The sequence below is a fragment of the Sylvia atricapilla genome, chromosome 2 (genome assembly GCF_009819655.1).
Source record: "Sylvia atricapilla isolate bSylAtr1 chromosome 2, bSylAtr1.pri, whole genome shotgun sequence".
Classification (NCBI taxonomy): Eukaryota; Metazoa; Chordata; class Aves; order Passeriformes; family Sylviidae; genus Sylvia; species Sylvia atricapilla.
In genome coordinates this window covers 111372728-111443975 of record NC_089141.1, presented here as the reverse complement: position 1 = coordinate 111443975, position 71248 = coordinate 111372728, and the positions used below count along the sequence as shown (strand labels likewise).

Sequence of the window (71248 nt, the reverse complement as noted above, 5' to 3'; positions counted from 1 at the left end):
TCCAGTGCACCTCCCCAGCCACCCTCAGCTCCTACAAGGAAATGAGCCCTTCATCTCTGCTGCCTGCAGCAGGTCCCTGCTGCACAAAGCACTTGTGGTTTGACTTGTTTGTTATCAATATCAAGCCTTTCATTCCTGCAAGGAAACTCCTCGTTCTTTGAAGTGGGAAAGAGTTTCAGAGGACCAAAAAAAAAAAAAAAAAAAAAAAAAAAAAGCAAGCTTGTTTCGTAATCTTTTAATCTGAACTCTTTAGCAAGTTATACAAGCACTGTGTTTAAGGCTCTTGCGCAGAAGTGTGGCTTTGTCCTGCAGTTCTGGTCTGCTTTCATCAAATTCCTCTGATCTCTCAGATATTTTGATTTTCTTTTGTCTCAAATGATAGAAGAGAAGGACTCCTTATCAGTAACTGCAGTGATAGGACAAGGAGTAATAGGTTCAAACTAAAAGAAGGGACATTTAGCTTCATTTAGCTTAGATATTAGGAAGGAATTGTTCCCTGTGAGGGTGGGCAGGCCCTGGCACAGGGTGCCCAGAGCAGCTGTGGCTGTCCCTGGATCCCTGGCAGTGCCCAAGGCCAGGATGGACATTGGGGCTTGGAGCAGCCTGGGACAGTGGAACTACACAATCTTTGAGGTCCCTTCCGACCCAAACCATTCCAGAATTCTGTTATTCTAAGAGTGGCCTGGCCAAGTCTTATTTGGATCATTGCCTGTCAATAGAAATAAAACAAAGGAGGATGTCAGTCTCACACAGTTCTGTTGCCTTTGTCCTCCCACAAATACCCCAAACACAGCAGGGACACATCCCTGTCTCCCACCCCGTTACTTTCATGCATCCCCCTGCAAAACACTCCAGGGATTTCATCCTTAACAAATCACGTGTGCCAGTTGAGCCATGGCTGTTCCATCAGCATTCCTGTGTTCTGAAACCACACAAATCCTCAGGGAAAGGACTGAACACTGGAGCACATTCTTTTGCGTTAGATGGAGTTGTTTCATCAGAGTGAAAGCTGCCTGAGCTCTTTCCAGTGACATTTTCAGACAGAACACGCCACAACCTCAGCCCAGGCAGTTCTGAGTGCTACAAACAGGGCCAATTTGCTGCTGTGCAAAGGTATTATTTTCTCAATCACCACGGGCAGTTTGCACTAAAAACCCTCTGAGCACATCCCAACAGTGCCTGCACAGACAGCCTGAGCCCCAGCGTGCACCTCAGCAAAAGGCAGAGATGGGCAGTGCAGAAAGTGGCAGAGTGCTGCTGCTCAATGCTCATTTTTTTCCCCCCTTAGTATTCAAATTTAAAGTCTTGCTCAATTCCTCTGTGTTTTGCCATGGAGATGGAGTCTGGGAAGGGCGACAGCAAACAGTGGGAGAGCAACTGGTTGCAAATTATAGAGAAAAGCTCACTGGGACCTGCAGGAGGGCTGGAAGTGCTGCCCTTAGATGTGACAGCAAGGGCCCTGTCTGCCATCTATGCAAATCCATGGCAATCAGGGAAAATGACCTGACTGCCAGGAAAAGCAGAGTAATTCACAGGCAGAATGTCAGAGCTCGAATCCAGGAGAATCCTGTAGAACAGGAGGATTGGGCCAACAAAATCCCTTCCTGGAATGCAACAAGGAGAAGCCCAAAGTTTTGTAGTGGAGGGGAAACCACTCCATGCATCAGGAAAAACTGGGCAAACAACTGAAAAGGGCTCAGAAGGGTTTGGGGGGATGGTGGGCACCAGGCTGAACAAGAGCCAGCTCTGTAACTCAGCAAACTCCTCCCTAGGCCATATCTGGAGGGCCAGGACAACATATCCAAGGAAGTGACTGCTGGAACAGACTGGGGACATGTGGCACTTTTGGCCACATTTACTGCTAATCTCAGTACCTTAGTACCTTATTTGATCCAATGCATTCAACAGATGATTCATAAAACAATGAAAGAAGTCTATATAACTCAAAAGTTTGAGTCTATAACTCAAAAAGAGAGGAGGGGGGAGATGTTAGAATACAAATCCCCTTGGGATTTGTATCCCAAAATCCAAGTTTCTAGGACTCCAACACAGGAACCCAATTCAGCAGGGATCTGCCAGAAGAGGGACAGACAAAGAGCCACCAGATAGCTCAGGGTGCACAAAAAGCCATGAGGAGGAGCTGATAGGAGCTGGGCTTTGGGGTCACTGCAGGTAGAAATGTGATGTCTGTACCCTCCAGAAGTCTCTCCCAAGCAGATCTTTCCATGATTCTGTGATATTGAAATAATTGTGTCTCTGTGTATGCAGAGACAAGCACTCGGGTCTATTTCAGGGGAGGAAATGTCAGGGAAGAGGAAAAGAGAAAACAAAGGAAAAAAACCCGTCAGCAGTCTACAAGTGAATATGGTAACAAGGTCCTCATGATCATAGTTGGGAGCTAAAATCCACATCAGGATTTCATGGCTTTGGAATGTGTCTGTGTGAGAAAACAATGAGGAAAACAAAAATCCCCTGCTGACATCACAGTGCCACGTGGTGACTTTTTGCAGAAAATTCAACACAAATATTCCCATGCTTCTGCAGGTGGGTGGGAAGCACATGAAAATCTCTTCTTCCCACCCCTAGACTCAAATCAGCCCACAGAGACTACTGCCAATTTCTATCATTTATTGATAAAATAAAGCCCAGGTGTAAGTGTGCATGGAAGCTTTTTCATGGCTTGGAAGAAAATGTACTTCAAAGGGCTTTCTTCTGGAGAACAATTCCTTCCAGGGCTATTTTTGGACCATACAACACCCTGCAGTGCAGGCAACAGAGAAAGGTCCACGTGTTGAGACCAGCATGAGGACCTGATTGATTTCAGACCAGTTCCATTAATCTGCATCCATCCTGAAGTTACAGATCTGCCTTTACTTTTCCAGGAGACCACTGAGCAGATGTTCCCCAGACCAACAAATCTGCCTTCCTCAGCACAGCAGCACCTACACGTCCTGGCTGAGGCTCAGGAGCTGTGTTGTGCAGTCTGGCATTCCAGAGAAATTCCCCAAAGAGCCATTCCTGCAGCTCAGCACGGCCCTGGGGTGCCAAGGAGGCAGCAGTAAATTCACTGAGCCAGACCCACTGCTTTGATAAGATATTAACAGTGCCCACAGGCTGCTCTCACCTTCCAGGATCATGACACTGCTGTGAGAAAGCTCCTGTCCTCCCCCATAAAAAGCCCAGGGCAGCTCTGTACAGTGAAGACCAGGATCCCTCAATCTTCTCTTACCAAAAAGCACAATCTTTCTCTTTCTCAGGAGCACCTTCTGCCTCCTTTCCCTGGGCTGGTTTCTTTAAGCCAGGCAGGAAATCCAGTGCCTTGGTCTAAATCCCTGCAGCTGTGCATCACTGAATTGCACAGGGAACAGCATCATCCTTCCAGGTCTCTAAAGGTCCTGTGAGCTTTTTTTACACCTCTGAAACACAGGCGTCAGCCCACTCCAGGCTTAGGCACAGCTAGGAGCATTTGAAGTGGCCTTCACCCTCCCAGGCATGGCCCCTCATGGAACAGATTCTCATAATTCTCTCCCAGTTTCCTCAGTTTGTACATGATGGAGCTTTTCCCAGTATTGTGCCACACAAATGGAGCTTCCATGGTTTTCCCATGGGAAGATTCTTCTTCTCCACTGCCCCTCTTCTTACAAAAGCCTGCTGAAGGAATTGATCTTCCCACATGTCCCCACCTCTGGTAGGAACGAGAGGAATTTGTCTTCTGATTGTGATGGCAAATGACAAATCACCTGTCCCACAAATCAGGAAGATGGATTTAAAAGCCACAGTATGATTTTTTTTTTTTTTTAAATCGTAAAAGACTTCACACACATTCTGGTTTATGAATCTTTTAGACACAGTGACACAGTCACATCAAATGTTCTTTCCCCTAGAGATGTAAAGGACAGATAATGGGTTTTTTTTTTTTCCCCAGTGAAAGAGGAGAATTGCACCAAAAGTATCTGTGTTCAGGAGCTGAGTGTCAAATACAGAGAGACTTGAGATGGAATCAGCACCCTAAACAACACATTGAATCACCAAGCCAGAAGTATTTTTCTCTGGCTTTCAAAGCTGGATGCTGCCTCCAGGCTTACAGCCACCCATCCAGCACAGTTTTGAAGGCTTTTTCTTCCTCCTTGGGTCTCATTCAGCACTTCAGGAATCTGTGCCCAACTGAGTTTGGCATTTGGGGATGAAAACACATGGGATAAAAAAAGGCCAAGAAACTGTCTGCAGCCCTAGCTGCTACATTTAGCTGGGCCTTGAACCCTCTCCAAAGTTTCCCTTTCCCTTCCACAGTTGGATTGCCCAATGCAGTATTTTTTTCAGGCTCTGAAGAAGTTTTTTTGTGAGTTCTTATGTCTTTGATTCCTTTGAAAAGAAGCCCTCTCATGGTTTTTGGTTTTGGTGGGGTTTTTTTGTCTTTCTAGAAAATACAGTCTTAAAGTTATGCTAGTTTTGAGCAGAAACAGAATAACAATGAACTTGGAAATAAAAGGTCCATACCCTTTGTAAAGGTTTGTTGTATGACATTTGGAGGAGGATTAAATAAAGAAAAAAAAAAACAACAAAAACATAAAAACATCAGGCAAGCTCAATATCTTCCAGGGCAATATAGCCTAGTAAAGAAAACAAGTAATGCAGATCTATAAGAGACAATATGCTTGGGATTAAGGAGAAAACCACAGAAAGTCCTTTTAAGAAGGGGTTTAAACTTTGGAAATAAACAAGAAGTAAAAGGAGTTAATAAAAAAATTTCTAAAGTACAAAATGAGAAAAGCTCGATGTAGAAAGAGCAAGGAATGAGAAAAGTATGCTAAAATGAAAAACAAAAAGTGAATTGGCAGGTGGCGAAGGAGATGAGAAAAATAAACAAAACAGCCAAACTAAGCATAAGGTGAGAATATCAGACTACAAAAAGTGGTTTTCAGAAAATATAGGGATCATGAAGAACAGAAAAAAAGTGAAAAAAAATCAGTCTGGTTTGTATCAGCTTTAGGAGAGTGAAGGGTGGGGAAATGAAGAAATAATCGTAGATAATATGGCTGATGTTGAGGCACAAAACAAAGCCACATGGAAAGGCTGATCCACTGAACCAAAATTAAAAATTGTGATGAACTGTGCCTAAAAATACACATGCCATGTTCTGATAGTGTGGGCGAGATGGGTCCCAAGCTGAGCACCACTGTTTTTTAAAAAGGTATTTTCTTGGCAGCCGCAACAAAAATGACACAAGCATTGCTAGTGAGGAGAGAAAGATGAATGGTGAGAATCAGAGGGGAAGAATAGAATTTCTGGGGTTTGTTATCTTTGAAGGAGTTGTATCTCTCCAAGAGGGAGATAAGGGAGGCAGAAACAGAATTATTGATGAGTGCGTGTGCAGACAAGAAAGAAGGAACATACCTGGGTGCTATGAGCATACCAATATCACTGGCCAGGAGCAAAAGTGCTGCTGATAGTGTAAATATAGAGATAACACAGAGGCCAGAACAATATCCTGGGCACAGGGCTAAAAGCAGTGCCTCAAAACTGCTGAGAACTTGAGCAGCCAGGCTGGAAATGAGGTGAAGGACCAAAATAAAGAAAAAGGAACAAACTGTTGAGTCAAACACAGCACTGGGGATGTGATTCCTGAGCAAAGCAAGGATGTCTGGCAGCAGGATGACACAGAGCAAGAGCACTGAAGGGCAAAGTGCTACAAAGCAGCTCATCCCTTGATGCTTGAGGATTATCATTAAGGGTACATTTCTTTCCTGCAGCACTTCTTTCTAACTCGGTGCACTCCTAACTTGGCAAATTCCACTGGCTTGTGTCTGGGAAGACACATTTTTCCCCCAGAGGGGGGAAAGCAGGAACAGAGGAGGGTGAAGGAACAAAGTCTGACATGCAGAGAAGTGTAGCACCACCATTTTTTTGTGTTACAGCAGCTACAGCAGCACTGCCCACCCAAGCAAATTGAGATTTTGACCTTACAGACCTCAGCTACACCGTAAGCAGCACCAGGGAAGACTCTGAAAACAAGAGAATGGCAGTGCTCAGTGACGACAGCCAAAACAAATTAGAGGGCAAGGATGAGAAGAAGATGTAAAGGCTCCAGCAGCCTGTTGTCCACAGGACAGAAAGAGGCTTCAGATATCCTTGCTTTAAGGCAAATGTGGATGCCAGCATGATATAGAACCATTTCCAGCTTCCAAGGAAACACATGGAGAAAGAGGATTCACAGAATCACCGAGGTTAGGAAAGACCTCCAGGATCATCAAGTCCAAATTTGACTGATCCCCACCTTGTCCCCAGCCCAGAGCTCTGAGTGCCACCTCCAGGGGACACCTCCAGGGATGGGCACTCCAAAGCTCCCTGGGCAGTGCCAAGGCCTGAGCACCCTTTCCATGGGGAAATTCCTGCTGCTGGCCGAGCTGAGCCTCCCCTGGGCCAGCCTGAGGCCGTTCCCTCTGCTCCTGTCCCTGTGCCCTGGGAGCAGAGCCCGACCCCCCTGGCTGTCCCCTCCTGGCAGGGACTTGTGCAGAGCCACCAGGTCCCCCCTGAGCCTCCTTTTCTCCAGGCTCAGCCCCTTCCCAGCTCCCTCAGCCCCTCCTGGGGCTCCAGCCCCTTCCCCAGCTCCTGCCCTGGACACACTCCAGTCTCTCAAGGTCTTTTTTGCAGTACAGTGCCCAGAACTGGACACAGGATTTGAGGTGTGGCCTCACCAGAGCACTTCACATCCCCGCTGTCCTGGGAAACACCATCCTGAAGGTCAGGATCCACACAGCAACCCTGAAATCCCCATCCAGGACATTGCCAGAGGGTGCCTCTTCACTGCACAGAGAACTATCTGGGGGCCAGGCCCTGTGAAGCAGCCTGTTTTAAATAGGACTTTAAATAGGACTTTAAATTTGGAACTGCCAGGGACTACTGAGCAATTGCACCGGAGTTTTCTCACAACAGGAATAGCAAAGGGAGATATTATAATATTCCAGGAACAAGAAGTCAGTGACATTTTAGGGGAAGCAGAGAGTTGGAGGTGGCATCTCTCTCTAATTATAAAGAACCTGCTCTAGGATATTTCATCTCTCTGGTGTCAGTGCAAGGACTGCAGGACCACCTATGCCACAAAACCTGACTTTCAGTACTCGCAGCACCACACAGACCTGGCAGTGCTGATACCAAAGGCACAGGCAAGGAGCAAAAGTTCTCCACCTTTTCTTCCTCTGGAGACAAGGTACTGCCACAGTTTTCCAGCAGAAACCAGGAACCAGAGGGCACAGGCAGCAGTGTCCAAGGGCACTACAGCACCACACAAATATGAAGAGTAATTTGCACATCTCCAGAACTGTGATGAGCCTGACATGTGCATGTCACCTCTCACCACAGCAGTGATGAGAGGATTTCTCTCTGTATGGCCACAAAAATAGCTTTAAACTGAAAGACAGCAGGTTTACATTGGGTAATGGGAAGAAATTCCTCCCTGTGAGGGTGCTGAGGCCCTGGCATATAAAAACTGTGGGTGCCTCATCCCTGGAAGTGTCCAAAGCCAGGTCAGATGGGTCTTGGAGCAACCTGGGGTAGTAGAAGGTGTCCCAGCTTAGCTTAAAGGTTCTGCAAAGTACCAGTTTGGTCTGCTTTTTCTGCCACTTACTCTGCAATTCATGTAGAAGAATAATGCAAGATGAAAGGTAACTTTTATAGAGTTTTCTTAAAGGTAACTTTTAGAGTTTTCCTAAAGCCCCTTTACTCCCAGCTTTTAACTGGGAAGACAAAGCAGGTATGGAGGGAGAAGATGTGTCAGACTGTGCCTCACATCCACATGCATCTACAGCAAAGAGAAAATTCATCAAAACAGGTAATGGGATTCTTCAGAGAGGAAAAAAAAAAAAAAACAAAAAAAAACCCCCAAACCTAAACAAAAAAAAAAATCCAAACCCTTCTGCCCATGTTTCCCTCTTGGAAAAAAATAAAAATGATTCTGTAAGTTTAAAACTCTGCCTTTGGCTTGCGTGAGCTGCATTTCCTCAGCAGATTATCCCTGATCTCCCTGCCCTTGGCAGCATTAGAGGGGGTCACATTTTCACACGGCTGAACTACTTGAACAATTTCTTCAAAGTATGAAATAAAAACATTCTTTCCTTCAAAGCAGCCGTGAATGCTTTCTTCTTTATTCTGTTTGTTCGGTTTTCCTTTTTAAGTCAATAAACACTTTATACCTCGTACTCATTGCGAGAAAAAAACCAAATTCTACTCCATTACCCGAATCTGCATTCTGTTTGCAGCATCAGCTGCTGAAAATGAAGCATTTCACATGTGCCTTCTAAGATTTAAGTGCAACCCCCTAAATGATTTTCTCCCCGGCAAAAGTCCTAATTGCATTTGGCAGGAATGGAGTGGGGAGTGACATTTCTGATTATCTTCTGCCAAGCCTCAAAGAGCTGCTTTGTCCTCTTTTCTCAGCTCCCAGGAGAGAACCAGTGCAGTAAACACCATCTCCTTAGGTACTACATGGAGCAGCAGCAGACGTGTTTGCAAAGGTCACCTAGCAGAAGGCATTCCTGCCAACTCCCCTTCAAATCCAAATGCTTATTATGAACTATTTAAAGCAGAGCCTGCTTGTACAAGGTGGGGTGAGCCCAAACTATGTGTTGCAGCTCTCCTTTGTCGTAAGTGGGTGAGATTTAATATCCACAGGAGATGGATAAGGGTATTGCTGATAGGAGGTAGCCAAAAACTTATTCAGTCCTTTTACACAGACATTATATTCAGCCTATATGAGACCCATAGAAAGATGAAGCAGAAATTCCTGAGTGCTCTTCCTCTTTGAAAAATGTATTCTCTCATACAAGTCTAATAAAGGAGATTACTCCAACACTGAGTCAGCTTCTGTTTCTTTTATTTTTTTTTATTTCATTTCCTAAATAGACTAATAGGATTACCAGTACTAAATCCTGAAATTCATATTCAGAACCAACACCACCCAAACCCTTGTCATGGGGACCAGAGTAGAAGGTCCTGAGGGATTTTTTTTTTTTTTTTTTATTTGTGGTACTTCAGAATCTGTTAAAATGCAGTCAATAAACTCATCCAGTAGGAAAAGGAAAGAAAAGGCCTCTGAAAATCTAGACGGTCTCTTTGCTCTCAAAATAAGACAGAACAGATCCCTGCATGGAAAATCTTAATTAGTTACCAAACCACTTCATCCAAGGCATGTTGGATTCCTGCACTCCCATCCTCCTTTGGTGGGAAGAACTGTTCTAAAGCTCCCCTGCTCCTGTCACCCCAGCAGAGCCCTTTTTCTCCTCCAAGTCACGTCACTGTGCAGGTCCCTTTCTCTTTGTGCTGTCACAGCTCTTCTGCCCACCCCTGAGCACTTCAGCTGGAAGCTGTCTCCCTCCCTGCTCTCTCCTGAGAGTCTCCTGTCACTCCTGTGATTTCTGTCCCAATGTTCTGCCCTGCAGAGTCCAAGAGCAGGAGCTCCAGGGAAAGTCTGATCCAGTCCCACACCAGGACCAAGGAGCTTCCTCCAGCCCAAGGCTGCAGAGCAGCCAAGAGATGGAATGAGGAGCAAAAGGGAAGGAAGGAGCTGCCAGATGGGCTGCCACTGAGCTCATGGAAACTGATTTTTTATAGGAAAATAGCCATGCTCACTTTTGGGTTTATTATATATACCTCATAGACAGGCAAATTTTTTGAGTCCTTTTTTTGTTTTGTTTTGTAGCACCTGGACATCCCAGATTTGCTTCTCACACATGAACACCCCAAACGGACTGATTTTTTTTTTTTTTTTTTTTTAACTGCAGCACAATATGCTGTTTTTTCCAATGCATTCCTCAGAACAGCCAGGAACAAACTTGCAGAAAACAGGATGAGTCTCTGGCAGAGCTGCACCCCAAAAAACTTCAGCCTCTGAGTTCAGCAGTTACAAACTTCTCTAATTCCATGTTCTGTGCATTACCAATCAGAAATCATGCAAATGACTCCAAGAAATGCACTTCTGATGCCCAACATAGGAAACTGTACAAACTATTTAAGAAGGAAAAGGCAAGTTGAAGTAAAATTACCAGATCTTGCCCTTACAAGCAGCAAATTAATCTGGTTTACTTCAGTGGGCCTTACCATTGCAAACAAGGGAAGAATCACCTGAAGTTTTTCAAGCTTTATTTTCAGCCTTCTGCCTCTTTTTGGCTGGCTGCCTGGCAGAGGCTGCATCTCTGAAACAGCCTCCCTGATGCATTGTTTCCTGAAAACAAAGAATTCCAAGAGGCAAGCATAATTACTCTCATTGTTGGGTTCTGGAAACAAATGGCAGGAGACATAAATTATGAGAAGACCTCTGTGTCTGATGAGGAATAATGAACTGCTGGAAAGACAGAGAGAAATTGAAGTGCAAACTCGTGTAACATTTTACTCATTAATAACTTAATCAAACTTTTGAAGTTGACAATTTTTTAGTAATTTTTTAAGAAAGGAATCGGAGTGTTTTGCCTTAGGACATTTTTTTTTTCTTCTGGACCATTTTATTACTGTCATTACCAGGTAAATGCAGGATAACAGCCCTTTTACTAATTGACTTGCTTAACCTTAAAGCACCTAAACCATTTCTCAGCTCTGTCCTGCAGAAAGTCCAGCATTCACAGCTGAAAACAGTTCATTAATACTTTGTTTTTAAGAGTATGTGTGAGTTTTAAGTAGCATTTTGGGTTTATCATCAGCACAAACACTCAGAAGTCTAAATATAAACTTGGTACATCCTGAACTAGAAGTTCACTCTGTAAAACACAATTCCATTCCACCTTTCTCTGGCACCTCAGAGATCTCCAGAGGCCCAGGAGGATGACAACAAGACCTCATTTTGCAAAGCTGATAGATGCAAACCTCTCTTTGGCACATCAGCTTTTCCCCATGGCTTAGAAGCCAAGAATGTTTCCGTGCCTGTGGACTACTCTGCTGGTGACATCTTCATTTGTCATGCACATGTTTGTCTTTACATGCATCAGTTGAGAAACTTCAACCTTTATGAGAATTTTGGAAGAACAGAGCTCAGTTTTGGCGTGTTTTTTTTAGTGGTTTTTGTTTTTTTGTTTTTTTGTCTTTTTGGGTTTTTTTAATTTGAAAGAAATGGGATACGGAATAAGTTATTTTGATCAATGTCACTGGGAAGAGTTTAACGATTTTTTTCTAGTGTTTCTCTATTAAAAAAAAATAATAAACAAAGTATAATTTCAAGACAAAAAAGCCAAATATGAAAAATCAATAACTCATTGTCAGGTTGTGAAAAATCTTTTATCAAAAAACCCCCCAGGTGTTCAAAAAATCTTTAATTAATCCCACCAATTACACGTACCTAGGTTGTCCCTCTTAATTCCCCTTCATCCCAGAATCACTCAGGCACCTGCTTTGTGCTCAGCCTTCAGCATTTCAGATGGATTTTACTAGAGCAGCATATCTAAACTAGAATCCAGAAATGCACTGGCCCAGGAGGAGAGGAAAGGAAGGAAGTTCTATGCCCAGCTGGCAGTCACTGGGTTGAGGAGCCCCAGTTAAGGAAACTGCAGATTTTCGTAGATTATGACAAAATTTACCAGTCTGCAGAGGGTCTTCCAGGGTCAGCATCAAGGTCATAAAGAAAGGTGGATCAAAACAAACAGCAGATTACAAAGACAGCTTGCAGGAACTAATTTTGCCCTGTGTGAGCTCCTTTAATTTCTTGAACTTTCCAGTTCAACAGTTACTGCCTAGAATTCCACGAGGGTTCTCTATCCCAAGTCCTCCACTGCCAAATAAATTTTTTGGAGTCCAAGCACTCCTGAAAAGTCTTAACCAAGCTGAGTGGTTTCCTGAACACCAATAACAAGCTATTCTTGTTATTCTTACTATTAACAATAAATGAATAGAAGTCCATCACTTCTGGGCAAGTGGATCACAGCCCCACGTTTATATCTGGGTAACCTCAGCAGTGCCAGCTCTCACCATGTTGTTTTTAAGGCACTGTTATAGTTCAGTGCATGTTTAATTTTTCATAGATTATGAATTTATAACCACTGCTGTTTGCAGTGTGGGAAGGTCTGGAATCAGAAGGTCGATACTGGATCATTTTAAGGTCTGACCCACAAATTATTTCTTCCCTGGTGCCAGCTGCAGAATAGAGCTGGGGAAGGCTGCAGAACTTTCTGAGGAGAAATAACACCTCTGTGAGAGTGATCAGTGCATTTACCAAGAGCTCTGCAGGTTGCCTGAGATGCGGGGCAGGAGCTCAAATGGCAGCTCCCTGGGCAGCAGTGAGTTACACCAGATCAGAAATACTCACACAGAAGGTGATAACAGTCAGAATAAACATAATACTGAATATATTGATGGTGCTGTAACAACAAGGTGTTCATGATCCTTCCTTTAACCTCAGCTCTGGGCTGCCCTTGGGGAATATGTGGCCTGAGCAGGGCTTAGTTGGAGCCACTTGGACCTTCAGCTGTTTCTGCCTCCTCGTCCTTGGTTTTGACTCCTTTCCACAGAGGAGGGCTGGTGGCTTCTGCACAGCCCCTCTGCTCTAGCACTGGAACAAGCACAAAGCAAAGTGCACTTTGCATCTCTGCCCTTTGATTGGCCACAGGCCACTTTGTTAGAGAAAAAGGGATTATAAAATCATGGAATGGTTTGGGTTCATTCACAACAAAGATCATTCAGTTCCATCCCCACTGCCATGGGCAGGGACACTTTCCACTGTTCCAGGCTGCTCCAAGCCCCAGTGTCCAACCTGGCCTTGGGCACTGCCAGGGAACCAGGGGCAGTCACAGCTCCTCCAGGCAACTTACTACCCCCACAGGGAGGAATGTCTTCCTGATATCCAATTTAAACCTACTTTTTGTCAGTTTGAAGCCATTCCCCTTTGTCCTGTTGATGCCTTCAGTTTCAGCTTTCATATTTTCCAGATTCTGTACTGCATTAGTGTGTAACTCTGAACTTCATATGAAGCGTTAGCAAGTTCTCCTCACAGTTTAGTCACACAAAACAATCCTTTTCCAGCCTGAGAACCAAGAACACCATTGCAGATTCAGGCCCAAAAAGTCTGATCAGTGAACTGAGGAGAGCAATCTGGGAGGATGGGACTTCATAACCTGAAGTCTTAATTGGACAATTAAGCCCAATCTGTAAATGGACCAAAACACAAAAGTGTGAAAACTCATGATCCATCCCAGGTGTAACCTTGACCAAGCTCTTGTACTGCCCAAGGTGTGTCCTTTGAAGGCCTTTTTAATAAATACCTACTTTATTCCTTTAACACTGTCTAGCCTCTGTCCTAGGTGGCCTCTCAAGGCATCACTGTCACTGCAGGCCCTTGTAAAAAGTCTCTCCTCATCTTTCTTGGAAGGCCAAAATTAGGTCACTCCGAAGCTTCTCTTCTCCAGGCTGAGCAATCCCAATTCCTTCAGCTTTTCCTCACAGGAGAGCAGCTCCATCCCTCTGATCATCCCTACAGCACCTCATGAGTTCAACCGCAGCCAAAGGGAGATACCATCATTCAGAAAACTCATGGCACAGACAGTGACCAAAGAAGACACCCCCACCCAAAATTTTGGGATCCTCTACCCAAAATAAAGAGATGGATGGGGAGAAGGATTTGCACCCACAAGCACAGAGTCTTCAGCCACAAGATTCATTTTGCATGAGCTCTACACACAGGGGATACACTCCATCCTTTGAAAAGAAATGTCCATAGCCCCTCTTTGGCACAGGAGATGTTTTGGAGCCCCTGGACTAGCACTGGAACAGCTCTCCTGGATGGCACATTTCTCATCCCATGGGCCAGCTGCTTTATTCATGGCCTTTGAAGACAAACAGAGGCAGACCTTGGCAGACACAAAACAGAGCCAGCCCTCGTGGCCTCTGCTGCCCCTTGGTTGTTTACACTTGTCCTGTACAAGCAATACTTCACTGGATCAGGCCCAAAGGATGAAAAAGCTGATTGCAAGACAGGCAAAGAACAAAACCTCTCCTCTCCTTGGGCTACTGAATTCTCTGAATTAACCCTTTGCACACTGCAGGTCCAGCTGTGTTTCCTTCAGCAACATCGTGGAATTACAGCAAAGAACACTCACTCTTCTTAAAACCCAAGTATTGATTATGCTAAGAGCAAGAACACAGAGAGCAGACAAAGCAATTTTAGGACAGAAGTCTTTGTGCCCATCTGCCCTTATCATTGTGTAAGGCTGGCACAGGTCAGCCCGACTCCTTCAGAAGCTCAGCAGAGAGGCACTTCGATCTGAGCAGTCCCCTAATAGCTTCCTCCTCGGGAAGGAGAGGATCTCTTTTTAGCCACAAACAGTTCCCCTGCTCAGATCAGCTCCAGCACTTCCTCTGCACCTTCAGATGCCTTCTCTGTTCCTGTGTGTTTTCTCAACAGGCCTGACTTAACATCACCACAGAGAAACTGTCCCCTCTGACTGAGTTCACACACCTTGTCCACAGCATAGAGCAGCTGCATTTTTATGGTGCTCTACATTCTGTAAATACTGGTGGAAGTTTGTGTTACAGAGGCAAACATTAGTTCACAGTCAAGTGGCTCAAGGTTTAAAGCACCACAATGCCATCAAATTAAATTAACACAGAGTTGGATTAAAGTCAACATTTAATCCGACTGTGGACAGTTGAGTTTAGGGAAAAAAAAAAGCCTATTCACAAAGACTAATACTTAAAATTTATTGTTATTTACTTGAAGAACACATATTTGGAATCCCAAAAATACAGAAAACCAAGATTCACCAAATACTCCAGAATACAAAGTGTACAGACACTTCAACTTGAGTCTATTTCCGGCATTTCATTTATTTTCGGTGTGTGATACATAAAAAACCCAAATGTGCATGTTGACTGTGGCATTCATTGCATACAGATGACTTCCCCTCTGAGAAACATCTTGGATGTAGTTACATTTGGCTCTCTGGGAGGACTTTTTTTTTTTATATCTCCTTTCCCAAGCAGCTGTTCACATTGCACTTTTAAGGCCCTGCCAGTGTTCAGAACTGCACTGGAGCTCCTCACCTGTACAAGGCACAGCCTAACCCTTCCCAGATCCTGAAATAAATAAAGGAGCACAGGAGGCGAGGCAGAAACCCCAAGAGCCCTGCTGGGATGATGCCATGGGAGGACAGGAAGGTTTCACACACAGCACCTCACACACAGCAGCTGCCTGATGTGCATTTACAGTGAGACTGATCCAGGGTTGGGGAAAACAAGACGAGAAGAACTTTTTATGAAACAGCATGAGAAAAAAGCCAAAAAGGACAAGTTTTCCTCTTAAACACTTAAAGGCTATGCTATATCTTCTATGCTCTGAAAACTATGCACTCCTTGGGCTGGAATTGCTTTAGCCAAGAGTGTGGTAATGTATCTTAGCAACAGCGGCAAGGGGGAAGACTTACTGTACTGTAAAAGAATTAAAACAAAATGCACATAGCTGCTGACTGTTCTAAATAAATCCCTACCACTCTGAGGGGGTGTTCAATTATACTCCTGATTACCTTTCACATTCCCTCTTCCAGAGGGGCAGGGGGGCATTTCTCCGGTTTTCAGCTCGCCCATGAAGAGCCCCAAGCATTTTAATTCCCTTTTGGTGCCACTAGACAGGCCCTACAATGCAGCCTGTCACTATCCCAGCCATGTTAGGAAAAGCCATTACTGGAACACCCCGGAGAAAACCTCTTGGTGTGAGCCTGGCTGCCACTCCCTCAGGTGTTCAGCTGCCATCAGCCCACAGCAGCATTTTCCCTCTGCCTGCAGCAGGTGAGACTGAGACAGGCCAGGGCTGCAATATTTCACCTTCCCACTTGTCAGGCAAATAGAAAGCTTTGTGCAGCAGGGGAACTTGGCACAATCTCACCTCTTGCCAAGGTGTGTGGTTTCCCACAAGCACAACAACCTCCTGAGAGGAAGCTTCATTTACAACCTCTCCTCCAGTCCCCAACCAGGCCAAGGTCCTTGCAGGTTTCCCCTGCAGCATTTTCCTTCTTGCAGAGAGCTCCACCAGCCAGGACAGGGTCTGCATCCCCCTCCTGCCATGGATGCAGGAGGAAAAGCATCCAGCTGCACCAGAAGCACTGAAGTGATCCGAGGGAAGCCCTACAAAGTGAGCACAAGGGCTCCAGATTTGAGGTGACAGAGCCAGAAAACATCCGTGAAAAAAATGTGAGAACACCTCTTTTCCTTCAGCAAGGGAAGGTGGGCTCCCACTTTCTTTTTAAGGATTGTCCTCTTCAAGTAACTCTGACAAAGGGCTGTAGTTGACAGCCTTACCCCAGTATCCTTCCCCCACACAGGCTGCTCAGCCTCTCCAACACTGTCTACCTCGTAGTGAAACTTCATTTAACACCTGTGAAACACCTGGAAATCCTGCCGACGATTACTCCAGCTCAAAGAAGGGGAGGGGGAAGCTTTTTTTGTTTTGTTTTCTCTGGCAGGGGAGGGATCTCAGTCTGCACAAACTGGGCACAGATTTACACACAGGGAGAGACCAGGTGGCTGCCTAGGACAGCAAATTGATCAGGGGACCCCGAGAGCACACATGACTAAAGCTGAAGATTTTTCAACTTTATCTACAACCGGGGATTGGAGGAAGAGCCAGAAACAACCACAGAGTGACTCTGCTTAGACTTGCCCAGCCTCACATTTCAAGGTTTTCGGACCATCCGCTCCATCCAGCGATCCATCAGGCACTGTCATTACTCCAGAGATGTCGAGACTAATTCCACCCTAAGTGTTCCCATCTTTCAAAAGGCCGCACTTGACTGCCGTCATTAATTCCGTGTACGATGAAGACATTTAAAGCCTCGCCTGCTCCCTCAAGCAGACGCCTGGCGTGCCTCGCTCCTGCCGGCGCAGCAGATGAATTTCCACAGGCACACGAACACACACACGCCCGCTCCTCGCACCGTGTGACTCGGCACACGGGGACACGCTCCCGCATCCCCGAGTGACCCCGCAGCCCCATGCCCACCTCCTCCCGCCCCACCACAGCCTTGGTTGGCGATGGGAGCGGCTCCCCACGGCGGCTGCAGGAGCCCGGAGCCCCGGGCAGCCCCGGCACGGCTCCGGGAGGGCAGCGGAGCCGCGGCTCCTCGCTCCGCCGCTCTGCCTTGAAATCTTTGGCAAAGTTTTGTCCCCATCGCGCCGTCAGGCTCCGCTTAGCGGGGCTGAGCTCTCCAAGCCGGGAAGTTTCTCCCGTGGGCGCTGGGTCAGAGCAACTTTTCCCCGCACGATCCCCGGAGCTCCGAGCGCTCCGGCTGCCCGGGGGCCGTGCGGGAGAGCGGCGAGGAGGAGCTCGCTTCGGGGGAGGGGGAGATGCAGCCGGGGCGTGGGTAAGCCGCTCCCTTCTCCTTCCTCCTCCTCCTCCTCCTCCTCCTCCTCCCCCCTCGGCTGCTCCAGTCTGGCAGCCAGGCGGCCGCTGCCTCCGGCCGGAGCCGCCGCACTTGGGAAGCGTCTCCCGGCCCCGGCGGTGCTGCCGGGATGGGGACGCCTCTGGCGGCTCCCGGATTGCTGCTGCTGCTTCTCCTGGCCGGCACGGCGGGGCTCTGCCGGGCTCTCTTCTCCCTCCCGCTCCGGGTGTCCCACCCCGCCGCCCCCGCCGGCTCCCCGCCCGCCCCGGTGGTGCTGCGGCCGGCCAGCGGCAGCCGGCAGCAGGAGGATGCCCCCGGGGCTGCGGACGGCTTGGCCTTGGCCTCGGATCCCGGCGGCACGCTCAACTTTTTAGCCATGGTGGAGAACCTTCAGGGAGACTCCGGCCGCGGCTACTACCTGGAGATGCTGATCGGGACCCCGCCGCAGGCGGTAGGAGCGGGCCGGGGGCTGCGGGCCGGGGGCGCTGGGAGGGATGGGGAAGAGGGGACGGAACTTGTCCTGCCGTGGGAGCGACTCCGACGCAACTTTGTCCCGGTGCTCGGCGCTGGCGCCTTCTCTATTCCCCTTTCTCCCCCTCCGTTCCCGGTGCCGGTGCCCGGGAGCGGCGGCAGCGGCCACTGTCACCGGCCGGCGGGGACAAGAGAAGGGAGAGAAGCATCCCCCGGCTGCCCTGTCCTGCCCCTGCTCGGGAAATCCGCCCGTCTGCTCCCCAGGTTTTCTTTTAGGCTGTGTCACGGCGCTCGGATCCGAAGCGAGTTGCTCTGCCAGTCGAACTGACCGTGTTTTAGAGACAGAGGGTGCTTTTTTTATTTTTCCTTTGCTTTTTTAAGCTGCTCTGCATCGTGATTGGGTGCTTTGGTAGATCTTCCCGGTGCTCCCGGGAGAATCGCTCGGCATCTTCCTGCTAAACTAAGTGATGGCTGGGCACAGCCAGCCCCTTCTGTCGGGAATCCATGGGCTGCTTGCTCATTATAACGGGGCAAAGAACATGTGAATACTGTTTTCAGATACTGAATATTGTTTTCAGATACTGAACATTGCTTTCCGATAAACCGTGTTGCCTTCAATCTTCCTTCTCTGCCTCCACCAGTGTGGCTGAAGTTTGTTTCGGGGTGGTTCTCTCTTTTTTTTTTTTTTGCCGTGTAGTTGCTCTTTCATGTGTGTCATGAGATCCCAGGAGGAGCGGTGCTGGTGGGGATGACTAGTCAGCTGAGTGGGGATTAATTTCCTGCGAGCCCTCGGGGCTTTCCTTCAGAACTTTGTGTTTGCTTCAGGAGTTGAGGTCCTCAGGTTCCCAGTGTAGACAGAAAAAAAAAAAAAAAAATCTTTATTCTTCTGCTTAACTCCCCTACGTAATAAAAAGCCAATGAATGCCAAAATGCGCAGCCAATGGGGAGTGTTCAGCCGTCATTGCATTTTTTGGACGTCTGTGAGCTCTTTCTTTTCTTGCCCCTCGAATGTAAGAGGATTGGCCACATCATCTCTCTAATCAAAAGGTATCACGCTGGGATCAATACACGCATTGTGAAAGGTTGGCATTGTTCTAGGATCAATAAATAGAGATCTTAAAAATAAAAAATCTTAACTATGTCTGATCTATCAAGGTGTGGCCCAGTAGCCATAGAGGCCATGAAATAATATTTACTCTGTGTTGACTGAGGCATATTTGACTAGTTCTGTTAGTGTGACGTGGTGTGTGCTTCATAACTCCAGGGAACATTCAAACATTCAGTATTGGCTTCTGCCATAATCGAGGCACCAGATTTGATTGGACTAATCACCCAGTTCAGCATGTCCGAGGTGAAAAAAAAATAACTTCAGGTAGGAAAAGTGACTATCAGGCATATTATCTCCTTACATGTCTAGGGGGATTCTGAAATTGGAAGAAATGGAGAAGGAAAAATGTGACAGGCCTTTCATAATGTGACTGGAGGTTTAAGAGGGAAAAATGTGCTGCCCTCAGTACACCCAGAGGCTTCACTTATGTTTAACAGCTCGTATCACTTGTATTACAGGTGATGGAAGGTTTCAGCTAGACTTGCTTCTGATTTTTATTTTTTCCACATGAAAAAAACATGCTTCGAATCTGATTACAAAACTTTTACAATTTCGAACTAGTTCTGGCTTCTTGCAAAGTTAATTATTTTAAAGACTACCATTGGTTTAGCACACGTGAGGTTTTATTCACAAGTAGACCCGCTGAGGGTTATAAGTAAGGTTATAAATGCTTGTTTCCCAAATCAGATCTTGACGTGTAATGACTCAGTGGAGTGCAGTTAGAATTTATTCTGTACTTTTGATGAGGATGAATTTGTTATCTCGTTCGCTGCCTGAAACCAGAAGACTTAAAGATCACAAATGTACTTGCTGTTTTTCTGCTTTGCAAGGAGTAGTATAAAGCCACAAAGCTGCTACTGTTGAATGTTTCACATGCTGCTACTAAAAGAAAGTGTCTGGATAGTGCCAAGCGTTGGATTGTGTTAAGCTCCTTGGGCAAGTCGTTGCTGGAGCTGGGAGTGGGCTGTGCATGATGGTGTAGAAAAGGAAAATCTTTTCCTGATTTAAACGCTCCTCCCAGCCTGACTTCGCTTCGCGTCAGAAGCTGAGACGCAAAGCGGCGCTTGGACACCTTCCTTTGTTCTTGCACCTCTCCACCTTGGGGCTTCCCAGCTCCCTGGCCCAGGCAGGCCTGTCCCAGCACTGCCAGCCCAGAGAGCAGGAGAGCTGCCCTGACATTTTGCCAAGGAGGAAGGAGGATGCTGGCAGCGAAAAGTGCTGGAGCAGCGCGGCCGCGCTTCCGCGCTCTCGGAGCAGGAAGGCGGATGGCACAGCTGCTGCTCTGCTGGAGCAGAGAGGGGATGGGGAAATGCTCACAGGGTGCTGGACCCCGTGACCATGACCAAACAGCAGGCTGTGAGAAGAGGAACCGGATTTGGTGTGGTGGTTTCAGCGGTGTTGGTGCCCAGTGACTTCGGGAGCGCGTGTGCGTCGAGTGTTGGAAGCTGCTGTGCCAGAATGGGGAATGAACATTTGTGAAAGGCTTCAGCGCTACAGGGCCTGCTTTACTGCTCAGCTGCATTTTTAGAAATTTTTCCCTTTTTAATTTAAGTTCTTGGAAGGAAGCTACTATGACAGAATTTCGTTTTTCAGGTCATTTAAGGCGTACTTTTTTGGCTTTCGTTCCAATTCTGATTTGTCATGTAGCAGATAAACACAGCACAGAACTGCGATTCACAATGGCAGTTCTGAAACACTTGTTCTGACGGTACAAAAATAGAGCAGCTGTGTGAAGTCAAAATTTATTTTATTTCCAAGACAGGAAACTTCAGTGCAGTCAATCCAGTTTTGCAAGGTGTTTGCAGCCAAAGTGTTTCTGATCATTTCCAGTTTTATGATACAGTATCCTTCCTAATCCTATCAGATCTCCACACCAGCTACCAGGTCGGTGTCAAATGCTATTACTCCCACTAATTCTTATTCATTCACATGTACAGCTACTTAAGAATTATGTGAAAGGTGAAAACAGTCTATTGTATTGAAGGGTGTGATGTATTTGTCCCTTCTTTCACGGATGTATTATTATGTGTCCTATTCCTGATGGACTATGTGCTTTATACCTGTCTTCCTCCAATTCTAGATTTAAATAAGAGGTGGCAAGAGCCTAATATGAATTGTGTGCAGTATTCTTAGCTATTTCTTTAAATAATCTGATGGAATTCCTTTGCTCTGTCTTTTATTATTTTGCCTACCCTAAAAATGAATCAAAGATAATTTAGGGGTTTTTTGCTATCTTCACTGTAGTTCTCTTCATATTAATTTTGTCTCTCCTACAAGCTTTTGACCAAAAGAATAGTCAAACTCTTAAAAAACCCCTCATGTTTTTCACAGCTTTCTTGAAGTCCATCTGGACTGCATTAAATGCTTGCAGGGACAGTACCATTGCTTCATCCTGCCTCTTGTACAAAGTGCTGGTAGTCCTACTGATCCCACTGCATTTGCACGCTGCGTTTTTATGGAGATCAGGTAAATGGTATTCCTGCAACAATAACATTTATTCTCTGTGAAACTTCTCTGTGAAAGTGAGGCCAGGTGTATGGCCCCTGCGAGCTCCAATTCTGATTAAGAGGATCCAACTTGTGCTCTGAATGCCACAGCTCCTTCCTTTCAGTGTCAGTTTTTCATTCTGTTCATGGAGAGGCTTTTATATCTGCTGTTTATCCTAATGGCAGTTTGTTCTGTGCACGGGGTGAGCAAAAACCCCTTCTATCAACTTGCTCCCAGGTTTTAAGGTCAGGGTGGATGTTGGGTCTAACGGCCTCCCCCTGCAAAACACAAACTTCAGTTCCCACATAATTGGTGGGAGGTTATCTTCCCTTCCATTTCTTCCAGCTATTTAAGAAGGGAATGACAAAGAAGGATATGTATTAAGTACCTCTAGTGTGTCACAGACTCAGAATTTATGGCTTTGTGTTTTGAAGGTGATGTACACACACATTAACAAGTTCTGAACTTGCAGCCATTATTCCTTAATTGGTGGCAGCTCTCATTCCCTGAGTGTTGGAAGGAATGGAGATGTGAGGAAAGATTCAACTGCTCTTATAATCTGATTTCTGGTGCTGTGCTGGTCCCCAGCAAGCTCAGCTCCACTTTCTTAGTTTTGCCAAAAAGGGGCTCACTGTCTTTCTAGATACAAGGATTTCTAAAATGTGATCTTTCTTTGTTCAAATATCAGAAGGCAGGTTCCATCTTGAGTCTCTCTTTCTGTATTTTTTTTTTAACAATTACTAAAGTAATTTGTATTTAATTTTGAGTTCTTTATGAAAGCTGAAGAAACAAAAGGCTGAGAAGCAAAGACAAGTTCTATGGTGCCTTGGAGTGTTTTGAGGTGGCAGCATCAAAATCCCTCCTGATCTGTCTAGTGGAAATAGTAATGAAATGCTAAATATTCCCATTTTTAAATGATGATTTGAGTCGATTTTGGTTGTTGTTGTTGTTGGATACCTGGAAAATAAAAAGGATAAGAACCTGGCAGTTGTAATTCAGGACTAATACAGTGAACAGCTGTGGCCTGGCAGGCTGTGATGTGTTTTTGACCCAAGACAAGCAAGCAAACCAGGTTTGGGTTGACCAAAAGGTCCCTGCCTTTACAAATTAGCATTCTAGCACCTTCTTCCATCCAAAATTAGCGCTGGCAAAAGGGACTGTGTGGAGGTAGTAGAGCCTGTACTCTAGAAACAACCCAAAATACGAGTGCTAATTACACTGAATGGAAGAGGCTCACCATTGTGGTCATTCCTCAGGCTGTGCTCCACTCCCAGAGTCAGGGATTAGAGCCCCACTAAACTGTACCTTTAAAGGTGCTTTCTCCCCTTCAGAGAAGTGATGGAAGCTTTGTTATCCAGGGTCTCTGGTTGTGGCAATCCTGAATTCACCTCCTGGTGGGTTGGGGCAGAAGAGCTGTTGTGAGGAGGCAGGGGTGGTGGAAATAGGTGTCAGGCTCACATTTTTTACCACTTTGCGTTTCATTCCTTATCAAGGAAAAAGCATCAGTTCAATCTGGAAAGAGGAAAGTAGAGGGTGAGCAAATAACTGTTTTGCCTGAATAAAGTGCAAATTAGTTTTGGGATTTGAGGTAGAAATGAGATGAAAATGAAACAGTGGACAAAAGAAAGCCCGAGTGGAATTTCCATGTGTTTGGTTTATTTGGATTATTAAGGAAGAAATCTTTCTCTTCTTGTTTGGGTTTTTGTTTTGTGGGGTTTTTTTTCCCTTTCCCCCCCTCTCTCTAACTAGAAGAGTGTGAGCTCTAGGGATTTCATCTGGCAAGACAGATTTAAAAGCCACTACACCTTGCAGGGGTCTTCATTTTCTTGAAGAGCACTTACGATTTCGAGTATATACGTGAGGACACCTCAGCTATTACATTGCCTCCACATATTATTATCTTTGAAATTTCCTCACTCACTATAAGTGAAACGAGTCTGACCTGAAGTGTTGTCTGGTCATTGTCAAGCACAGCTCTGTTGAAAAAAGGAAGCTGGTACAATGGCTCCCACGTGTGCCTCTCCGGCGTGAGACAGACAGACAGACCTCTCTCCCTCTTTTCCTACTGCCTGCAAAATACAGATTGAATCGTGCAAACAACTCGTGTAAATAAGTGGAGGAACTTGTTGCTTCTATTTCAGCATAGATTAGGGCTTGAGATCAAATCTTCAAAGTAAAGGAGGCAGCTCTCAGCTGCCTTTAAAAAAGGAAGTGTTTTTTCCTGCTATTGACAGGCCTGTCCTACCTCTTGCTGCTTTCCAGCCTGGGTTTGCTCGGTAGATCCAAGCTGATGGAGCAAACACAGAACGTGTTCTAGGGTCACTTTTACAACTGGATTTGTATCCATCAGCTCAGTGCCCTTCAAAGAACTTCAGGTGGCCCAGTGTGGAGACCCTCATGCCTTTAAAGGAATTTCCAACTGCCTTTCCCTGAAAAGGTGAAGATTAAAGATATCTCAGATGTTAAAAAAGGCTTCTCCCCATGGATCCTTGCAGACACTGTGCAGTCTTCTCCGTGGGTTTCACAAGCCCATCACCCACCCCATGGCATCCCCTTTCCCTGTTTCCCCATTGGCATTGGGGCTTGGTGTCCTGTTCCTCTCTTCCCTGTGGTCACCTCCCGCTGCCCTGCCCCTGGTACCACCCACGAACCTCAGACCCTGTGTAACTAAGAAAAACCACATGTTCACCCTCTTTGCCTCCAGATTCACCTTCAGCACAGTGGAATAAACTTGCTGGAAATTGTTCTGAGGCTGGGAACCTTCTGCCTCTCTGCTGAGCCAGCCTGGTAAATGTGTGTGGTTGTATGAGCTTGATTGCTGCCTGAATACTTCTTAAGCAGTTTCTCTACGGAGAGGCTGACTGGGATTTAGAAAGGCTGTGGCTGCACTCCAAAAGGACGCACTGTTACAGCCCAGGACTAGATTAGATCTTATTTAGATAGATCTTACTTTTCTTTCTGCACCTGCCTCCATCACAGCCCGTGGCGTGACTGGATCGCCGTGTTGAGGAGCTCAGCTGGCAGGACCCGGCTCACTTGGGCTGGTACCAGCCCAGCTGAGAGGAGAACCTCAGCATGAGCCCCACTGTGCTTTTTCCTTGACTTGCAACACTCAGGGAGCTCCTCCACCACTGGCAGCACCTGAGAGAGCTCGAGTCTGGACCAACCCCCCAGCTCTGGTTTCGCTGCGGTGGCACCTGCGGCACGAGGGATGCAGCAGCCTGGCATCACCTGAGAGCTCCACCAAGGAGCTCTGGAAACCTCTCCCCTTTAGGGTGAAAGTTTGCCCACGGCAGCTGCTGCCCTGCTCCAGGAGGGGCTGTCCCATGGACTTTCAGCCGTGTGCATCCGAGAGCAGCCACGTAGCAAAGTCAGCCCTGGAGCCTCCAGAAAGCCTCGGGCCAGAGTCAATGTTTGCTCCCTCTTTTGCCAAAGGCTGATAAAATAACAACTTTTTCCCCCCTGTTCTCACCCCTCCCTCTGAGTTCTTCCCTCTTTCTTCGTTTTGCCTGTCTTTCCTACTGCTCTCACTGCCTTTTTAATGTCTAAGAGTATTTTTTGGGGAGGGCATCTGGGGACGAATGTTCTAGACTTCTATTTTCGGGTTTTTTTCAGAGTCCTTCTCTAACAGATGAAACCTGTGGGGCGTCATGGGGAGGGAATTTGAGGCAAACACACTAGATGGGGGAAAATGATCTTATTTGAGTGAAAATTACAATTCACTGAATACAATTAATGTGTCATAATTAGGCCCTTTTGAAGGGAATCTGTTAAGACAGTAATTGCACACTGTAATCCTTTTTTCCCCCTACTGCTGCTTACTAATAATTTGATATTGTGAAAAACAAATTACTTGTAGATTTTGTCCTCTTTGCTCAGCTTGTGAGTACTAAAATTAGTTGATTTTATTTAGCTTTATGGTTGGCTTACTTTGGTACCTATTTACTAGCAAAAACTGCTGTTAAGCTTGATTGCATGTGTTCAGGGAAAATGCTGGTCTCACATCCTAGTCTGGTCTAATTTTAAAAGAGGAAAGGTATTAATGCTGCAGTAACATTGGTAAGCTTCTCCTCCCTAAATACAGAAAAGAATCCGTCCTTAGGGATCCAAAACTCCAAAACTGGCATTTTTGCTTTGAAGAAAAAGACAAGACAACTCAAGAACTGAGAGTCACCTTTCCACTTGAGGGAGGGATTAAAGGCCAGCTCCTGCCATTTGACAGGGGAAAAATAATTGGATGCTTTTGGCAGCCATCTCTCAGATAATTCCTTGATATTTGTGAGTGGATCTGCCTGTGAGAGTGGCTCTTAGAAGAGCACCTTGGAGCCCACCTAGTGCTCAGGTCAGGGCCAGATGTGAGAATTTTTTCACCACCCAGGCTCTTTCTGCTTCCTACTTTGCTTCTGTAAGAAGCTTCATGCCAGAGAAGATCAGGATTTGGGGTTTCTGCAGGAACAAAAGGCTTACCTGCTTTGTCATCATATGGAAGCTTGGGTCCTGCGTGTGCCAACTTGAAAATTGTATTGTGGCATTCAGGAAGAAAAGAATTTGAAGAATGCCATTGGCAGCAATAGTTTTGGCATAGAAAACGAAATACTGGGATGTTTTGACTGCAGGATTTGGATCTGTTTTCAAAATTGTGACTTTGTGAAATCTCAAGGGAGGTTTTTTCTTCCTTTTTTTTTTTTTTTTCTGTGTAAATAGAAAATTTCCTTCCAAAATTCCATTATGGTACCTGTTGATACAGAAACCCTGACTGTCAGTGTCTGCAGAATAAGAAATTAACAGTTGTGGCATCTTTTCAAGGCCAGGCTGGGGCTTTTAGCAACCTGGTCTAGTGGAAGGTTCCCTGCCCATGGCAGGGAGCTGGAATGAGATGATTTTTGAGATCCCTCCCAACCCAAACCATTCCATAATTCCATGATTCTGTGATTCACGCCAGAGCTTGAGCTCTTCAGGCCAGTGTTACTGTGCTGCTTAAGCATGGTTTGGAAAGGCTGTGCTTTTATTCACTGTGCTGCCTGGTAGATGTCTGCTAGAGGGAAGAGTGAAGTGTGACAGAAAATGATTCATCAGTCCTGCCTTTTAATGTGACTAAAGAGATTTTTATTTAATTCATTCATTTTTTTCTTCTCAGAGACTCTTGGGTTGCAAATGAGACAGAGGAGTTCAAAGGTGGTCACACTTCCCAAAAGTCTGGGAGCTGCTGGAGCAATGGAACATCTGATGCAGTCACACTGCTTCAGCTTAACTGTCAGAGGATAATCTTCTTGCTTCTCAGAAGCAAAGTCCTTCAGGGGATAACACAAGCATTTCACATGATCCAAAGTGCCAGATTTTTGCATTTGAGCTGCTGAGATAATGTAAAGGGGGTGGGGAAAGTTTACAAAATTTCTCAGGAGCTGTGATTATGAACGCTGGTGTGTGCTACATGTTCCAGCTAAAATTAACTTTTATTTGCACTCTGCTGACCCCCTTTTATTTGCACTCTGCTGAATGGGTCTGCTGACCCATTCAAGGTTTACCTTGAGTGACTTTTGGTCACTGGCAAGTGAACAGATGCCAGCAGGTGCTACCTGCCTCTTTTTGTCCAGGTTTGGGGGCTTTTCTCCATGGCGGGTGTGCACAACAGCAATTGCTGGTGGGCAAAATTCCACAATTCCAGTGCCCTGAGCACCATCAGATCCAGTGGTATGAATAAAATGGGTGAAAAAGGACCTTCAAGACCATCCAATTCCAGCTCCTATCACACAGAGGGATGTAACCTCTGGCCAGAGTTATAGGAAGCTTGTTCCTACTCTGGGATTGTTGCTGTGTGGATGGATTGTTGGGAGCTGTCTGACATGTGCTGTTATGGTGTGTCCTGGCAGACTTTATCAACCCAAGAGCATAACAAAGTCCTTTAACTTCCTGCCCTACAAACTCAATCTGGTATGTGGAAATGAAGCTGTGTTCCTGCATGCCTCTGTGTTCTCCTGTGTAATCAAGATTTTTATAGTGGAACTTGGTTAACAATTGTAATGATGTATGAGCCACGGGCAAAGCTGGTTCATTTCCCAGAGCTGCTGCCTCCCCAGTATTAGCCAGGGGAAAAAGTAAAGTATGAATGTTTGAGAAGGAGAGAGAGAAATAAACGACTCCGAAAGCAGGGGGAGAACACTGCTTCTTACAAAAAAGGGATTTTTAAAAAAAAAAAAACATGTCTTCTTTCACTTGAGAATCAAAACTGCCTTTTAAATTCTCCTGCCAAATTTTTAAGTGAAAACATTAGAACAAATATTAATAAAAAGCTTGATCCTTATTTTTAATAAATCAAACACAGCATTATGACATTGCTTAACAGCTTTGTTTTTCCTTCCTTTTTTTCCCCCAATCAAATAGCCCTTCCTGCCAATATGGAGTATAAAGCTGTTTTCTGTTTGTGCCTTTGAACTCCCTTGTATAATTCCGAGGAACACCCATGATGACAATCAAACTCTGCTTGGCAATATCCTAAATAGGTCAGGTGCAATGGGGAGCAAAAGCCTTCTGTCTGTTGTATTCCCTTTATTAATTGCCAGGGAAATAAAACCACTGGAGTTGCATCACCTTGTTTGTGCTCTGAGCCCTGGGACTGCCTGTGCACATTCCTGTGGCCACCAAAGATGGCACGGGGCAGTGGGAAGCTGCCTGACCCTACACTTTTTCCCCAGAGGTGTGGCACAACTTTTCCAACAGGAAACACGATCAGAGCAACCCAATCCCAGTCTTTGTGCCTGACACAGATGAATTTATGGGTTTTATCTTGACCTTTCCTTCCTTGTCTTCCCTCGCCTGCACTGGTACTTCCAGTCAAGTCCCTTTAGCATCCCACCAGCCCAGTAGGTGTGTGAAATGTGGGATGGTGGCTATTCCTGGGCAGAAAGGGAGGAAAGAGGTGGGAGCTGCTATGACAGGTGAGGAAGAGGTGGTTCAAGGTAGTTGAGAGAGTGGGATTGCCCTTTTCAGGCTGACACAACCCAGATCTCGTGTTAAATAAAATCTGGCAGTGCTGCGAATCAGGCAACTTGAAGAACAAGTCGTGGCATTTTTATAGCAGAGGCCATGCCTTGAAGTACAGGGAGTTTTAGCTGGCTTTCCAAGGTGTGTGCTCGTTTATTCACCTCTCCATACCCTACCATCCTGGCTGATCCAGGGATCTCACTGGGAATATCTGTACTTTCTTGGCCTCCAGGACTCACAGGCTGCTTTCAGAGCCCTGAACTTGTCTTAAGCAGCAAGCTGGTGGTTCCCATGGCATGACATCCATTGACTTCCATGGTTTGGGAAGGTTGGTTGTTCACTGTTTTATGTGGAGAGAGAAAAACCTGCAGGTTTTTCTTGTCTTCTTTTCTATTGTAGAGCTGGGATTAAATGCTCAAGAGATGCCGTTCATGTTCAGACTCAGATATTTATTAATTCTTATCTATCTTACAGTCTCACAAGCTGTGAGTTCTACCTAACAAAGTGAAAAATGGCTCCCTCTCTAACTCTTTCCAAGGTCTTTTAAGACCAAATTGTCCAACTGTGAAATGACAACTAAATAAATTTTACTTTTAGCCCAATAAACAACCACCCATGTCCCGTAATCCGGAATTTCCTACCCAATTACAAAATATCACCCAGACTCATGAAGAAGGTGAAAAAGAAGGACTTAGCCTACACCGTAAACCTCCATGTTGCTTTATAATACTATATTCTAAAACCTTAAATTCTGAGTTTTCCACCCTGTGATATCACACACTTCTATTCAAACTCCACACCCACAATCCCAGTGCTGTCAATCAATTTTGGGAGCCTTTTCCAAGGCCTCAGGTCAAATGCAGTGTTTGTTTGTGGGTCAGTGCCTGTCAGTACAGAAAGTCTAAAATTCTCAGAGCCCAGGGTTCCAACAAAAACCCAGGGAAAACTTGCTCACTTTGGATTTGTTACAGCATTTGAGGAGAACAGACTGGAAAATGTCTTTAAGCATTCAGTGTCCTTGAAGAGAAGCACCAAGAAAACATGAGGAGGAATTCCTGAAAGCTGCAGGAAGTGCAGCCAGAAGGATGCTCTAATGAGTGGTGCCCCACAGTGTGGGGATGGAAGTGCTGCTGGGAAGAGCTCATTCCAGGGAGAACGGATAGACCTGATGAGTCAGGAGTGTCCTGCTTTCACCTCTCCTCCTCACAGCTCTCCAGGCTTTGAAAAACCTTTGCTAACAAACACTCGTCTCCAAAACCAACATCTTGACAGAGGAGGGGGGGAAAAAAACCTGGAAAGAATCGTGTCACTACAAGGGCGAGGTGAAGGGGGGAGGAGAGGTAAGAGATCAGACCTGGCGCACAGTCTTCTGAAAAATCTGATTTTTCTCACTGCTGTCCTGTGAGTTTCATTTTCTTTCTGTTTGCCTCTGAAATACAGCCTTTTTTTTTTTTAAAAAAAAGGAGTCTTTTCACTGCCTTCAAATCATACAATTATGGAATGGCTTGGGTTGGAAGAGAACTTCAAGATCATTAAGTTCCACCTCTGCCATGGGCACCTCCTACTGTCCCAGGCTGCTCCAAGCTCCAATATCCAACCTTGCCTTCGGCACTGCCAGGGATCCAGGGGCAGCCACAGCAAATCTGGGCACCCTGTTCCAGAGCCTCACCATCCTCATAGGGAAGAAATTTTCTCTAATATCCCACCTAACCCTACCCTCTTTCAGTTTGAAGCCATTCCCCATGTTCTTGTAAAGAGTATCTCTAAGAAACAAAACAAAACAAAAAACCTTCTTGGAGTATTGAAGGAGCAGCTTTGGCACTTGGTATCACATCTCCAGTGCAATTGAAAGCTGGGATCTTATTTAAAATTGAGTCTGAAGTTCAGATCTCTGGTGTGAAGGAGACCTTTGAAAGAAATTAGGGATACAGGAATGGGACTGAACCTCTCCTGTAGGATTTCTGCCTGCTGCTGAAGGACAAGGGGACTGTGATGTCTTTGGCAGAAAGGAGATTACAAAAAAAAAAAAAAATTAGCACTAGGGACGCCTCTTAGCCTAAGCTGAAGAACATTAGGAACGGGCTTCATTCCCCCAATGAATTTTGTTATTTCCAGATGGCACAGTAAACATGGGCAATGACTCACCTACAGGGTGAGGAAGGTTTAAAGATTAGTCACTTCAAGCCTTCTTGAGTTTGCCTGGTATGGCTTGGCTCTGTACATATGTATAAAACTGTTTTGGTCTTACTGCAGTTGGAGGATTGTTGATTCAGTTTCAAAACAAGCTGGTTTTTTGTTTGTACTGCAGGACTTCTGAAGCTAGGTAGAGAAGAAGAGTTAAAAATGCCTTTATTTTCTTTTTTTTCTTTATTTGACAGCAGTTTCGCCAAGTCTAATGAGCGATAGAGGAAAAGAAAAGAATGACCTGACAAAAAAAATTGGAAGCTAATTTTGGAGAGCAAAAGCCTCAGAAAATTGAAATTCTGAACTGAATGCAGCTTCAAACTGTAATCATTCACTGGGTATAATACATTAATGTAGGCTTACTGATTTCATTTCCTTAACCCAAGGAAATAAAAAAAAAAAGAAGGGCAAAAAGCCCTCCTTAATATCATATTCTGAAAGGTAATGTAGTAGCATGATTTCTCCTTTTTTTTTTTTTTTTTTAACAACTCTGTTAAAAAAGCCCAACCTATAAAATTCTTTGACATGATTATACTTTTTAGAAAGATCATGCCCTGGGTGAGCAGAACTGCCACAGCAGGCATTTAACCTCAGACAGAGCTTTGTTTACTGTGGAGTTCTCCCCCTCCTCAGGTCCTCCTACAGCATCTCCTTACCTCCATCTGATGTGCTTGGCCATTATCCCAAAGAGCTCAAAATCCTTCTGGACACTGCCCAGCACGTCTGCCCTGTGCTGGTGACACTCTCTGGTGGTGACACTCAGTGGTTTCCAAGGGAGAAAGAGTTTTATGCTGAGAAGGAGCCTCTGAAATGGGTGATACCATTGACAAGCACGTTGTCCAAGAGTTCAGCCCTTTTTAGCTGTGGAATTATTGACTGGATAGCTGTCTCTCCAGCACCTTAAGTCACCCTGTTCTCTAGAGAGCTCTGGAGGAGACTCTTGCTAATTTAGGATGTGGCACAGGGCTTAGACTTAGCCTGTCTCTAAACCAAGGCTGCGTGGGCACTGGGATTCCTCTCGAGGCTTGCAGTTAAATGTGAGAGTTGCTCCCAGTGGCATTTGGCTTACAGCCTCCCTGAATCGTCAGTGCTGTGCTGTAATTACCAGAAAATTGATTAATTTAGTTCCTTTACACCTACTACCAGGTGGAAATGGGCTTTTGGATTTAACAAGAGCTTTGTGTGCACTTAGCTGATGTCTCATGCATTTGTTCTTGGATTTCAGAGTGTTTGGTGGGGGCTTGGTTAATCCTCCATTTATCCAGGCACTTGTTGTCTTTCCACTCAGGAACGTGTGTGGTGTAAGTACGGCAAATATACGGAATTTCCTCACTCAGCTTTGGGAGGATTTCTGCTGCTCTCAGTAAGCACTGACTCTGCTTGTGGCTAAGTGTTGATGGCTACCCTGGGGAAGGCTGATGAAGGCACCTCTTGACTTCCATGCAACCCCTTCCTTCTGAAAGGTTTGGCTCCCCGAGGGTCTCTGTGGCACCTCTACATCTGTTGAAAGACCATCACACTTTTCCTTCATCTTCTCGAGCCATTTAAAGCCTATCAGTGCTTATTTACAGGTGATTTGTTTTTTTCTAGACCTCTAGATTATTGTTGTTACTCTCTAATTAGTCCAGATTTTCCTTAAAACCCAGTGCTTAGAGCAGAGCTGCAGCTGGTTTATGTGAATACAGGATTGCTTCACACACCTGGTTTTGTCTGCTATAGGGTGTGAGGTGAGGAGACTCATACCTGAGGGAGGAAAAAATATAAAAGATGGAAAAAAAGGTTAATCTTTTCTGAAAAGGCAATGAGACAAAATTGCGACGATTCACACAGCTCTAAGATAAGCAAGTAATGGCTCATGTTCAACAGCAAAGCATGTTCATATAGCATGAATAGGATGGATGTGTTGTATGATAAATCTAGACACAGCAAATAAATTTCAGCCTGAAAAATAAGATAGCACATGAGATGGCATGTGCAGAAAGAATGCTAATGTTTAGGGAACCGAGGGCATTGGCAGGAAGGAGAGCGTAGAAATGAAGAATAGATATTTTGTTTTGTTACCAGGATTGATTGGCTGACTATTTTTTTTGTCTTTAAACCATAATAGCCTTCCCTTATTGTCAAAATGATAATATATATAAAGCACTTCCTGTAATATTTTTCTTCAAAATGACTATTCATCAGTCCCGCAGTCAGATGCTCGTATTTCAACTCACAATTTAGTTTAGCAAGTTTATACTTCAGAGCAATCTGTCATTTTAGCATTTGTGGTTTTTATACAAAGCTCCACTACACAAGCATGCAGTGCTCTTAAGCACGGATAGATTGGCTAATCCAGATAGTACTTTGTAATCTCTTGGCAAAGAAAGAGATTACTGCTTTTCAGGCAGGAAAAAAAAAAGAAATATTCCTTCCAGTCTAGCACTGCAGATCGTGGAGAGATTGAGGGGAAAAACTCTTGGTCTTCTGCTGGGCCCAGTGAGGGTGTGAGAGTTTGAGAAGAGATATTATAAGTGGCTGGGGAAGAGATGGAATGTGAAGGTAGTAAATGTGAAGGCAGCAAAGGTAAATCCCAGGTCCTGGCACTATTTGGGAATTGGAGTGAAGGGAATTCAAGCACTCTCTGGAGAGCTTTGGTCTGCTGCTGCCACTCATTCTCCTGTGAACTCCCCAGGCTACAAACACAGCCCAGTTTCTGTGACAGACTTCTGCTGTTGTTGTGAAAGCAGGAATTATCTTTGGTGATAAACCTGACCTTCTGGTTTGCCCACGTTTTCGTGCAGCAATAAATCACCTTCCTTTGCATCCCCGGAGCTGTAGCAAAGTGTGGGCACCACCTGCTGAACAAACATCATTGGAAAATTAATCTCATTCTTTTTTGTTTTCCTCTTTCCTCACAATGCCTCTCTTATCTTGGCTGCATGGGTGAACCCTCCTTGTGACCATGGGAGGGGTTTTTTGGAGGTAGGAGCAGTTGGGTCTGTTTTCTCTGGTGAGGTGACCTCACTCAGGTCAACTCTGGAGATGTTTCTCCTGGACTTGGTGTAAATTGTGGATCTGCCTTCCTCCTCCCCGTCTTCCTCCTTCTTTTTCTCCCCCAAGGTGAATTATGATTCCATCCAAGCTGCAGAGGCTCATTTGGCTTTGGGCTGAGGTGTTCCTCCAGTGCTTGTGAGCAGTGAGAAATGGGAGAGTCCATCCCTGCCCCAGTGTTCACGGGCAGTGTGCCACTCCAACAAATTTACCTATTTTTGTTTTCAGGCTTACCTTTTAAACAAAGTACATATTATTCTGCCAACAGAAATCTTTGTGGAGGTTTTTCAAGTTTGTGTCTGACTTTGCAGTCCTCTGCATCTAGAAACGCTTCCAAAAATTTCTCTTAACTCATCTTTTAAATTGCTTTTATTTCTGCATCTTCAGAGGAACAGATGAGGAATCTATATTAAAGCCTAGCATTCTGATACTTTTTTTTTTATTAGAAAGTAGGCTGTTAAATGTTAACTCTAAGTAACACAGGGGAGGAAAAAACCCATACAGCATGTCTGTATTTAAAAAGCCACTGTATATTGTAACATTACTAATTTGTAGAAACAAATTGCTGAAATAACCTGACTGACAGTCGGTGCCAATAATAACACGTAATAACTGTGGGCAAACACAGCATATAGTTATTGGTGTTTTCTTGTCTGTGTGATGGTTGTAAGCAATTCTTGCCAGATGGGCTGATAATGTAATTAGGAATCGTTGTGTTAAATGAGGCAGCATTTAAATTGCCAACTAATTTTCCTATCTATTAACCAGCTTGAAAAAAGAAGAGCTGTTACCCAAATGATTTCTAGCTGCTAATCCCTAACAAGAAGCAGCACTTCTTTGAACCTTTTTTTTTCTTTTTTTAAAGCACTGTCTAGCAGATTATTTTCTGGACGGTCTACTATATGTGGGACAAAATAAGAAAGAGAATTAAGAGATATGGTACAAGCTCAGGGGTGAGATGGGGTGGACTTCTACCTCTACATTGTGATGTGTGGTAACAGCTCCTGAGCAGGTAATGGGATGATTCCTATTTCTGGTCTCTGCAAGGGGATAAAAACTTTTCTTACTTTGTCATAGTTCACTGTGTGGCATGCTCCAGCAAGCAGAGTAGAATTACAAGCTGTATTTTAAGTGGGTGCTTTGGGAGAAATCATGAAAGCAAGGCACATGAATGTTACTGGTGTGGAATGGTTGTGCGCTTTACTGAGGACAAGAAAAAAGGGAAAAAGAAAGGAGTGCCCTTGGGTCGAGTTAAAATCCCAGAGGAGGCATGATGGCTTCTAGTTTTCATCATGAAAAGAGATACTATTATTTAATAGGGAAAAATTGTTCCTTCAGGAGGGTTTGAGGCCCTGGCACTGGGTGCTCAGAGCAGCTGTGGCTGCCCCTGGATCCCTGGCAGTGCCCAAGGGCAGGTTGGACATTGGGGTTGGAGCAGCCTGGGACAGTGGGAGGTGTCTGCCCATGGCAGGGGGTGGCACTGGATAAACTTTGTGGTCCTTTCCAATCCAAACCATTCTGATATTCTCTGAATTCCTACAGAGCCAGCATCTTTGCTCTGCTGCCTTGTGAAGGAAACTCTCAATTATCATTAAAGTTTTGACTGAACCCCAGAGTTAAGTGTGAGGCTGAATGAGATGTCTTACTGTATTTATGGCTCTATATGTGCAAATCCTATTTTTTTTCGTTCCCCATTCCCTATGTTTCAGCTGAAGCAGGAATGAAGAGCTAAGTACATTTTTGCAGTCTAGTTTCTCTATAGAATCATGGAACAGTTAAGGCCAGGAAAGACCTTTCAGATCAAGTCCAACCATCAACCCAGCACCACCACCATGCTCACCAATAAGCTATGTTCTCAAGTGCCATATCCACATGGTTTTTTAACCATTCCAGGGATGAGGACTTCTCTGCTTCCCTGGTCAGTCTGGTCAAGTGCTCTACAACAATTTTCACAGAAGAATTTTCCCCAATATCCAGCCTAAACATCCCCTGATGCAGCTTTAGGCCATTCCCCCTCGTCCTGTCACTTGTTATTTGGGAGAAAAGACTGACACCAGCTCACTCCAACATCTTTTCTGCTGTAGAAAATTAGCCTGTCCAGGGTGGAACTTTATTTCTTGACCTAAAAAGATTGATCAGACCTGTGAACTTGAGAAATAAATAAATAAATAAATAAATAGTGGATTTTTTTATGGACCAGTCTTTTAGTGGGGAGAAGAGTATCCTGGTTCAGTGTGGGTGACCTGGGGAATCACATCAAAAGCAACAGGTTTGCAGGCAAGCCCTGGGATTCCACACCTGGAAAACGCTGTGGATGGTCAGTCGTGCAGACAGCTGCCTCAAATAAATCCATTTTGTACTTTCAGCCTGTGGGATTTGTTTTGTATATTTTTCTGGAAGTTACCAAAACTTCCCAACCTCAAACTAAAACAGGGAAGAGAAACTTCTCTAAAATCTCAGCAGGATGTGTACCAGAACAGAAGCAACTTCTATCCCAGCTAAGGGATACGAGCTACCTCTATGCAACAAAATAATGAATGATTGCTGCTCTCACTTTCCCTAGAAAATGTGAAGGAAGTCACTTTCTGAATGCATGGTGGGTAACTGCAAATTGTTTTATGCCAGGCAGTTAAATGAGGCATGAATAACAACCAGTCTAGTGTGGATGTGTCATATTGACACCACCTGCTGTACCAGGGCAGGTGCCTGAACCACAGACAGCCAAAGCTTTGCTGAGTGGAAAAAGAAAAAAAAAAAAAGATAACACATCAACAGGCAATTTTTGGTTGTTTGGTTTTTTGTTGTTTTTTTTTTTTTTTTTTTTCTGATAGGAAGATACAACAATATTTAGCAATGGAAGGCTTAAAAATATTAAAGACATAGTGGTAAGTTAAATTATTGAAGCTATGTGGCATGCAGAAAGTGATATTTGATGCTGGTGCTGAATCAAGAAATGGAAAGTTTAAGGGATCCTTGAAGTATTGACAAAGTGTTTGACTTTCAGTTGAAAGAAATCGTTTGGACTTGGGATTTTTTTTTTAGTGTCTCCACCCCTTCAGAGTAGAAAAAATGTAAAATGCATGACCTCTGAGGCTTCTGCTTTCAGTGTTCATGACTTTCAGTAAACAAGTTTGGATTTGCTTCTCTTTATAACCACAAATGTATGGCATATAGATAGTGTCAGATTCCCTCTGTGAGTTTGTCATGGCAGAGGTGGATGTTCCTGTCTTGCTTACTGTAAAATAGGGATCTTTATGAGCCTCCAGTTAATAACAGCACTATTTGCATGTAGGAAATGCAGACAGCAAAATAATCTCCAGATATTTTACCAGGTGCAGATTTCATGTCCCACAGCTGTGGTTAAGGTGACCTTCAGGGGGAAGAAACAATTTAGTGCATTTGCTCTCAGTGTCTGTTGTGTAGGTCTGAAATTGAATTTGGAAACCACAAAAAAAAAAAAAAAAAGACACCAAAAATCCCCAAAAAAGGCTTTACTTCTTCCAAAAGCAAAAGGAAAGTAGTTTTTCATCGGTTTTAATGTTAATGTCTAATCTAAACCCACTGTATCAGTTTGAAGCCATTCCCTGTGTCCTGTCCCTGCAGCCCTTGGGAATTGTCTCTCTCCAGGTTTCCTGGGGCTCCTTCAGGCCCTGCAAGGCCACCCTGAGCTCAGCCCAAAGCTTCTCCTGTCCAGGCTGAACAATCCCAGCTGTGGCAGCCTTTCCTCCCAGCAGAGCTGCTCCAGCCCTCTGCTCATCCTGGAGCCTCCTCTGGGCTCTCTGCAGCAGCTCCACGTCCTCCCTGGGCTGGGAATTCCAGGGCTGGGGCAGCTCTGCAGGTGGCTCTCACCTGAGCAGGGCACAGGGTGATGCCTTGGGAAGGCTGAGCTGGAACAGAGACTGGACAGAGCTGGAGAATAAAGTAGATACTTATTTAAAGGCCTTTAGAATACACCTTGGGCAGGACAAGAGCCTGGCCAGGGCTACACCCAATGTGGACTAAGAATGGTCACAAAATGGTCAACCAGTCATGAGGTCTCACACTTTTATAAGTTTTGGTCCATTTGCATATTGGGGTTTAATTGTCCAATTACAGATTCAGGTTGTGAGGTCTCATCCTTTTTGTTCCTCCCTTCAGGCCACTGTTTTTTGTGCTTTGGGGCCTGAAAGTTGTCCTTGATCTTCAGCAGGAACAGGATTTGTTTTGTCTCCCTACTCTGTGAAGAGCTGAGTGACACTGAATATGAGGCTCAGATCTACACCCCTGGGCAGCACAGGATCTGAAAAACATGAAACCTAAAACTTAGGGCATTGGAGCAGACCCCTCACCTCTGCCCACGCTTCTTTGGATGCAGCCAAGGACCCTTTTGGCTTTCTGGGCTGCAAGTTGACATTGCTGGGACGTGCCAAACCTCTCACCCACCCAAACACCCCCAAGTCCTTCTCAGCAGGGCTGTTCTCTGTTGTATTTTATCTTCTTTTGCCAGGGTTGGGGTTAAATGCACCAGACTATTTCTTGTTCAGACTCAGATATTTATTAATTCCTATCTACATTACAGTCTCACAAACCGTGAGTTCTACAGCACTTATAGCTAACAAACTAAAACTGGCTGCTATCTCTTTGTACAAGGCCTTTTAAGTATTAACTGTCCAATTAGGAAATGACACCTGAATTATTTTTACTTTTAACCCAATAACGAAACACCCGTGGCCCCCAATGCAGATTTTTCTACCCAATTACAAGAAACCACCCAAAACCGTGAAGAAGAAGGTGAAAAAGAAGGACTTAGCCTACGCTCTAAAACCTCCATCTTGCTTTATATATATATCACTACATTCTAAAACCTTTAACTCCAAGTTTTCTACCCTGTGATATCACACACTTATATTCAAATTACACACCCATAATCCCAGTGCTATCACTCAATTTTGGAAGCCTTTTCCATGGCCTCAGGTCAATGCAGTGTTTTCTTGGGGGTCAGTGCCTGGCAGCACAGAAAGTGTAAAATTCTCAGTGCCCAGGGTTCCAGCAGCTCTCTGTGGTTGAGTAGGACAGGACAGGATGGGCAGCTCTGGACTGTGGTGTTGCAATCATGACACAAAAGTACAGCACTCACTACCAGGTTGAAGTGAGGAGCAAAAGAGGAAGTTTATTATGATTTGGGGTTTAAATAGGATTTGGAATTTAATCAAGGTTTGGGGGACGAGAGGAACACCTCTCTGACCCCAGTGGCCAAACCAGCAGTCCATCACAGAGAGGAATGAAAAACAGTCTAATTTTGTTTATGTTACATGCATGAGAAACTCCAGTAGAATATATGTAAGCAAGAATCAGAAGGCTGAAAATCAGGGTGACACTGTGGCTCCTTCAGTGGCCACTTGTGACTCTCCAGAGCCTTCCCCAAGCTGCCCCAGCAGCTCCATGAGCCCAGAGTGGAATGAAGCAATGGAGACAACATGAAAGTGGTCCTTAATGAGACTCAAGAAAACTCAGACCCGAAGGGTAGCCAGGAGAGAAAGGGAACTCAGTAAGTTATAACCCACCCCGAAATGAGCTGCTGATCACTGGCCCTATTGTGAGGGCTACAATAAATCAGTGTCTGCCCCTCATCTCATTATGCACAAACTTGTGGATAGAGAATGTCAGCCTCAATAGCATCTGTCATGTGAGCTCTGCTGTGTCCGAGTGGGCTGCAGCCTGCACAGTTAGCCAGCTTTTGTGCTCTCCCTCTCTCTTTGTGGGGGATATCTGTTTTCTTCTGGAAGTCTTGGTTTGCTCCGTCCTGTGGGTAGTAAATCCGCCCTTTCCTTCCCTGGTTTGTGAATTCTGTGATGATAACATTGTATTTAAGGTGCGGGGGGGGGGTAAAATATCTTTCACATGTGTCATATTTAGTGATTTTTGCTTGGTTTGGGTTGGTTTAGTTGGTTGTATTTTTTGGTTTTTTTTCTTTCCCCCAAGTCCTCCTCCGTGTACACTGCCATGCATATCACTGAGGCTAAGGCAACACCTACATGTATTTATGCAGCTGATGTATAATGCCCATTACTCAAGCATCACAGGCTCAGAAAGGCTAATTAATTTAAGCCCTGCAGCACCCCTTTGAGGCAAATCTTGTCGGTCCTGATAGATGCACGCACACATTGGAGCTGCTCTTTGTTGTTTATTTTTAATATGATTTCTATGCCAGAGAAAGGAGGGGGAAACGAATAGTTCATATTTTGTTGGTTAGTTGAAAAAATGTTAGGCTTTTGATATCATTGAAATGAAGTATGTAGCAAACTTTGGATTTTATTGCAGTGCCTCAGAGGTTCTTATTTTCTTTTAAAGCCCCAGCTCCTGGAGCCAAGTGAACTTGTGGATGTCCTTTTGTTTTCAGATGTCTCTGTCTAGCTTGTGTGGTTGCAAAATAAATTTTAATGTATTGTCTTTGCTTAATCTAAAATCCAGGATGCAGCGAGGCACTTGGCTAAGGTTGTTGGTTTGTTTCTTTTTAGTCTTAAAATTTCTGCAAGATTAGGGCTGGGAATACCAATGACAGAGTGTGCCTGCAGTTCAGAAGAGGTTCTCAGAAGTTACTGGTTGGTTTTGTGTTCATGTTTAAATTCCAGAGTTCCTCAGTCCCATTCTGTATGAAAAGGGTGAAACAAGGGTAACCATCACCTCCCTCCTCCTCTGTGAGCAAATCAAAGATGTTTTTTAAACATTGACTCACGCTTTTTGTCTACACTCTGTCTTATTAGAGAAGGATTCATCACATCTTTTTCAAGTGCTTTATCCTCCTTTGTGTTTACACTCATTTCTGAGCTCAGCCTTTTTTCTCCACTTCCTTTGTCAACACTGAAGTTGTTTCCCTGATCATTCTCTCTTACCCTTCCTGGTGTAGAAGCCAAGCTAAATCTTAAGGAGAGATGGGGACTACCAAAGGGGCTGGTTTGAGCCATGGGCAACCAAACCTTCATGTCACACTCCCTCCCACAGGAAAATTCTTAATTCTCTAATATTTTTTCTGGGGAGCAGGTGTTTTAAGCCCACCTGAGACTGTGTCATCACCAAAGGAGGGAATCACCCTTTTCTGTTTTCCATTTGAGTAGCTGTCTAATATGGCAGATTGCTGTTTTTTCTTGGTGTCTGTAGGTGAGGAACCTGATCTGATTTGCATCACAGCCCTGTGGCTTTGCCAGAGAGGCCTGGGAAACAACAGCCAAAAGCAGGGGAAAAGTGTGACCATTGCTTTTGGGAGCAGCAAGGTCTCTGACTGATTTAAACTAATAATTTAATGGCTCTGTACCTAATGTAGTTTCCAGGTCTCATTGAAGGACGTTTTCCAGCATGTGGCTGCAGTTTCAGCTTTGCCATCACACAGCTGTGATGGACCAGCCTGGTTACCTGAGCTAGATGGGGAGAGGAGTTGTCCCATTTTGTCCATGTGGCAATTTTCAGCCTAAATCACCCTCCCAACTGACCAAACAAGTGGCCACCTTTCAGTCATGGTGTTAATAAATCTGCCATCCTCATTTTTAATGGTGCTAAAGGCTGTGGAAGGTTGCTGCTGCTCAGGATGAACTGGGCATTGCTCCTGTGTTTTCCAATCCATGAGGCAGCTTCGTGCTTCTGCTTATTTCTGGCCAGACCTGCACTCAGCCCCTACCTTGAAATCTCACAAGCTCTAAGACAAACAGGGCTTTAAGCAGTCCATAATTCAACCTGTGTTCTGGACAGGTTGCCAAGACTCATGGTTTGGGCCAAAAGAAATTTGAGATGATCAGGAATTCATCTGCTGTGCAAATGTGGGCTTGGCAGGTTTCCCCCCTTCCAGGAATAGGACTATTTTAAAGCATTTCAGCCTGATCAGCTGTTTTGGATGGGCTTCAGCAGCATCTCTCTCCCAAAAGTGACACTATCTCAGGGCAATGCTCACCATGACTTTAAAACTGAAGGTAGTTTAGACAAAAAACTGCAATGACATTTTTTTGTTGTTGTTCATTTGTTTGATTGGATATGCAAATCACCTCTCCTTTCTTTTTTGTTGTTGTTTTTGGCAGTTAAATATTCTGGTTGACACTGGGAGCAGCAATTTTGCTGTAGCAGGTGTGCCTGATCCTGATGTCACATCCTACTTCAATCCTGAGCTGTAAGTACCTGTTCTGCACCCATGGTGGAAATTTGGGGGATCTTTTGGAATCTGGCTCTTCCATGTAGGATAGGATGACAAAGCAGCTCCTGGGATGTCCCATGGGAGTGGGATGTTGGCTGTCTGGTGGGAATTTTGGCTTTGCCTGATGCAAAACCCTGCCTGACACCAAGAACAGGCAGCGCAGATGAGCTCTGAGTGAGCATCAGCAGCACTAACTAGAACTGGAGAAAAGGGAATATGATAACAGAGGAAAAATCGTTTGCAAAATCACACCAATTTCAGCCAGTTTCTTACCTGAACAGACTTGCAAGGGATTAAAAGTTTCAATGTGCTTTGCCTTTGTTTGAAAACAAAAACGAAAAGCCGGTAGTTGTATCAGTTACTTGACATTTCATCCAGAAGCAAAATTACTTAGTCAAAACCTAATTTGTTGTTTAGTTTAAGCCACAGGCCTCAATGAGTTAGTGATCTGGACAGACCCTGAAGAATCTGGTTATTTATAAAATACAACTTGTTGGTTCTGGTGTTTGTTATGCACTAAATTTGCTGTGTTTAGCTTAAGCTGAGATTAATCACAGCCAAGCTTTGTCTGCCTGAATCACACTTCCTCTTTTTCTTCCTTCCTTTCTGCCTTTCTCTAGTTTCAATTATTTCAGGTAAAATTCTCCAAAATGCAGTGTCTATCTTTAGCTGAAGCATATGGATAGAAGTACCAAGAGTGTTGGGAAACTGGGGAGTATCACCCTTCTCACTACCTCATATGTGTTTTAACATGGGGTTTTACACTTTTTTTCCAATAAGATGCACTGGGAATGGAGGGAAATTTATCATTTCCATTCTGCTTACTAGAGTAGCCTCACCTCCTGTCATATATTTAGATGTTAATGGAGATATTTCACATCACACTGATGTGATACAGGTCTGGAAAATCCAGAATTTGCATTTGATAGCTATTTCTGCACTACTGCAGTGTTTTCCATGCCAGCCAGCTACCCCTTTCTATAGGCAGTGGCTAGAGCAAACTTAATTAAAAGCACAAGCATTCTTTCTCCCTTGTCTCTTAATTGATGTTATTGAGACTGGAAGGACAAGGCCTCTCTCATCAGAAACATAAACCATTAGAAACAGCAACAGCAGAGCTTGTGTGTGGAGAAAGACAGGCTGAAATCAAGTGAAGGTCACAGCCTCTGATCAATGTTCTCAGTGGACACTGTGTTTTGAGAACTTTTATATAAGGTTAATAATGAAACCTTGAAGTCCAGGCCCTGAAGAGTTAGTTAAGGGTGCTTTGTAAAATTACTCAAAAGCAAATTATTACAGTCCAGAGCAATTGAAGCAACAGTTCCTGGTTTGGGTTGCACTAATGGAGTCCTGCAGTGTGCTCAGAATGCAAACATTAGCAGACTCCTGGGTACACCGTGCTTCTTCCATTTTAAATACTTTAACTACATTTAAATGAATAAATTGGAGGAATCCTGGCTCCAGTGAAATCAGGTAGATATTTAAAAAATGTTGGTTGCAAGAAAGCTCTGTAGGTCACCTAGCACACATCCCAAATGAGCTGGGGCTGTCACCAGAGCAGGTGAGCCATGGCTGAGCCCAGCCAAAGCCTGTAAACCTCTAAGGATGGAGAATCCATGCTCTGTCCAGGCAGAGTATTCCAGTCTCCTGGGGAGGAAATATTTCCTGTGGTCCAACCTGAACCTCAAAAAATGTCTGGTGGCTGCGACAGTCAGCATGTCAGCTATTCCTTTTGATGTAGATCCCATGCAAATCTGAGTGTGCAGTCTGTCCCTCGTGTAGGTTCTTGATGAAGACCTTCACAGAACCACAGAATCCCTGAGGTTGGAAAAGATCTCCAAGATCATTGAGTGCAACCTATGACTGCTTGTCTTTGAAAAGGCAGCTGTCTGCTAAGGAGGGCGGGAGCCTCCCTTGGAATGGAGGATGTAAACCCCCTCCCTCCAAATTATCATAATTTTGAAATTAAGGGGCTCTCAGGCAAAGGTATGGGAATAGGAATAACAGTTCTTTACAAGGAAAATTAAAATAAAAATGCAGTAGTACCAAAAAAGCAAATAAACAAAAAACCACTGACAGAGTCAGAACACAACCTGACCCCCTGTTGGTCAGGGTGTTGGCAGCAGTCCAATCAAGTCCTCCTGCAGTGACAGATGTGGTTCTGTTGGAGCAGAGATGATCCTGTTGAAAGGTCAAGTGGTGGTGAGATGGGTCCAGTTTTCCTCTGGGAATCCAGTGCAAACAGGCTGTGCTGGTGTTTTGAATCTCAGGTTTTATCCAGGTGGGAATGTTTGGCTCCTCCCCCTGGGTGGAGCATCTCCCAATGGGATGATGTAATTGTATCAGCCCTGCAGTGAGCCTCGATGGCCCATTAACAGGAGATATCCTCTTCTCTTTGGAAGAGACAAAGAACACTGCCTCACCTGGTTTAACAGCTGGCAATAGAATACACACTTTTGGTTACAGGATGCAGCCCAAGACACCACTTCCCACCTTGTCCCCAGCCCAGAGCACTGAGTGCCATGTCCAGGCCTTCCTTGGACAGCTCCAGGGGGGCGAGTCCACCACCTCCCTGGGCAGGATGTTCCAACGTTTAACAACCTTTTCCATGATGAAATTCTTCCTGGTGTCCAGCCTGAGCCTGTCTCAGCACAGCTTGATGCTGTGTCCTCTTGTCTTGTTGCTGCTGCATGGGGGAAGAGACTGACTCTCACCTGGCTGCCAGGGACTCTCAGTCCTGCCAGGGACTTGTAAAGAGTGAGGAAGCCTCTTGTGAGCCTCCCTTTTTCCAGGATGTAGGATGTGGAACAGTTTTTCTTCCACTCACAAACCCCTGGGGCTCTCTGCTTGTCACGAGTCTCCTTTGGACCTGGAGCTGCAGCCCATTTCTATCTTACACCGTGGCTGGTTTGTTCAGCCCCACATCCTCACCTTCCAAATGGGAATGCTGTGGGAGACAGTGTCCAAAGCCTCACTGAAGCCAAGATGTGCCGCAGCCACTGTTTCCTCATTTGTGCATCCAGTCTTATGCAGAAGGCAGTGAGATTGGTGAGGTGTGGTGTGCCTGTGAAATTCCTCATTGAGTGTCTCTGACTGCACAACTGTCCTTGGAAACAGATTCCAGGAGGTTTTATTTTGAGGCTTTTCCTGACTGAAGGTGAAGCCCAGTCACCTCTACTTCCTTGGGTGCTGCTGCTTGTCTCTTTTTGAGACAGACTTTTCCCAGCAGTTGGAACACTCTCCCTGGCATTGTGGTTTAAACCCCGATGGCAGCTCAGCTCCACGCAGCCATTCACTCACTCCCCTACCCTAACCCTAAACATTTCCCTTTCTTCTCCCAGCTGTACATGCTGAGCATGACACCATGATGTGGGATATCCCTGGGTCAGTTGGGCTCAGCTGTGCTGGCAGTGTCCTCTCCCAAATTCTTGTGCACACCAAGCCTGGCAGTAGTGGGGAGAGATGAGAGGGAGAAAAGGCCTTGGCTGTGTGCAAGAGCTGCTCAGCAGTAACAGAAACATTTCTATATTTCAGCTCTCTTTTCAGCACAAATCCAAAACACAGCCTGTGCTAGCTAGCTACTGTGAAGAAAATTAACTCCATCCCCAGCCCAAACCAGCACACTTGGTTGTCATTATTTTGCAGGGATGGTAAAAACAGGGACATTGATATCACATCAGCTGGATCTGTAAAATTACCCAAGAGCGACCTTTGCCCATGTGTAAATGAGAAAAACAACCTGTGGGCACTTTTCTTCCTTCCTAGGAGGAACACTTAAGATTAGATAAAGGGGTTTCCACTCATCTGGTAATCACTCCTGCAGTTTTTCCTTATATTGTCATGGAGTGCTTCCGACATCTTAAACTGCAAGTTGAAGACAAGGGGAAAGAAAGATTAGTAATTTGTTAAATTAATGGGTTATGAGTTATAGATGCGTGCTTATTTGAATATTCATGTTGTGTTGGAGAGAATGATGGGTCTTAATTTCCTGATGCCACACTCTTAGTTTAATTTTATTCAAATGATCAAAATCAGAAATTGAATGCATGATTCTTTTTTGACTGAAATTGAGCGGGGCTGCATGGGAAAGGCATTATCTTTGTTTCAAAGGACCCAGAGAGTGTGTTTTTCAGGAAGAGCCCTCCTAAAGCAATTCCAGAACTAACTTGTGAAACGATGTTGTGCATCATGTAATCTGTGTGATATAATCCTGCTTGTTTAATTATCTGGCTTTTTCTGTGCAAAGCAAGTAAAGCTGTTACCACGCACTCTTTCACAACCTGGGCTTTTGACAAACCTTTGCTGTGAGCAGCTCTGAGTTTGCTGTGCTAATCATGCTCTGTAAGTCACCACGATGTATAAGGTTTTGCAAAATGGCCTGATTTGTCCTGAGCTGAAAAGAAATCACGGTGTTTGTTTCTCATGCTGTTCAAAATAACAAGTAGTTTTGTTGAGTACTCTACTTATGATAAAAGAGCTACTTAAACAGACTTATAAAGGGATTTTTACACTTGAACCCAAGTGATCAGTGGTGGCTCTGCAGCAGTATGTAAATCTGACACGCTCAGGGCTTTCAGTATTCAGGAGCAGTATTCAGTTTTATTTCAGTAAATAAATAAAGAGTACTACTGCCTCACCATCTGAGGGTTCAAAAGCAAGCTACTCAAGAGTTGATCTTTCCAGGAGATAGAGAGGTGAGAGAAATATAGGCAATAAATTGAGGTAATACAATGAGTTATAAACAATCAAACAAAAGAGACTGCTGCCTTTGCAGTGTGATCATGCAAGGTTGGCTGTGTGGACTGTACAGGTTGTGGTTTGGGGTGAATTATAAACTTCCTTGGGAAGCCCTGCAGATTAGATGGGACTTCTTGGTTAGAAATCAATAAGTTCTGTTGTATTTTTGTGTTTGCTTTGTCTTAATGTTGTTTGGGGAGGTGGGTGTTACTCTGGGCTCCCTGCATGAGGTGGATTTGCTGTTGCCATGTGGAGTTCGCTGTAAAGGGATCATGACATGAGAAATAAGATTTTTGGGTGTGTTTTGTTCTGTGCTGTGTGCTGGTAATGAGGATTAACTCTGCAAGAGAAAATTACCCTATTGCTGGCTTGCTCAGCTGGGGCTCAAGGTCCATTTAAGGTTTGAGGACCAGGTTTTCTGCTTCGGAGAAAAGAGAGGAATGGGGAAGGAGAGGGAGAAGGGAGTAGAGTTAGTACAGCACCATGATCTAGAAGACCTTATTCCTTGTCTCTGGCTAAGATATACTTTGTCTTGCTTGGAAGAGGTGAATTTCTTCTTTTCTTATCACAGCCAAAAGAGTTTGTTTGTAATTTTCTTTCCTGTGCTGTGTGTTTGTTTTAAAACACTCGGGCCAAGAATTACAACAAGTCTCTCATTTTGACCTCTTAAGTTTTCTTCCTTTAGATCAGTGAGGTGGAAAGGTGGAAAAAAAAAAAAAAAGAGTGGCTAATCACCTGCAAGAGGATGGGGCAGGAAGTGGTTTTGCAGAATAGAATCTAATTTACTGCAAGATTCCTTCTCATGTTACCAATTTTGTTCCTTGAAGGAAGTGATGAAGTCTTCTCTTCAACATGACATTTGTGAACTTTACAAATGAGATGAGTGTCTTCATATCCATTCCTACAGGTGGGAGAGGGAAGCTGAGACACAACTGGTGAGGAAGGGACCTGCAGGGTCCTGTGGGAAAGGTCACCAGCTGTGCTAGAAAATGGATCCAGTCTGTCTGTGTCCTGGTCCACAGCTCAATCCATCAGGCTCTTCCTGCTTGTGGAAGAAGAGCTGTGTGCTGCTGCTGTTCTAGTCATGCACTGCTTGGATTTGCAGATTTGCCTCGCTTTTTTCTCCCAGCCATTCAATTTTCTCTCTGATTTTGGACGTTTCCTCTTCTGCTGCTCAGCCAGACGCTTCTTTCTACATGAAGAACCCTGTATTTTCTCTTTAATTTCCTGCCCCCCAGTTTCCCTTATGCCGCTAATTATTCAGGATCGATTTTGATTTTTAAAATGTACCCCCCGTGTCACAGAGGTGTTCTGAAGAGCCTGCCTGAGCAGAGATGTTCCTTTGTGCAAGTGTCATACAAATGGAGAATTACAGAGGAGCAGTGGAAGTGGTCAGATGCAGGAAATAACAGCGTCTCTGCAACTCCTGCATTTTGAAATATTACCTCATGCATTTCTGCTGCCTTGGATGTTCATCCTCGAAGGCTTGGGTCTTGGGAGTGTCAAGAACTGCTTGGGTTAGAGCCTGGCCTGCCTCTCTTCCTCAGCTAGGAGGAGTCAGTTGCACGATCCATATGGCCAAAGTGTCCCTCAGGAGAAAGAATTTGAATTATGGGACTCATCCATGTTGCTATCTGGAGGTTGTTCCTCATAATATGGAAATCCCCCAAATCCATGCTGGTGAGCTCAGGCACAGGGCCTGCAAAGCCACTTAATTTGGCTGTTAGATTAAAGATGGATTGATATCCATCTTTAGTACCTGCACCTGATAAACCCCTGAATGTTATATTGTTCTACACACATGGAAAGATGCTGTTATAAATTTATTTTAAACTCATTATTTTTTTTCTCCCTTGATTTACCTTCCAAAAAGCTGTGAAAAGTCTCTTGAGACTTGAACTGAGTGTAGTCATCTGTCTCTCCAAAAGGGAAACTGTCTGCCAAGAAGAGGATCCAAAGTAAATTGTGAGGGATCTCAAACTTTTGTAGCTCTTCAGTAGAGATGTGGGTGGGATATGATTACAATACTAACAGATTACAGGTCTTTAAAATGAAAAATCTACTGAAGCTTTTACTAATGTTTTTGTTAAGCCTTTTAAACAGGATTCAGTTCCTTCCTTTGCTTGCCATTCTTAACTGCTCCTTTGCCTTTGCTTCCCTGGTCTAGAAAAAATTCGTTCCTTTCCTCCTCCAAGTCAGTGAATCATTTGTTAATAATATCAAATTCTCCTTACTTCCTCACAGACAGGCCAAACTGCAGATTTAGGAAACCTCTGTCTTAACTGCTGATGCTCACAATAATATTCCAATTTACCCAAAGTGGATCTTTTAGGAATATTAATGAGGTATTAGTCTTCAGCTATTCAGTTAGCTTGGCATTTCAATTTTAGATTTGAATTCAGCAGCTTTCCATTTTCTAGTGCCATTTAATACATTCCTTCTCCAGTTAAAAGAGTGTTGCTCCTAGGGACCAGTCTGAGTCAGGGACACTGCACTAGGTGACATAATACCTTAGATTATTTATTAAAAAAAATAATACTTTATGAAGATTTGGGTTGTTGATGGCTTCTGGATAAAAATGGGGCTTTGAGTTTTGGGTTTTTTTAATTTCTGCTTTTTCCTGATTTTACAAGCAGTATGAATACATATTTTGCATACTTAATCTACTTTTTTTTTTTTTTTTCCTCTCTCTGGGCAAAATTGAGTTTGAATATATTCTGTTTTCTTGCATTGTAAATGAACAGCCCCTGCATCAGCGTGTCCTTTCCTTTTAAAGGTCAAGCACATACAGATCTCAAGGGATTGAGGTGACAGTGAAGTACAGCCAAGGCAGCTGGACTGGAGTGCTGGGCACAGATGTCATTACCATGCCCAAAGGGCTCTATGGCAGCTACACCATCAACATTGCCACCATCCTCGAGTCAGAGAACTTCTTTCTGCCAGGAGTGAAGTGGCACGGGATCCTTGGCCTTGCCTACGATGCCTTAGCCAAGGTAAAGCATCCCTTCCCCACTGATTGTCCTTCACAAGGACAATAAATTGAATTCTGTTAAAATAAAGCCAGCAGATGATCTGGCAGCATTAGACTCCACCATTCCAGCCACTCTTTCCTGTAGATCTTCTTTGTTCCAGAAAGAATAAATTGGGTAATGATGTTGCCACAGACCCGTGTGAGAATTTTGGCTTTTCTGGTGATGGAGATGCTGATTTTAGCTCCTCTGGAATGAATAAGCTTTCACAGAGCTTGTAGTACCAGAGTGTGGCTGTGGGATGTGTGGGGAGGGAGGTTTTAGAGCTCTGGTGATATTTTTCAAAACTAGTCCCAGACAAACCCCTCAGCAGTTCATTCCAGGACATCCTCCGTTCATCAAGTAAAAGTTGAGGTGGATGGATAATTTCAGAACAAATATTAGCCACAGTATTTACAGGAACATAGAGCCAAGCACATTCCGCTCCTCTGGAGGCACAAAATTCAATTAGAAGATTCAATTAAAATCTGAAATTTATAGTCCAGAATGTAAAATCTAAAACTGAAAACGAGATGGGAAAACCACGAAGTTGCAATTTTCAACCTTCACATCCCAAAGTGAGTTCTACCCAGACAGAACAAACAATTCAGCACCGCCTGGATGAGTCTGCTTTACTCCAGAGTTATGTGAGAGTTGTTTTCATGGAGAGGAGAGGAGAGGAGAGGAGAGGAGAGGAGAGGAGAGGAGAGGAGAGGAGAGGAGAGGAGAGGAGAGGAGAGGAGAGGAGAGGAGAGGAGAGGAGAGGAGAGGAGAGGAGAGGAGAGGAGAGGAGAGGAGAGGAGAGGAGAGGAGAGGAGAGGAGAGGAGAGGAGAGGAGAGGAGAGGAGAGGAGAGGAGAGGAGAGGAGAGGAGAGGAGAGGAGAGGAGAGGAGAGGAGAGGAGAGGAGAGGAGAGGAGGAGAGGAGAGGAGAGGAGAGGAGAGGAGAGGAGAGGAGAGGAGAGGAGAGGAGAGGAGAGGAGAGGAGAGGAGAGGAGAGGAGAGGAGAGGAGAGGAGAGGAGAGGAGAGGAGAGGAGAGGAGAGGTACTTTTCAAACTCTGCTTTGGGCAGAGGACTCAAGGCATTTGTTCTTCCCTTCTTCCAAGGAGTTCAGAGTCGTTGGCTTCTGAGGCTGCTCTGGGCTTTGTGTAGTGACAGCACTTGGCCTCTCTGACCTCAGTGCACACAAATCTGAATTACAGGGAAGTTGCAGCACTCCAGTGACTGCAAAGGAAAACAGGACCTGCAGTGTCAGGAGGAACCTGCTGGCCAGTAACCAGCTGAAGAGAGTGTGCTTGGATATGAAGTTCTTTAAGAGAAAAGTGAGGAAATTAGGGCCACTGAACTCAAAAGTTCGTCAGAATTCAATAGTGTTGAAAAACTGAAAATTTTGACTTTAAAATTCTGCTTTTTAACTATGGGAAGGCATGAAAGACAAGTTACTTTTGAGTCTTCTAATAACACAAAGCCTTTTCCAAACAGAAATTATCAGTCAAGAGTTTCTGCCTGAAACTGGTGTTTGGGTTTGGAAACTGCAATTGGAAATTGCTCCTGTGTTTTAGGGATTTGGTGGCAGCCATGCTGACAGTGGTCAAGAGTAAAAATATTTTTAAAAACAGCAGAAACAGAAAAATGACAGATATTGGGGTTTTAATGGCTTATTACGTCTAGACTTTCATCAGCTGCTTGTCAGAAATTCAATTTGCTCATGAAAAGTGGTCTTGTTTGAATGATTTGCTGATTTCTGTGAAGAAACTTTCTAATGAGCCCTATAATTCTTTTTTTTTTTTTTTTCTTTGTTTGTTTTGCTTTTCAACACCTTCAAGCCTTCCAGTTCTGTGGAGACATTCTTTGATTCCCTCGTGAGGCAGGCAGAGATCCCCAACATTTTCTCCCTGCAGATGTGTGGTGCTGGACTCCCTGTTTCTGGAAGTGGTACCAACGGAGGTAGTCTTGTGGGTATCTGTCAATAGGAGAGGGAAGATGTATCTTTGCTCATCTCTCTCCCTCTTTTCTCTGACTATCCTGCTTCTGCCAAATTTAGTGTTTAAATATATTTTCGCATTTTAAATATGCTTTCTATCTTTTAAAGAAAAGTGAAGCCCTTAGGCAAAATTTGAGTGTTATTTATTTTCGTCCTTGATTCTGTTTTTTTCTCTCTCAAGTTTGAGTAAACTTTTCATCTTTTAACAAAGAAAAACTTGAATGTTGTGGTGTTTCCTCAGGGCAGATTCTGCTTTATTTCTCAAACTGAGTCGTCCCATCTTCAGCTGATAAATTTGTTCAATCTCATCAAAATGCTGAAGTAATTTTTTTTTTCTTTTTTGTCAACAACATATTAAAGGAAAAAATCTGTAGATCAGATCTCCTGCCTGCTGTTACTCTGGGAAGTCTTTCCATCATCTTTAGTGGGACCATTATGTATCTGGAGCTGGTAGATGGAATGACTGTTCCCAAATGATGCTGAAATAAACATCTCAGCACAGGAGCTGATCACAAATACTTAATTTTGAAGAGAATTCACATATTGTAAATGTTATTCATACAACTGAAGACCAAGAGAGAACTTCCTTAGGTTTAGTTCAGACTCAGAGAGTCCACAGACGCTCCTAGTCATCCTCAGCCTAGGTTTTCATGGAAGCTCGTAGTGATAGCAGTGACAGCATGGATTCCATTTGGGATGTGTGTAAGAAAAACTGAAATCTCTTGGACAGTATTAAAACTTTTCTAATCTGATAAAACAAGATTTTCACATGCAAGTTTATTATTCTGTCCCATTTTTATCCATTGCCTGGATTTAACCACTGAAGATACTGTTTTAATTTTAAACAGTGGAGTTTTCATAATAGAATCAGTGTGAGGTTGGAGGTGAAAATGCTGATAATTTGGGCCAGTATGGGAATTCTATTTGAAGCACAATCTATTTTATGTCTAGATATTTCATACTGCTCTATTATTGGCAGAGAACTTGACAGTAAAATCCAAAAAAATTGATGCCAAATTAAAACTTCGATGCCCTTGAATATCACAATTAAATATCCCCTTTTTTTGTGTGTGTGCACTTGCCCCAAAACTAAATATGTGGGATTTTAGTGTATGTGACTTCTTTTCTCCTTCCCCTCAGGTGCTGGGTGGCATTGAGCCGAGCCTGTACACGGGGGATATCTGGTACACACCCATCAAGGAGGAGTGGTACTACCAGGTGGAAATCCTCAAACTAGAGGTTGGGGGCCAGAACCTTGAGCTGGACTGCAGAGAGGTATTGGCCCTTCTGTGTTCCTGTCTCTGTGAAATCCAGGTGTTTAGGTTTGGAAAAGACAGGTGTCTGCCAGAAAAAGCTGGAGCTTCCCTTAGAATGGAGAATGTAAACTCCCTCGCTCTGAATTCCTATAAGTTTGAAATTAAGGGGCTTTCAGGCAAAGATTTGAGATAGGAATAACAGTTCTTTACTAGAAATATTAAAAAATACAAATGTAGTAAGCCAACAAACAAACAATTTAAAAAATTCTAGAAATGCTGACAGAGTAATAATACAATCTGACACCTTGGTCAGGGTGTCGGGAGCAGTCAAACTAAATCCTCCTGGAGTGACAGATGTGGTTCTGTTGGAGAAGAGATGATCCTGCAGAAGGGTCCAGTGGTGAGATGGGTCCAGTCTTTCCTCTGGAATCCAGTGGAAACAGGCTGTGCCGGTGTTCTGAATCCCAGGTCTCATCCAGGTAGGAATGTTTGGCTCCTCCCAATGGGATGATGTAATTGTATCAGCCCTGCAGTGAGCCTCGATGGCCCATTAACAGCAGATACCCCCTGAGGGAGGATGGGTCCTGGAAGAGATAAAGAACACTGCCCCACCTGGTTTAACAGCTGGGCCATGAACAGAAGACACCTGCCCCCTCCCCTCCAGAGTTAAAAGAAAAAAAAAAAAAAACAACTCTTCAACTGGTTTCAATAGATCTGGAATAGGATACATGCTTTTGGTTACATATGGCACCCCAAGACACCAAGTTTGGCTGAAAAAAAAAAAACCACAACAACCCTAATCGGTCAGTTTTGTCTTGGCAAGCCAGGTGTGTGTTGCAGTCTCCTGAGAACTGAATTAAAGCAATTCTGGTCAAACAAAGGAAGTGGGAGATTTTGGATTGACCCCTGTAGAGCTGCCTAAGCTCACAACTCATGATGGCAGTGGGCAGGTGCCACCCTTCGTTGCTTCCTGAAGTTCTCATCCTAGGCTTCTTTTTTTATTCTATGTTTTTGCAATCAACTTTTGCTCTCTTATGGTTGGCAGTTATTATTCCTGATGGATAAGCTTTCTGTTTCTATTAGGAATAATGTTCTGCTGTATCTGGATCAGTCTAATGAGACCGTGCAATTTTTATTCCCAAGGCATTTCATTTTTTTTTTGTGGAGGATATATGTGTATGTGTGTGCTTTATCTCTTTCTTACTCTTGCTTGTTGCTATTCATGTTTTTGATTTTAGTTCTGTATTTCTTATGCCCCAATTTCTTCAGACATCCTAATTTCATTTTATTCTCATGCTGTTAGTTCGAGATCGATGCAACGTGATAAGTAAAGTTTTTATAGTTCATATAAATTAAATGAAATTCATGATTACAATATTACATGTGCATAAATATTCTATTTCCATGCATAGTATTGAAATCATATTGCCATATCAATTATTTAAAATGAGTCCCAGCATCCTTCAACTCAATAAGCAGAACAAGGTCTGTTTAAATGCCTCTCTCTGTTGTGCTGTTAAGAAAGCAAAACCACTGGTCTTTTAAAGTCAATGTTTGCTTTTCTTTCTTGCCTTAAAAAACAGTCAACATGTTTTTGAAGGGGAGCCCTTCAGTGGCTTAATGCATGCTGTTGCCAGAAAACAACTCACTGAAAAATTCAGCGGTGTGTCAGGAAAGTTTCCTGTAATTGTTGCTCTTTTCTGAGCCAGGGGCTGCTTTCACTGGTGCAGAAGGATCAAGCCTTCTGCATCAAAGGAGACCTTCCCACAGAAATTCAGAGGAAGAGCAGTAAAACAGGAGTGGTACAATTAAAGTTTGGCTGGTTAGGAGCTCGCAGAGGATGCATGATTCACTTTAGGATGAGGAGCTGTGTGCCCTCTCTCCTCTCTGTTGTTTTCTAGGAAATGGAACACTTTTTTCTCAGCCTTCACCAGGGACTGCTCCTTTCCTTGCCAGGGAATAGTTGTCCCCTTGCTTCAATGCTGGGAATGTGTCCAGAGCTCCAGCACAGCTGTGGCCCTGAGCCTGGCAGCCAGGGCTGGGAGAAGTCCTGAGCTGCCAGAAGTGCACTTTGCACTGGTAAATATTAACCAGGAGAGCCAAAAAGGCAAAACCAGGTGTTCAGTGTTCCCAGTGTGAGCAATCCCACTACTCCCAGATTTTTGCACAGTTTTATATCAATGGTCAACCCTTTTAACTAATTTTTTTTTTTCTCCAAGGGTGGCATTCCAGGATGCCAGTGATTGTGTATTTTGTGGTATAAATCTGTTAAAATGGGCTCCAAAATGCCTTGGCATTTCTTTCCACTCTTTAGAAGTATTTCCGAGTGTGTAATAAATGGTTTCCTGTTTGCTTTCCTGTCAGCTCTGTATGGCAGCCCCATAGCAGCTCCTTCAAAAAGAAATGTGGAAATAACTCTCAGAATTCATTTTTCATACTTTTTTGGGTGTTGGGGATTTTTTTTGTATATTTATATAAATTATATAACACATATAAAACACAGATAAACTTTTTATATTTATATATTTAATTTTTTTTTAAATTTATACCACACTAAAGGGGCTTCATGTGACTTGATAACATGTAAACCAGGGTATTTTAAATTCACTTGCTGTTTGACCTCTTCCTAAGTAGCTTAGGCTGTATATCACCCTGTGTCTTAGATTATGCCATAAACATGTCACAGTTCAGTTATATTAATCCTGCTGCCTAAGCTGGCAGCAAAAGTAGTTAATGCATATAGCTGCCACTGCTACTTGCCTTTCTTTTTTTCCCTCACAGTTAATCATAGCTTTTAAGGAGTTCATGAAAAAAGCTTTACCCTTTAAAAAGTTTATACCTCATTTACTGTATCTGAAGTTTGCTGAAATCTCCTAATTTTAGAGTTGAACTTTTAGTGATAAGAGAGCTATTTGGCCTGGGTGGGGTTTTGGGCAGATTTCAGGGCAGCAAGCTGGAAACTTCAGGTTTCGTTGAGTATTTTTGTATTTTAGGGGTTTTCAGCAGTCAAGGGGTAAAGGTGTGGCATGTGTGCTCTTGAGCCAGGACAGACATTTAAGGCTTTTTTTCTTTTATTCTTATGTTAGATATGCCAGCCATTGAAACAGGCTTCTGTGTTTAAACTAGAGTTGCACTTATGCTAGCAGAGACCTTGATTCAGGGCTTGGAAGCTGCAGCAGGGTGTTTAACACCTCCCTACTGAATATTAAACTACTTTTTCCCCCTCTGAGAGGGGCCAGACTTCACTTTTTTTACAGCAATGGGACCACTTGGACCAGCTGTGGTGACACAGTAATTTCCTGACCGGTGCAGATAAACCCACTCTTGTGTCTGGGCTGATGGTATCTTGCTTTCTTTTTCTCAGATTTCACTGGAATTGAAACTGTCAGCTGGAGAGAGCTGCTGACAAGTATGACACACAGTTCTGGGAAAGCAGCTGCCAAAAAGGAGCAGCTTTGTTCTGGTTAGGAGACAGTGGGGATCTGCATTACAGGAACTACAGCCTACAACTTCTCTCCTTTCTTTGTTTTGTTGGTTTTTTTCTCTCTCCCCTCTCCAGTACAACGCTGACAAAGCCATAGTAGACAGTGGAACCACTCTCCTTCGACTGCCAGAGAAAGTCTTCAGTGCTGTGGTGCAGGCAATAGCTCGCACGTCCCTGGTAAGGAAAACAACACAAAACCTGCTCAAAAATGTGAAATTCCTGTTAAAGGATCACAGGGTCTTTGAAAGGAGTGTCATCAGGCTGCCTGCCTGCCTTGCAAGTCGTGGGTTTCTCACCTGAGGGGAGCAGAACCTTCCCTAGTCTAACCCTGTTAATAAGGGAGAAATGACTGATGGCCTTTGATGGAAATAAAGAGGTGAAGGAAAAAAAAAATAATAATAAAAAAAGGAGGAGGGAAAAGGGTGGGGGGGCACGAATGCAGACAAGAAGTGTGTGTATGGAAATGCACCAGAAATAGGGCAGAAATGGAGTGTTTTATTCCAAGCATTTCAGAAACACGGACATAATCCCTGTTGCTCTGATTCAAAGTATTAAGAGTGCAAAAATCAGTCTTTTCATTCAAAACAGAGTGTTTATAAAGTAGGAGAACCTGCTGCTGCAAGCAGTTCCTTTCCAAGTATAAATCTTAGTGCTGTCTAGAATAAATGCCATTCATTAGGATTATTCATATCAATAAAGCTGCTTTTGACCTTCATTATTGAATTATTTATGTTCAAAAGCATCTTTCTTTGGAAACAGAGTGGGCTTTAGAAGTAGGGCATGGAGATGGGGGAGTTCTCTGTGTGTAGAGTGGCTGAAGCAGCATTTTCTGGTTAATAAAAACTATTCATAAATTTTTGTTCAATACAAGGAGCAGCACCAAGAAGGTTAAAGAGGAAGAATAAGCACCAGCTATTTCAGTGTGAACAAACTCGATATTTTTGTCGTGGGCTCACAATCAGACAGTGGTTGTTGATGCAAATCACAGGAAACACAGTAAGCAGCTGCCCCAAGGACAGAGTGTTTGCCTGTGTGCTGATAATTCAAGATTGAGATCCTTTCTCCTACTTGATTGAGAGCAGAGATTTGGCATGAAGTGTTCTTCACTGCCTGCAGATGTCCAGTGTCTGAAATAAATGTACCAGTCACGAGTTCTTCTCTTTGCACGACACTGAAGCGTTGCCTGGAGCAATTTCAGTCCATGTGGGGGAGAAGTGAAAAAAGCCACCCCAAGAGCTCCTGTAAGGTCACCCTGTGGATAAGGAATCCTCCTGGGAAGTGGGTCACAGTGGTCCACACTCCCCTCTGGTGTTGGTCAGGACATTTGAACTGGGGCCTTCCACCTGACAAGGGAACAGTGGACAGATCAATAAGGTATTAAAGGAGAACCATTCACTTTGCTTTATTTTTTTTTAAATTCTATTCCTATTAAAAATGCATCAAGCAGATTTTTTCCGAGTTCTTTTTAATCTCAAGGACCTTCCTGCTGTACCCCTTTCCCTCCACACACCCCAGAATTTACTTTGACAGCCCCAAACAAAGGAGACAATCTACTAAATAAGAAAGCAGTTACAGGGTGCAAAGATGAGATTCTAGCTGTGTAGGAGCAATGTCAGGAAAATGGGTATTTTCAGCAATTGTGCTGCAGTTCTGTGCCTCTGGCAGGAGATGTACCACTGAAAAAAAAAAAAAATCATCTGCTGGTGTCAGACACACTTTGCTGACCACAGGTGAGCCAGGTTAACAAGTTCCTACTCCTCATGGCTTGTTATGAGCACCCCAGCCAGATGTCATTTCCCAGATATGCTGGGATAACTGTGTGTGACACATTTCTTTATTCAGCTCAGTTTAAAAACAAGGCTGTGAGCTCTGTGCTCTTTAGTGGGACAAATGGTTTTTTAAACTTCAGTTATTTGCACTGAAGTCTTTCAGGGAGCAGCTGTTAGGATGCAGTTTGGTGTTGAAGGGTGGTGATTTTGGCAGACGGGCAGAAATGAGCCAGGGAGAGGGGAGGCACCTACTACACCTCACTGAGCTGAAGTCAGGACAGCAATAATTCAATGTTAAGTGAAAAAGTTGAGCAAAGGAAGGCTCAGATAATCCTAAAATCTATATTTAATATCATTTTGGGTATCATGCACTCAAAACTCCCACATGCATTGCTGCAGCATGCAGAAGGAGGAAAAAGAAATGCATTAAGGAGTCTTTCTGTGAAATTAAAGCACTTAGAACACATTATAGGCTTGGCCTGACCTGGCTGGGTGGTACCCTGCAATTTTTCTCAGATCTGCTATTCAAGACAAAATGGAAAGAGAGGAGAACTGTGTTTCTCAGCAGGTTTGGCCTGGGGCTCAGCTGGGAGGGAAGAGTGTTCTGCCCTGAAGTGCCAAGGGATGCACTGCAGCATGAGTTGAGAGCTGAGGATGGAATGCTTGTTTGTGGTGGTAAATCTCCTTGTTCACATGAGTGTGCTTGGTGAAGCCCAGGAACAGAGCAGAGCACTGGGAAATGTGCAGGGGTCTCTGTGCAGCCCCAACAAACACTTCCTTGGCTGGTGTGTGGCCCGTCACCTGTAAAATGCCACATTTTAATGAATGAGCTGATGCTTACAGAATAATCCACATCACAGATAAACACAAATCAGGAGAGTGCAGAGGCTGGATTCCATCTTTTCCTTCCCCATGATGGGAGGCTTTGGCTGTGCAGCCTCAGACCAAGCTCCTCCCTTGACTGCTGCTTAGTGAGGTGAAACAAGAAGCAGCCAAAATAATACAGTAACACAAGGAAAAGTTTTGATAACACAAGGAAAGGTTTTGCTCAGGTCTGGCAGCAGGTCAGCTTCAGGGAGCAGGAACATTGAGCAAGATGTTTGTCTTTGCCAAAGGAGCTCTGCAGGGGTTGGCTTTTTGTTTTGTTAGTTCCACGGATATATTACACAGGAACTGTGAATCAATTTTATTTCAAAAGCTTGTCAGGTTGTACTGGTAGGGAGTGACAAGGCAGCAAAAGAGACAGAAGGAGTGTGTTTCTTTGCACAACAGCAAACCTCGATTCCCTTAGGTGCCAGGAGAATTTTGGCTTAGCCCTTGGCTTCAAAACTCTGGAGCTGAGTAAGAAGCTGTAGGTGCATGAGGAAGGGAGGTGACCTCATTCTCTCACTGTGTATTCACGTGGTTTGTATTTTGGTTTGGGTTTTTTTTTAATAAAATGTAAAATGCTGCTTCAAAACATCCGTGTTTGGTCGGAGAGGAGGGAAGGAGGCAGTGAAATCCCATTGTGGAAGTGATTGCTCAGGGAGGCCACATGTGTTCATTGCAGTAGAGGAAAAAATGAGACAAAAATGGGGAGGGAAGGGAGAGCTAAACTTGCTTTTGCCTCCTCTCCCTTCTCCAGGTCACGATGGGTTATGACACACCTCACTTTGGCCACTGGGGTTTGGGTTTTTGCTTTGGTCCTTAAAGAAGCAGCTCAGATTTGTGCTCTTGAATTTCTCCATGGAAATAAAAGAAGTATGTAACAATGGTAGTGATCATTCACAAAGATCTATCAAAAGGTCTGCAATCTCGAAGTATAATTTTGGTTGGTTGGTTTGTTTTACAGATACAAGAATTCTCTTCTGGTTTCTGGACTGGTTCACAGCTTGCATGCTGGGACAGAACTGAGAAACCCTGGTCCTTATTTCCCAAAATCTCCATTTACCTGAGGGATGAGAACTCCAGTAGGTCGTTTCGGATCTCTATCCTACCACAGGTCTCAACCTTCTTTGTTTATTCATCTGTACATTTATTTTTACTATTATAAAGCACATGCTCTTAAAAAAAAAAAAAAAAAAAAAAAAAAAAAAAAAAAAGGAGCTGTTTTTAGCAGTAATAGGGGACTGGATTATTGCATGCAAGGGAAATCTTTTTCAATAAAATTTTAAAAATCAATTTTTAAATAGGGAAAATAACAAATTTGTCAAACCTAAAAGCAAAAAAGAAAGGGATGATGCACCATTTCCCTCTCAGTGCAGTGTGTTTCATTGGGAATTTTTTTTTTCAATTTCTTAGGAAAAAAAAGGGCAAGTTTTTGCTTTGTTTTCGTGACCTTTGGCCACATCAGATGTCAATACAGAATGTCTCTGCTCGTTTTGATCTTCTCGTTTTGGGAAGGGAATTGATTTGTTTCTCGTGGCATTTTGAGCTGAAGCACTTCTTCTGAATATGAAAATCTTGGCAATGACCCTTTGTGAGCTCTTCACCAGTTTCTGTAACTTGCCTGGTTTATCTTTTATTAATATTCCATCCACTCCATTATATTTAGAATATAATGTGCCACTTTTGTTTTTCTTCTCTGGCTTCTCCTGCCGGTATGAATTGCAGTACAGGCTCCTATCCTCTAACATTACTAATACATTCTTTTACCTCAAGGGACAGGCAGGAGCAAAGGAAAGAATGAACCTATTAAGTACATTTTAACTTGAAATATAGTAAAGCCTTATGATAAGCTTTTTCTGTATTGATCATGTAGCTTGGCAATCATTCATCTTCCCCGAGGAGACAGGGGCTGAAATGTGACGGGAATTTATAAAATCTAGAACCTTGAAGCTGACACTGACAGCTCTCTGAAGCAACTCCATCCTAAAATTTCCTTTAATTACTAAATTCTTCTGTAATTTGAGTTCATCTCCCAAGTTCTTCCTCAGCCCTTATGTAAAATATGGTAAAAGTGAGAATCTGGAGAATTTGCTGTTGACCTGCATGTAGTGATGACTGTGTTCAAATTTATTTTAGAATCCATGAGCTTTACCTCTTACCTGCTGTTGGCTTTGACCAGTTTTAAATCATTTAGAAAAATCTGTTTGCCTCTATCCATTCTCTATTTCCAGTGGAATTTGTGTGCCTGAACTCTAAAAACTAAAAACCGAAATTCTATCTGCTTTGAGGTGTTGCTTTTTTACACTCTGGTTTCCCTTTTTTTAATTTTTTTTTTAATTTCCTTTTAAACAGCTTTATATTCAACCTATCCTTGTGATAGGAGATAATTTGCAGTGCTACAGGTTTGGGATCTCCTCCTCCACAAACGCTCTGGTGATTGGTGCTACAGTCATGGAAGGATTTTATGTCATCTTTGACAGAGCCCAGAGGAGAGTGGGCTTTGCAGTGAGTCCCTGTGCAGGTAAGAGAAAAATTTCTCAGCATTTGAGGAGTGAGGGAACTCAAAGAAACACCTTTGCCACTTATCTGCTGGTGTAAAATGTGGTTACTCCCTCAGTGTTGAGGGTGTATTTCAAAGATACTCCGAGATATTCACATTTCAAAAAGAAGAAAAAAAGAAACCAAAACTGTATTGCAACATCTTTTGGCATGAAATGAATCAGCCTGAGCTCTGAGGGTCTGTGCTGGGTTCTTCCCTCTCACAGAGGAGATCTTTCTGGGACATCTGTCTGTGTGTGCAGTTTCCCCAAATGTTACCTGACCAGTCCTTGTTTTTAATGCAGCTTCGTTTTGGGCTGGCTCCTGCTCTGAGTTGTGCATAAATGGATCCTCCAACCAGCTCTTGCAGTGTGCAGTGGAGTGCTTTACTCACACTTTTCTCTTAGTGTAAATTGAGCCTGTTCAGCCCCTCAGAAATTCTCAGAGCAAGAGCTGAGGTGAAAATAGGACTCACATTAAGACTCGTCCTGTTTGTGATAATTCTAAACAATTACTTTTCTCATCATAAGCAGAAAGGCATTAATTTTTTAACCAGCTGCTGAGGAGATGTGAAAAAGCTCATTAATTTTTGGCTGATTTTATTGTACTGGTTAGCTTTCATGATTTCTCTTTTCTCACCAAAGGTAGCTAAAACCCAAAAGTTTGGGGTTTTTTACCCCTTGTTGTTCAGACATTGCTTTGGCATCACAGGAACCTCAATGTGGGAGAGGAGGGGAAGGATGTGCATCCATATTCAGGTCTCTGTCCCAAACAGGAGTGGTCTGTGCCCTGAAAAACATTGTCCCACCTGAGGTTTGCATGAGAAAAGGACTGGAACTGGCTTCTTTGGCGTCTTAGAAAAAGTAAAGGTAGTTAGGACTGGAGTGTTTAATGCAATCATAGAGAGGAAAAACTATGAGATACTGGCTGGCTGAGGTGTAGCTCTAGGACAGTTTTAAAGCTTTGTTTTGTTTTATAATCTCTCCATTGTTAATAAGCTCAGACTTGTCAGCTTTGAGCTCTCTCCCAGAGAAAATCTGGATGTTGATATGAGTTGCTTTATGGACACTTCTGTGAGGTGCTATGCAGTGATGAAAGACACATTTTGAATGCATCTGGCAGGAGAGTGTTAACTGGACTGTTGCAATGTATTTGAACAGCTTAGGCCAGAATGTGCCTCAGCTAAACTACCTGTAGTTATTGTTATCAGAACGCTCAGGAATTTGTCAAGGTTACCAAGAAAAATAGGGCTAAAACAAAGAAAGAAGAGCCTAAGAAATAGGATACTAAGAGTGCAAGACCTGGATAAAGGAGGCCTACAGAGCAACAACCAAAGACTAATCATTTTTCTTGGAGGGTGCATACGCATAGACATGACACGGAAACCAATCAAATAATGATGAACGTGTGAAGAAGCAGCCTTAGAAACTGTAACTGCAGCTTAATATAAACAATAAACAGCTTCTGCTAAAATCATACTAGTTCAGAAGTCATTCAGAAGTCCTGAGCTCCCACACTGGACAAATATTGAGGGTCAAGTTTTCCTGCCTTTCATTCTTCCTGGTGCCTCCTGACTGCAGCTGGAGCTGTTTCCTGTCCCTGTCCTGCTGCAGGAAGGGACATCTGACAGAGAAAATTAAGCACGTGTGGTCAGCAGGGGACACGAGGCAGCTGCTGGGCATTAGAACCTCTTTGCCAGCCCTTCTTGGTTGAGAGAAATAATCAGGGAACCATAATAACACCTTGGTGTTAATATTGCTGCCTGCAAGCAAACTTAGACCACTTCACTTGGTTCTTCCAGAGAGGGAGAGCTGAGCCTGCTGAATAGAGCTGCCATTGGAATTTCCATGAGCTTGGAGACATGGTTACACCCAGCTGCTGCTCCAAGACATTTCTGCCTTGTCTCTTTGTCCATGTTTTCTGCGTGTGCCTCACCCAGCACCACTCATTGAATGAATCATTGCTGAGTGGCTGAGACAGGGTGTATGGAGTTGTCAGATTCCACTCACACGGGGCAGATGGCATTTCCCTGGGTCGTGCCACTTGTGCTGAGCTTCACTTCTTCCCAGCTGGTGGTTCCCACGTGTAGCAGCACTTTGGTCAGAGAGCCACTCTTGACTGCTGGTGGTGGGTGTCCGTGCAGAATGAGGGATGGAACTTACTGGTTCCTATGGAGGACACCAAGCCCTCCACAGCAACTGTATTTCAAGATTTTTATCTTCTTTTCTGTTGTTAGAGCTGGGATTAAATGCTCAAGAGATGCAGTTCATGTTCAGACTCAGATGTTTATTAATTCTTATCTATCTTACAGTCTCACAAGTTGTGAGTTCTGGCCAACAAAGTATAAATTGGCTCTCTAACTCTTCGCCAGGTCTTTTAAGCACAAACTGTCCAATTAGGGAAAGACACCTAAATTATTTTTACTTTTAACTCAGTAACCAAACACCCGTGGTCCACAATGCAGATTTGTCTACCCAATTACAAGAAACCACCCAAAGCCATGAAGAAGAAAGTGAAAAAGAAGGACTTAGCGTATACCCTAAAACCTCCATCTTGCTTTATATATAGTACTATATTCTAAAACCTTTAACTCCAAGTTTTCCATCCTGTGATATCACACACTTTTTTGATGTCACTCAATTTTGGAAGCCTTTTCCATGGCCTCAGGTCACAGCAGTGTTTGTTTGGGGTTCAGTGCCTGTCAGCACAGAAAGTCTAAAATTCTCAGTGCCCAGGGTTCCAACAGTGTATTAATGGTATTTATTTGGAGCCTTCTAGTCAGCTCATGGGCATAAATCAAACTGAATTACTGGTGGCTCAGATCTTCAGAAACAGAGGAATGTTAAAGACAGTTTGGTATGGCTTTGCAATGACCTTTGCTTCCTCGGTGTGAATATTAAATTAAATCTGTGGGGTTTTAAGGTGTTAGAGCTGCACGTGATGAATTGCAAAAATTATGGCAATGGAACTAAAACCCTTCATTTCATAGAACTTCCAGGTTACTTGTCAGACTTGGCTAGAGATAAGAATTGGCTTATGCCACATTATTCCTTGGACCATTTTCATTCTCCAGGATGTAGCAAGAACAAAGAAAGTTAGATGGCTGCAGGAAGCTATTCCACTGTAGCAGGAAATTTGCCTTTTCCTCATTGAAACCGATTATGACTTACTCAGACAGATAATTTTGAGTTGCCTGTTGATAACCTAGTGTTTACAGGAGGACTAGGACAGGTTTTTGGATCAGGTCCCTTCTTGAGACAGGATGTTCAGAACAACAGGTTGGTTTTAGTGCAGCAACCTGGAAATGTTCAAGGCCAGGTTGAATGGGGCTTTGAACAACCTGGTCTAATGGAAAATTCCCTGCCCATGGCAGGAGGTTTAAACTAGATAATCTTTAAGGTCCCTTCCCAAAGAAAGAAAAAAAAAAAAAAAAAAAGGGGGAAAAAATACTGAAACAGGGCTCCCATCCTCGGGGTTCAAAAAGCCTGGCTGGGTAAATCTGCAGCAGAGCTGATGTATTGATCCTGACAGTCCTGCTCTGAGTAGGATCCTGGTCTAGATGACTTCCAGGAGCCCCTTTCAAGCTGTATTTTGCAATTCTATGATGAATTTGATCTAATTCCAGGTTTACTGCCTTTGTAACCACCCAAGAGGGTGAGCTAGTGTGTGTTGAGTTCTACACAAATGTCAGGAAATAGCAGAGGCACCTTCTTTGTCCTGTAATCATTAACAATGAAGAAAAACTCATTTATTCAACATTAGAAAAGCACTGTAGTTAGGTACCACCAGATATATTCTAAAATAATTACATCAAAATGCTCTAATTCAGTTGATGTGTAATATGCTGGGTGTATGTTGCTGTTAGTTTATGTTAAGGGCTTCTTTGAACAATTTAGGCAAATTTCCTCTCAATCTTTCTGGGGGTGGAAGAGTGTGAGGGAAAACTTTTTTCCCTTTTGGAGGGAAGAAGGCAGAGGCTGTGCTGCTATCAAGCATTCTCAAAATGCAATTTAAAATGTCAGCCACTATGGCAACAGTTTTGTGTTCTTCTTTAATAGGAGTAATTATTGTGCTCAAGCCAAATAATGAGTAATTAGAGACTGTTTATTTTCAAAGCTATTTCCAAGGTGGAAAATTGTGCTGCTTTTTCATTTCCCCCCCACTTCTTCAAAATACAACTAAGTAATGACAACTGGGCCTTGCATTTCAAATTGGTGTTAAATGTGTTTGAGTTTGGTGTTGCTGCAGAACTGCATAGAGACAAACCAGTGGTGTGAGGGAGTGAGATGTCCAGAAAAAATAATTGCATAGCAGACAAAGTGCAATCCTGGGGCTCTGGACTAAAAGGATTTTATGCCACAGACCTTCTAGGCAGAGTTTTACCATCTAATGAGTTTGGGGAGTGGGTGTTTGGTTATTCACCAGTGACAGGGTCCTCGTGGGTGCAGCCTCGGGTGCCCCCAGTTTGCTCTCACACCTTATTCTTGCTAAAAGAGTCTTCCCACACTTAGGGGTGGAGAAAGGGCTGGTTCAGACGAGTGATTCCACAGAAAATTCCTTGTTTGGGCATTTTGTTTGTTGTGAAGGTTGGTTTCCCATCTGATCTGTGAGTTGCAGCCTCCCATTCCCTCCACCAACATGAAAAAGGGGCTGTGAGGGACAGGAGTGAGAGTGCAGGATTGTCCCTTTCAACACCAGCCCACAATTAAGTTGAATTAAGTCTAACAACACCTAAATCTTAAAATAATATGAGGTCTTATGAGGCCAGGGACTGAATGACGACCAAAATCTATGCAGATAAAGCAACCAACCTATTCTGCTCTTTTTTTTTTAAAAAAAAAAAAAAAAAACTTAAAGTCCACCTTTGCAAAATCCAGGCTCCCTTTTTCTTTCCAAGGGGGTAGTTTATGGTAATCTCTTTAAAAAAGTGGTTTCAGCAGTTGTGACTAAGATATGTGAAAATAAGAGATGCAGTTTTTAGTGGATGGGATCACTTCCAATCCAGCAAGAGCGTGCCTGTATGTAAAATGTGTGAGAAATCAAGCAGGACAGTTAAAAATGGGGCCTTCATGAAAAAATACTCAGATATGTCATGGAAGTGTGGCTGACTAGAGAAGATAATTACAACTGCTTCTTGCCTTAACTTTGTCATCATTTCTTGAGTTTCTGGGTTAGTTCTCCTGGCCCAACACTGTTGCTCCTTCATGTCCCTGCTCCTCGCTCCTGACACTGACCTTCCTCTCCTCCATCCCCTTTCATGGACAGCTGTCACCCAGCTCTCCTGCCTCATTCCCCTTCCTTCTGGATTTTCATCTACAAGGAGTGTCTGTGCTGCTTTCCACACTGCACCTTGTGTTTAGGATAAAGTGCTTTGAGGTATCTGTGAAGCAGAGGAACCTTCCTGCTGCTCCCTAAGAAGACAGCAAACACAGGAGATCAAAGAAACACCTGAGGTGCTTTTCCAGTGGTTGGAAATGCCAGAAATGAGCAAAAAAGGCTGCCCAGGCCCTGCCCTACACTTGGGTGGATGTTGTAGGATATTTAAATGGATATTTTTGAAAGATTGGTGCCGAGGCAAAAAAGTGATCTAGTGGTTTGGGCTTTGTCTGACTGAAGTGCTGTTCTCTCCCAGACAGCCTGTGGAGATGTGGGAGTGTCAGTGACACAGTCTTACACCTGGCCAGCATGTGATAAGCCCCCCCGAAGATGTATCAAGGTTGACCTACAGCCTCTCAGAGTGGCTCAATAATAGCGAGACAACTTCTCTGGACATGCTTTGTAAAACAAAAGGTTTTAATAATGACAAAAATAACAAACAGTATCAAACAAAAGAAATACAAGTTGAACACAGTGTAGAGAAGACTCTTCCACTAGCTAAGGCAGTCCAAAAAAGCAACTGAGCACCTCTGTGCAGACTTTTAAGTACTTAATGGTCCAGGTGGGACAATTTGGTTGCTGACAATAGAAACAGCTACAGGTTTTGAGGAACATTTCCAAAGCCCAGCCAGTGCCTCTGTGCTGACATTGGGCCAATGCCAATGAGCAGAGAATGGAAAGTTCTGGTGCTTTTCCATAAGAATCAGGGGTAAAACTGAAACCCCTTTTCCTTATTTGGAAAACAAGGAAAGACCTCCCCAAACCTGTTCGGGTGTGGGAGCGCATTCCTATAAGTCACGGTCTCCTTAACTCTTCAGAACCCCTTTTTATCAACATGGGATTTTTGCACTGAAAACCATGGTAAAAGACAAGTGTGCTGAGATAAACGGTGACAGACAAAGAGGGATATACAAATACTTATTAAATGTCTGTAAGGCCTGATCCTTTCCCTTCTGTGCCTCTCCAGAAGCTGACGGCGCTGCCGTCTCCGAGATCGAGGGCCCTTTCCCCACAGTGGACGTGGCCAGCAACTGCGTCTCCAGCGTCTCCTTCCACGAGCCCGTGCTCTGGATCGCCTCCTACGCCCTGATGAGCCTCTGTGGGGTCATCCTGCTGGTCCTGATCGTCCTGCTGCTCATCCCACCCCGCTGCCAGCACCGCTACACAGACAACGACGTGGTCAACGACGAGTCCTCCCTCGTGCGCCACCGGTGGAAGTGAGAGGCTGATTCCCAAAAAAAATCCAACAGACCTAAAAACAAGGCCAAGGACAAAAGAGCTCTGCCAAGGGGAAGGAGACAATGCCTCCCAACTCCTCCTCGGTCCTTTCTACGTTCCTACAAGACGCTGTTGAAAAATCCCACCAAATATCCTGCATCGTGACTTTTATAGCTTTATTTTCTAACACCGGTTCTGAACCAAAGCACTGTTAACCACCTCTGAAGTGCTACGGTACTGGACTTGCTACTGCAGTAGAATGAGACTTTGTGCTCTCTACAGTACCTTCTTTAAAACAAAAAAAAAAAAGCCTGAAAAAGGTTTTTTAAAAAAAAAACCACACCATGATGTTCTTCCGCTGTCTGAACAAAATTGTCCATCTCTCTTTCACGAAAAAACAAAAGAAGCTGTCAGTATTTTCTAACTAATCAAGCCCTGACTGTAGAAAAAGAGGAAAAAAATTAATAATCTTTCTTATTAATTGCATTAAATGAATACTGCTTTCTGTTTACATCAGTTTATTTTGAAACTGTGCTTATGGTGTGGGGGAGGGAGAAAAGTCAGACTTAAGCAGCAGAGAAAAAGCAAGGGAGATCAAGAAGAAATGTTGCTTTTTGGTTTCTTTCCCTCAAGATCACTGCTGCCACTTGAGAGGGTCACCCTCCCTGAGAGCTGTAACAAAATAGTCCAAGGTGGTGAAAACTGGGAAACAAACTTGTTCAGCCTTAGAGTAAAACAAGACTACCTCTCTTAATTTACAAGGATGCTACCACTGGTGAGTGTGTGGATTAAAACTGGTCTTTAAGCACAAAGATGCTCCATACAACCAAATGGAACTACTTGGCTTTGAATTTTTGGGGGGTTTTATAAAAATTAATACTTCATGCCTTTCCGCTTTGGTGCACACAAAAGAAAAAAAAAAAAAAAGGAAAAAAGAAAGAAAAAAAGTAAACTTTTCATTTTCCCCCCCTCATGTGGGGTTTCATTGGGTTTTTTTCTGAGTTTGATATTTAGAAAAGGCTGATCTGCATATGTATGGACAGACAAGAAAGCAAGGTCTGTGTTCTGCTGTATTTCTAGAGAGCGTGTAACAAAAAAGAAATCAAAATAAGAAAGACAACTATTTTGGTTGTTTTAATTTGGCTGAGCTCAGCAACCTAGAAATTCAAAGGAGAAGTAGCTGTCTTTATGGACAGGCTGTGAAGTGAAAAGTCTTTATGCTGGCTTGTTTTTCAGCTCGAGCAGCAGTCGGAGGTGTTCAGTTTGGCATCAATCAAATGAAAAGTGTGTGTGTCCTGCCTGGCCGAAAACAAAACACGTGGTGGGACTGGAAACAATAGTGAGAAAGAGCAGGGGAGGATGTACTTGACCAGGCTTCCATCCTGCAAGTGCAGGTCGTCATGCTGAGGTCAGAACAAGGTGTTTTCTTTGCAGATAGGGCAATTTTTCTTTTCGTTAGTTGAAGGCTTCTCGGTAACACTGGCCTAAGTGTTTGGGTTGGAAAGATAAACAGTGTAAGGCTGAGGAATTTTTAATGCATAAAGAAAAGGAAAAAAATATATATTCCTTTGCATTTCGATAGCATAGCAGTTTGCTGTCTGTATGGGAAATGAGGAAAAAAAAAAGCTTAGCTCTGAATTTCCCAATCCCTTGCCTAGACAATTTTCTGCCCAAAATCCCTTCATATAGCTCTGTGATTCACACTGCCTCTGCATCTGACTCTGCCTGGAATAAGAAAAGATTTTTTAATTTTTTTTTTATTATTTTTTTAAGAATGGTGCATTTACACAGGTGCACGTCATGTGTGTGAAAATAAAACACTGTGGGTTTGGTTTTTTTTTAAATAACTTATGTCTTTCACGTCATAACTGGAAGTGCCTGTGGTTTTCTTTTCAATTCTTGCACTTTCAGATTGCTTGGCTCAGTAGAGCAAAATGACTGATGCTGTGATCCAACGTCTGAAAATTATATCTCGTGGAATTTGAAGTTGGAAACAGGAGTGAATTTTAAGTTTGTCTCCTTCTTCCTCTGCCTCTTAGTTTTTAAGAGGAGAAAAATTGTGAAACACATGAAATAAGCCATAGAGCTTAGCTGTTTTCTCAGAGTTCTATTTTCCATCTCTCTTTCGTAATATCTTTGACTTAAGAGTTCCACGTCATCCTCCTGGGTTTGGTTTTACATGTAACAAATAACTTCAGAGTTGTATTCCTTCTTTTTCTACCATATGGCAATAGAGGTTATGCTTCTGTCACTTGTTTCAAACAGAAACACGGTCTGGATTTTGGATGGACAGTGTTAAACAATAAACCCTCTCCCAATTCAGAAAGTGAAAACAACCTGTATGCTCTTAAAAAGTTTCATCACTCCTCCCCCTCGCCTCAGGACCTTCTATCTCCTCACCACAAAGAGTTTTAGGGAGGAATTTATTGGGAAAGGTTCTGAGGAGGCTTTTTAATGAGATTTCTTCTGAGTTGGTGAACAAAGTCTTCTCAGTGCACTGGATTTCATAGAAAAATATTAAGTATTACCCTTTCCCTTTGAATATCATTGATCAAGATATTTTAAGGGAAACACTTGGATGAAGAGGAGCAATAACCAAGTAGCACAAATGAAATACTGATACATTCTTGAGTTTCCCTGGCATTCCTTCACAACTAAAAATGTGGCTCGTAGTAAAAATGCTGTGAGTGACACCTGCGAGCAGCACCAACTTCATCTGGGCTTGTAAATTGATACTTACACTGGCAGAAATTCAGGTGAGCATTGCTTTGTTGCTCTGGCAACAAGAAGAGCAGTGGAAACCCCTGAGGGTTCGTTTTTTAGCCTACAACACATTAAGAAAAATAATGCTCTGGAGCAGTTTTGTATGGAAGATGAAACACAGTGACAGACTGCACTGTAACCAAATGTAGTCACTTGGTAACTCACAGTGATCTCTTTCCCTTATGCATTTAAAAAACAGATATGTTGTGAGGTATATTATGTTCTTGTTAACCAACTTCAGATGTGAGAATAAACCACACCTTAAGAAAATAAATTTAAAAAAAAAATTAAAGAAAAGAAAAGGAGGGAAGAGGAGTGAAAAAAACCCAGAGCATTGAGCAAAGATGATACTGGAAAATATCCTTTATTTATTAGGATGCTCCAAATCACAGCACTCCAAACCATCCCTTATAAGAAATACCAATATTTCCTGCTGACCCAGCTCTCCTCTGATGGGAATGTAACACCACGTCACAGAAAAGTGT

The 71248-nt window shown here is 43.7% G+C and overlaps 1 protein-coding gene across 1 annotated transcript; it reads left to right on the top strand.

The window, feature by feature from the left end:
* Positions 1–17400: 17400 nt before the first annotated feature.
* BACE2 (beta-secretase 2) lies at positions 17401–68323 on the top strand. Its single transcript, XM_066314153.1, has 9 exons — positions 17401–17793; positions 41652–41740; positions 49278–49494; positions 51335–51463; positions 52633–52767; positions 56308–56409; positions 59833–59982; positions 61221–61389; positions 67750–68323. Exons 1-9 carry the CDS (start codon positions 17473–17475, stop codon positions 68001–68003), a joined length of 1566 nt encoding a protein of 521 aa, XP_066170250.1. The 5' UTR covers positions 17401–17472; the 3' UTR covers positions 68004–68323.
* Positions 68324–71248: the final 2925 nt, after the last annotated feature.

Coding starts and splice junctions, on each gene's coding strand:
- BACE2 (XM_066314153.1), top strand. CDS start 17,473: ATGGGGACGCCTCTGGCGGCTCCCGGATTGCTGCTGCTGCTTCTCCTG. Junction 56,410..59,832: donor CAATAGCTCGCACGTCCCTG/GTAAGGAAAACA, acceptor TTTGTTTTACAG/ATACAAGAATTCTCTTCTGG. Junction 59,983..61,220: donor GGATCTCTATCCTACCACAG/GTCTCAACCTTC, acceptor CCTTTTAAACAG/CTTTATATTCAACCTATCCT.